Source organism: Solanum verrucosum, unplaced genomic scaffold (genome assembly GCF_900185275.1).
Source record: "Solanum verrucosum unplaced genomic scaffold, falcon-dt-bn FXZP01000228.1, whole genome shotgun sequence".
Taxonomy (NCBI): Eukaryota; Viridiplantae; Streptophyta; class Magnoliopsida; order Solanales; family Solanaceae; genus Solanum; species Solanum verrucosum.
In genome coordinates this window covers 1,040,913-1,113,001 of record NW_026020210.1, presented here as the reverse complement: position 1 = coordinate 1,113,001, position 72,089 = coordinate 1,040,913, and the positions used below count along the sequence as shown (strand labels likewise).

Below are 72,089 nucleotides of genomic sequence, written 5' to 3'. Positions count from 1 at the left end.
ATTATCATTATTGAATGCAATGAATGACTATGTGGCTTGTATAAGACCCCTTCGGGGTCGAATACGCCTTGTTACGACTTGGGGGTGCTCCCGGGTCGTGACACGCAATCTGTCCGTTTGGCAATTGATAGCCGAGGAAAACTTTGACACCTAGTTGGAGAAATGAAAAAGCCTGAACCAGGAGACCTGAAAATGAATGCCTGGAGATCAGAAAACTCGATGGTAATCTCATGGCTACTAAACTCCATGGATCCTGCCATATGTAAGCCATATTTGTTTCTTCCTACTGTTAGGGATGTTTGGGAGGCTGTTAGAGAGACTAATTCTGATTTAGAGAATGCCTCTCAGATGTTTGAATTAAAAATTAAATTGTGGAAAGCTAGGCAGGGGGAGAGAGGTGTTACTATTTATTACTCCATCCGTTTAAAAAAGAATTACTTTCTTTCCTTTTAGTCTATTTCAGAAAGAGTGACCTCTTTCTTTTTTTGGTAACATTTTAATTTCAACTTTTCACGTGGCATGTTTAAGGCCACAAGATTAAAGGACAATTTTGTACATTTGACATAACTTTAATTTAGGACCACAAGTTTTAAAAGTCTTCTTTATTTTCTTAAACTTCGTGCCAAGTCAAACTAGACCATTCTTTGTGAAACAGAGGGAGTATAATGAGATGGTTTCCCTATGGCAAGAATTAGATCAATGCTATAATGATGAATATGAGTGTCCTAAGGATAGCGTGAAAGTAATGAAAAAGGAAGAAAATGAGAGGGTTTTTCTATTTTTAGCAGGGTTGAACCAAGAATTCGATGAGCTTCGTTCTCGAATTCTTAGAAAAAACCCACTACCCACTTTGGGGGAAACTTTTTATGAGATTAGGCAAGAAGAAACAAAGAGGAATGTTATGCTAAAAATAGATCCCAATCTGGAAACAAAAAATATAGATTCTTCTTCTCTAGTTGCTGCGAAAAATGAAAATGATAGGAAAAAAAAGCCATGGTGTGATTTTTGCAAAAAATACTGGCACACTCGTGAGCCTTGTTGGAAAATCCATGGGAAACCGTCTAATTGGAATTAAAAGAGGCCAGACAACCATGACAGCCAAGTCATTCAATGTACCAGCGAAGAGTTAGGGGTGAAATCTTCTCCAGAAATGCCACCATTCACCAAGGAACAATTAGAGCTACTGCACAAACTTCTCCAATATCAACTCCAAATCAGTAAACTTGATCCTCCTACTCCTACTTGTTCTTTTTCCCAAGCAGGTAATGTACCTTCTATTTTTTTTAGTTCAGATTCTACTGGTATTAGTTCTTGGATCATAGATTCATGGGCAAGTGATCACATGATATGGAATTTCCATTTTTTCTCGACGTACATTCCATCCGCAGGAAATAAAAAAGTAAAAGTTGCTGATGGTTCCTTCTCAGCAGTTGCTGGAAAAGGGACAGTCAAACTAACCCTTTTTGACTTTTGTTGATGTCCTTCATGTTCCAAAATTGTCTCATAATCTTTTGTCCATCAATAAATTGACTCAAAACCTTAATTGTCGTGCTATCTTTGACTCTATTTCATGTGTATTTCAGGACAAGGTCTCGGGGAGGATGATTGGCAATGCTAGAGAGTCTGAAGGTCTCTATTTTCTTGAAGATGGTGACAATTCAATAAATCTAAGTTCAACTTGCTTGAACTTTGTTCTAGTTGATAATAAATTCATGTTATGGCACTATAGACTTGGTCATCCTAGTTTTCATTATTTGAACCTCTTGTTACCTCAGTTGTTTATGAATAAAAGTGCATCCTCCTTTGAGTGTGAAATTTGTGAAATGGCTAAACATAAACATTCATCTTTTTTTCCCCCAAAAATATCATGCAACAAAACCTTTTAAGTTGATCCATAGTGATGTTTGGGCACCTTCTAGGGTAGCAACTGTAAATGGGAAAAGATGGTTTGTGAGTTTCATAGATGATCACACTAGACTAACTTGGGTGTACCTATTGAAAGACAAAGGGGAAGTAAAACATATGCTTGAGGCTTTTTATGTTATGGTTGAGACACAATTTTACGAGAAGATTCAAATATTTCAGAGTGATAATGGGAGAGAGTTTTTCAATGACCAACTAGGCAGTTTTTTCATTTCCAAGGTAATAGTACACCAAAGTTCATGTCCTAATACACCTTAACAAAATAGAGTAGCTGAGAGAAAAAATAGGCATCTTATGGAAGTAACTAGGGCCTTAATGTTCACAAGTGAAGTCCCTAAATTTCTTTGGGGAGAAGCTCTTTTAACATCCATCTATCTTATTAATAGGATGCCTTCTCATGTTCTAGGTTTTAAAACCCTTTTTAGTATATTTAAGACATATTTCCCTAAATCTAGATTGATCGCTGACCTATCCTTGAGAGTCTTTGGGTGTAGTGAATTAGTTCATATTCATGATCATAATAGGAGTAAACTTGACCCATGTGCTAAGAAATGTGTTTTTGTTGGCTATGCCCCTAGTCAAAAGGGATACAAGTGCTACGACCCAAATGTTAGGAAGGTTATTGTCACAATGGATGCCACATTTTTTGAATCTCAATTGTTTTTTGGAACTCATTTTCAGGGGGAGAAACATAGAGAAGATTTGAGGGATAATAAGGATCCTCTTGACCTCACATGTAAGGAAAAAAATTATCCAGGTTTCATGATAGAATCGGGAAATAGTATTTTTGGTAATAACCTAGATAAGGTAAGATATCCCAACTTATATATTGAAGATAAGGAAACTGAGACAATTCAACTTCTTCATGATACAATTAATGACAAGAACATGGAACAAACAAAGGAATTGCAGTTTACATGAGAAGAAATCGGAACCAAGAAAAAGAGATCAAGAACTCTCATCAAAACAAAATGTCCACCCCGTAAGATCTCACCGATACACAAGGTAATTATATAGAACCTAATTCTGATTTGCCCCTTGTTACTTTAAACTTTGATCTTTCCATTGCTAAACGTAAAAGGGTAAGAAAAGTCACCAACCATCCCATGTCAAATTTTGTGTCATATAGAAACTTGTCCCCTTCCTATATAGCTTTCCTTTCTGAATTATCTGGAATGGAGATACCGAGAAATGTGCAAGATGCTTTGAATGTTCCCAAGTGGAAAAAGGCAATTCTAGAGGAGATGAATGCTCTTGATAGAAATGAAAACTGGGAAATGGTGGAACTGCCATGTGGAAAGAAAGCAATGGGTTGCAAATGGGTGTTCACCATCAAATTTAAATCAAATGGATCCCTGGAGAGGTATAAGGCACGTTTGGTAGCAAAAGGGTTCACTCAGACCTATGAGATTGACTATCTTGAGATATTCGCTTCAGTTGCGAAGTTGAATTCAATTAGGGTTCTTCTGACCATTGCTGCCAATCTTGATTGGCCCCTTCAACAACTAGACGTCAAGAATGCATTCTTGAACGGAATACTTGAAGAAGAAGTCTACATGGATCCTCCTCCGGGTTTTGAAGAAAGGTATGGAACTAGAGTGTGCAAGCTAAAAAAATCTCTCTATGGGCTCAAACAATCTCCCAGAGCTTGGTTTGAGAGGTTTATTAAGTTTGTAAAAAAACAAGGGTACACTCAAGGGAAAGCAAATCATACCATGTTCATTTGACATCTCTTGATGGAAAGACATTTATCCTGCTAGTGTATGCCTATGATATCATACTTACAGGAGATGACTTGTTCGAAATGAAATTTTTTTAAAAAACAGTTGGCCTCAGAGTTCGAGATCAAAGATTTCGGTCTATTGAAATATTTTCTTGGCATGGAAGTAGCAAGATCAAAAGAAGGCATTATGGTGTCACAAAGGAAGTATGTACTAGATCTTCTAAAATAGACAGGCATGAGTGGTTGTCGCCCAACTGAAACACCTATTGATCCAAATATGAAATTCAGAAACAAAGAAGGAAATTCAGTTGACCAAAGTCAATATCAGAGACTAGTGGGAATATTAATCTACTTATCACACACTCAACCTGATATAGCTTTTGTTGTAAGCTCAGTGAGTCAATTTATGCTTTCTCTAAAGGAAAAGCACCAAGAAGCGGTCTACTAGATTCTAAGATATTTGAAAAGTTCACTAGGGAAAGGTTTGTTTTTCAAAAAGGGACAAGATATGGGTATTGAAAGCTTTACAAATGCAAATTGGGCAGGTTCTACTATTGATAGGAGGTCTACATCAGGATATTGTACTTTTATATGGGAAATTTAGTGACTTGGAAGAGTAAAAAGTAGAATGTTGTAGCCCGTAGTAGTGCTGAAGATGAATACCGATCTATGGCCCATAGGATCTGTGAAATGATTTGGCTCAAGAAGATAATGGAATAACTAAAAAAGTTGTTTGTGTTACTAATGAAGTTGTGTTATGACAACAAAGTTGCCATAAGTATTGCTCACAATCTAGTTCAACATGACAGAACAAAGCATGTTGAAGTGGACATGCACTTCATAAAAGAGAAGATCGAGGAAGGAAATGTGTGCATGCCTTAAGTCACAACAAATCAGCAAATTGTGGATATTTTCACAGAAGGCTTGTTTAAACCAAAGTTTGAAATTTTTGTAAGAAAGTTAGGCATGACAAATATTTACATGCCAACTTGAGGGGGAGTGTTGATTTGTAACTAAGTCTCATCAGATATGATTTTGTAGGATTTAAACTGATCTTATAAAATCATATCTGATATGCTATTGAATAGGTTAGGATATTAGATCAATAAAATCATCCCTGATTCTCAAATCTGCCAGAATCAAGGGATTTGAATGCTAGATAGTTTAGTTTTCTATAATATAAATTTGTATCTCTATGGATGAATAAGATTGTACAACTTTGGTACCAAAACTTACACTGTATAAGGAAACTACTCAGTGGAGACCTTAGTATCAAAATGTACAATGCCTTGTTTTGACAGAAGAAGAAAGGTAGACTCTCCAAAGTAACTTTGAGGAAAGTGAGGTCCTGAGGTGCTTAAAGTTCTGTGCAATTGATAAAGCAGCAGGTCCAAAAGGCTTTACTATGGGGTTCTTCATTACTTGTTGGGAGGTGGTAAAGCAAGACATTATGGACACTTTTCAAAACTTTTATGAGAAAGAAGTATTTGAGAAGAGTTTCAATGCAACATTCATAACACTTATTCCCAAAAAGAAAGGTGCTAAGGAGTTGAGAGATTTTAGGACAATTAGCCTGATTGGTAGTGTATACAAACTTATCTCCAAAGTTTTGACTTAGAGGTTGAAAATGGTGATTGACAAGTTGATAGACTCACAACAAATGGCTTTTAGTAAAGGGGACAAATAATAGATGCAGTTCTGATTGCAAATGAAGTTATAGACTCAAGAAACAAACAAAAGAAACCTGGTGTAAACTATAAGCTAGATATAGAAAAGGCATATGATCATGTCAACTGGAAGTACCTAATGAAGATGTTGGAAATAATGAGTTTTGGGCAGAAGTGGTTGAATTGAGTAAAATTTTGTATCTCAACAGTGAGCTTCTCAATTCTCATCAATGGTAATCCTGAGGGTTTCTTCCAAACTCAAAGAGGACTCTGACAAGGCGACCCATTGCCCCCCTTTTTGTTCCTAATCACTATGGAGGGCTTAAATAACATGATAAAGATAGCTAACCTGAGAGGATGGTTAAGGGGTTTTGAGGTGTCTAGATAAGGTACTAGAAGTTACACAATTGCAGATAACACCTTGTTAATCATGTTCAAAGGTGTATTTGGGATACGTACTAATTGGAGAAAAAGTGTGATTTGTCCTATTAATGAGGTGAACAATATGAGTTGGTTAGATTCAATCACGGGTGGTGAAATATGAGCACTACCAACTACTTACTTGGGAATTCCCTTGGGAGCCAACTCCAAGTCCATAGGAATATGGAACAGTGTGATTGAGAAGTGCAAGAAGAAATTAGCCAAGTGGAAGACTCGGTACTTATCCAGGGAGGTAGACTAACCCTTATCAACACAATACTTGATTCTTTACCAACCTATATGATATCCCTTTTTACTATTCCAAGAGGGGTCATTAAGAGGTTGGATAACATCAGGAGGAAACTCTTGTGGCAGGGTAACAAGGAAAAGAAAAGTTTTCACTTGGTGAAATGGAAGGCAGTGATGACTAGTAAGAAAAATGGAGGAATGGGGTTAAAGAATCTAACGATCCAAAGCAAGGCTCTAAGTATGAAGTGGTTATGGAATTATGCAAATAATAACCAAATGTTATGCATGAAGGTGATTAGAGCAGAATATGAGGAAGAGAACAACAGGATAACTAAAGAAGTGACCACTCCTTATGGGGTTAGCCTCTGTAGATCCATCAGGAGCATGTGGAATAAAGTAAAAATCAACTCAAAGATAGAAGTGTTGGATGTAAGAAAGACCAGATTTTTGAAGGATCTTATGGCATGATCAAAGTAGCTTAGAAGTTCTTTTACCAGACATTTACAACCTACTTTTGTTCCAACAAAGTACCATAACGGAATTATGGTCCCCAAAAGGGTGGAATTTCATTTTCAGAAGACAATTGAATGACTCGGAGATTATGAGAGTTGCTGATTTTTTCAACACAGTGGACATCTTCAATGATTGCAGACATGTGAGGATGTTTTGTGGTGGACATGAGATGACAGTAGAGTGTTCAAAGTTAACAAAGCCTATAAGATGATGGATCAAACAAACGGTACAAAATGGCCCTAGAAACAAATATGGAAGAGCAAGATACCTCATAAAGTCTCATGTTTTGTACGGTTAATGGCTAAGGAAGCAGTCTTTACATCAGACAATGTCATGAAGAGAGGGATAACCTTCTGTTCTAGGTATTTCCTATGTGGTGAAACACCTGAGACTGTCAACCATCTATTTTTACATTGCAAGTACACCCAACAACTATGGAGAATATTTCTCAGCCCTAAAGGCATTTCCTGGACCATGACCTTAATGAGTTGGGAGGAAGAAGGGGTCCATGCAAAAGACAGAAGTAGATGGAGAATTATCCCTAGTGCTATATGGTGGGCTATCTGGAAAAAGAGGAATTCAAGATGTTTTGAGAGCATAGTGAACAATGTGCAGAAAGTTAAATTTAACTACATTCTTTTTTTAGTTATTTTGGTGCAATCAGTTATACTCAAATGACACCATCTTTATTATTGATGTTCTAGACACAATTTAACCATAGAGAAGTGAAGTGAGGAGTGCACTTGTATATAAGGTTCAGTACAAGTTACAAAGTTACCAATTTCAACAAAAAGTGGTGACACTTTTTGGTGGCTCTTCAGTGTTTGTATTGTTAGTGACTAACTGTAGACATTGAAAATGAAACAACCTTCATGTAAGTTGCAAATGAATGTTCAAATATATTGTCCATTTTATCATGCAAAATGCAGATAGTGTCATTTGCATGATCGGCATATCACTTTGTTGGACAGATTGGAAGTAACATCCTCAATCAAAAGAAAGTGAATGCTGAATATTCTATGAAACAACCACCGATATCTCTATATCTCAAGGTGTTTTTGTTTTCAAAATAGGTTCTTCTATGCCTAAAATAACATCACATCCACTTAAACTACATACGTATTTTCCTGATCCCTCAAACCTCTAGGAAGAATAGGAAGAAAGCAAGATGGAATAGAACCTCATTACCACTAAAAACAATTCTATACTCAAAACTAGAGTGTTTGACAAGTGGAGCGATTGAGTGAATTTCCTTTAAACACATGAAATTGTAACTAACTTGAGAAATTCTAAGTACTAATCTAACAATCAAATCTAATTCTCTAACAACAACAATCTTCTAAATAAAGATCAGATAAACTATTCAAAATAATTCAAATAAATAAAATCAAACTATAAAAAACTAAATGTATTTGATAAGATTAAATAAAACTAATCCTAACAAACAAACAAACTTGAAGCCATCTTAAAACGCCCACACAAGTTAGGTGTGGTGCAACAATGAAGAAAGGTTAGTTAGGACAGTGACTTCGTCAGTGCATTCATTACTTGCTTAGACAAAGAGGTATCTTTCACAATGAGTTAATTAGATTCACTTTATTAAAATCCACAGCTATATGTTCCAGATTGCTATGGAATTTTAAGTTTTTGTTGCTAATAGTGTCTAATTGGAAAAAAAAAGCCTTCGAATTCTGCATTCACAAAAAATGGAATAGTACCTGCAAACTTGAAGGCTAAATTAGATATACATGTGATGATCGATTGAGAAATCTCCATACCGCATTGTTTGGCTGTTTTTACACCAATAATATACAAGTTAAATACCACATAGAAAAATAAAAAATTCGAAATACATCCATTTGAAGTAAGAATTAGAAAACCTACCCTCATCTTCGACAATGGAGATGGTGCATAATCGGAATCGATCTCGGAGTAAGTCGGTCATAGCTTCTTCCTCTTCTCTCTTTACATCACTTGTCATTCCTCCGTCGAGATCCTCCATTGTAGGAGAATTGTTGAGCATATCGCACTCGCAAACTCCGTGCTGATTGCGAATGATGCGCGGGAAACATGACAATCGAAAGGGGTTTATGTCAAGAATTGGGCTTCTATTATGTAATTATTATTGTTGGGCTTGGATTGGGCTATATCTATCCATATGTTACAATAGTCAAACACTTACCAGAATCATTTCTCATCGACACAATATCACTAACCGGGATCATTTTTCTTCGACTTTATAAAGTATCACTTATCGAAACCATTTCCCTTTGACACAATATCAATAGTCGGAACCATTTCCCTTCGGCTTTATATAGTATCACTTGCCGAAACCATTTTTCTTCGGCACAATATCACTAGCCGGAACCATTTTCCTTAGGCTATATATAGTATCACTTGCCGGAATCATTTTCCTTATGCACAATATTACTAGTGGGAACCTTTTCCTTCAGCTTTATATAATATCACTTGTAGCGAACCATTTCCCTTTGGCATAATTACAGTATCTCATCACGATGCACAAAAATCAATACAAATAAGCAATTTTACACCATAAGGACGAGACAATAAACTCAAGCAATTCAAGTCCACAATGTTGCCATCAAAGCATTGCATCAATCAACAAATTAGGGTCCATAACAAGACAATTCACAAAGCACAATTAACAACACGTTGTTGTTTTCATTAATTCGTTTTTTATTCATAAAGATCAATCAAGTGGAATAATTGAACTCATCACCTCATTCCCATTACACCCCAACACACAGTGAATGGAAATACAAGATTCTACAAGTTTTACAAAGGTTTAAAAGATCACATGCTTCAATTCAATCAAAAATCAATGCAAAACTTGAATCCTCCCTTGCCTAACAATGTCCAAAGCAACACAATCTAGTCCAATCAAGTAATCACAATAAGATTCTAGAAATAACAACACCCAAATCATACATTTTGATAAATGGGTCAGCTTAACTAAAAACCTAATTCAGAAAATAAGGTTCGAATCTGAAAATCTTTACTTGAAAATATTATCTAAGGCATTTGAAACTCATTGGTGAAAAATATTTCGAAAAATGCATTAAAATCAATTCACAATCACCCTTTTACCTTAGAACTCAAGTTCTTGAAAAACCTTGTCATTTTCCAATTAAAATCTCAAGTTTTGATGTTAAAATCTGTAAGTAATAAGGTATTTGAAGTTTTAGGGTCACAAAGGCTTACACAAATGATTCACCTCGAAAAATCTCTTTAAAACCGCCTCCAAGGGATTTCCAAAACTCAAAATGAAGAAAATGGGGTAAAACCCCAAAATGGCACTCCAAAAACCCTCTCAGATGTCGCTTAAGTGAACACATGCTTGCTTAAGTGAACCCCGCTTAAAGTGAGAGTCCCATTTTCACGAACAAGGCTTCGCCATAGCGCTCCCTGATTCGCTTAAGCGAACCCCGCTAAAATGGCAAATCTTACTTTTGTAAGCCGGCCTTCGCTAAAGCGAAGCCCCTTCACGAACGCGAGGTATGCAGTACCAGAAATATCAGCCAACACAAAATTCTCCGAATTGACCCTCGAGATTCGTTTGAAATACCCCACACACAAATCATATATGCAAATTATCTATGATCAACATTTCAAACACAATGAAATCATCGAAATACAAATCTGAGGTCTTTTTGACCCGAATCTTGTGTAAGTCACAAGAAATGAACATAACACCTAAAAGGTCAAATCAAGCACGGAACCTCTAAAAATTCAACCAAGACCTCATCTAGGCCTAAAAAAAATCCACTGAAATCCAACGGAACTGTTGGAAATCTAGTCTGAGCATCCGAAACCCCAAATGTTGACTAAAGTCAACTCAAAGGCTAAAATTCCATAATTTTCCAACTTAGGATCTCAAATTCTCAAAAGGACTCCGAATCTGCAATTGACAACTTTCTTAGACCAATTTTCACATTTTGAAACTGATGAAATTGACGAAATTCCATTCTGACACTCGAAACTCCAAAAGATACCAAAAATCACTTTCAAAACTCATTCAGAAATGACTCGGGATCAATGTCAAGATGGGTAGAACGGTAATTTTATGAATATTTCCAAAAATGACCAACCAGGTCAATACAATAGTAAACAAATGACTTACTAATCCTAATGATTTTATCATTTGACATGACCGGTTGGGACATCCTGATTATAATATGATGCGCAAAATTATTGAGAATACACATGCACATACTTTGAAGAATGAAGAAATTCTTCAATCAAATGATTTCTCTTGTGCCGCTTGTTCTCAAGGAAAATTGGTTATTAAACCATCAATAGCCAAGGTTGGAATTGAATCCCCTACATTTTTGTAACGTATATAATAAGAGATAGACAGAGGCAAACCCAAGATTGGAAGACGATGTGTGAACCATCAACAACTAATGTAGTTAGTTAAAGTATGTCTCCCAATATCGATTTGTGTGTAATTTTTATCAAACATAGAAATATAAAACTAATGTATAGCGTATAAATTTGAATTAAATGACTATAGTAGATAAAATTTGTTTTGTGAAGTGTTGGTTTTTAACTTTACTTTGCTTCATAGGGTCGCAAGTTCGAAACTACCATCCCCTTATTTTATCTAATATTTTTACTATTCTCTAAATACAAAAAAACAACAAAAATGAAAAGTAGTAAGTGAGATTCAAACCTAGTCCCATCACCTCAAAATAAAGAGAGATACAAAGTTTAAACTAGGGCACCAAATTAGTTTTAGTGTCTTATACTGCCTAATAAAATATATCTCATATTTCTAGTTATATATACATATGTATATGATATACCGTGAGTTTACGGTATTTTTAATACATTTCACTTAGGAGTTGTGTGTGTTTAGGGCCTTTTTGTATTGGTTTTTATGTGTTTTTATCATGTTTTGTAGGAAAGATGTTTAGGCGCGGAAGTAAAGAGATAGCTGAAAGAAATGTAGAACAAGGCATCTACGGATCGTAGGTCCATTGACGCTCCGTAGATGGTGACCGTAGATCAGCAAACAAGGCTTGGAAATCAACTCAGGGAAATCTGACCAAGTGTGGAACCATGGTGGCCATTGACGGTTCGTAGATTGATCTACGGACCGTACTGCTGATCCGTAGAATGATATTGCGAGGGTTCCAGAACATGATGTTTGAAGATTCTAAGTGTGGAGCTACAGAGAAGGATTGACGGACCGTAAATCGATCTACAGTCCGTACTGGAGTTCCGTCGTTTGCTTCAGAAAAACTGGTTTTTGGGAAGTTGAAATATTTTCTAAGTCTTGGCTGACGGAAGGGACTCACGGACCGTAGATCCATTGACGGTCCGTGAGTCAATCTCGTGGAATGAAGACGCGTTCCTGAACAAACTTTCCTTATTTTGTTTCCCTTTTAATTTAGGACTTGTTTTCTATAAATAGGGCATGTAAACCTCATTTTTGGGGGTTAGACTTTATTACTTTTGTTCTAGTTCTTGACTTGGGAGATTAACTTGCAACTTTAGTAATTCTTAATTTCCTAAGTTCGTTTTTGAAGATTTTGGTGTTGCAATTCAAGTTGAATTTCTGGGTTTATTATTCTTCTTACGTAAGTTCATAATTCTTTCATCTAAAACAATGAATTATGTTCATATGATTATGGGTAACTAAACTCCATAACTAGGGTTGTGGGAACCATGAGCGAATAACAAAGTATGAATAATAAATAAGCAATTCTTGAATAATGTTTTGCATGCATTGATAATTCTTTCGTTTAAAAGTCTTTTTAACGGTGCGCAACGTTAGAACTCACTTTGTTGCTACTTGTCGGACCAAAGAGGTAATCAACAAGAAAAGAATTATCAACATAGATTTAGCGTGATACTATCTAATAGTCTAGTGTCGATTGGTGCGAAGTAATAACTAAGCCAAACATCGATGTGATGTCTAATATGAGGTAAATGTAAGGATTAGTAAATTATACACACGTAGCTGGACCAAGGTACGGGGTGAAATTCTCTAGATGCCGGACCAAGAATTTAGAGATACCAACTTATCACTTTGCATGTAGTATACTAGGAAAAGATTGTTATTACTAGGATTACTGCGTTATGAGCTTGTGGGGAACACATATACCCTAGTTGATTCTCTCATCTGGATAACAACCAAAATTGACTTTTGTTTACTGATTACTTACTGAATTCTTACAATTTGTTTCACAAAATCCCCCCCCCCCCCTTTAGTTACTTGTTTCTGGAAGTAATTTGACTAAACGAATATAATTGTTGGTTAAAGTTAAGTCTAGACCATTTTCCTCGTGGGATCGACCCTAACCTACAAGTTGGGTTCTTTACTTGATAACGATCGCTTATGCTTCTTTAGGGAGGTGTAATTTGAGCGTATCAATATACATAATTTTTCTCAAAGTTAACAGGTGCACGTAGGGGTGTACATCGATCGATTCAGATCGGTTTTATATATTATCGGTTCGGTTTATCGATTTTTAAATATGCTAATCTGATAACAAATCTATAAGATATTTTTATCGGTTTTCGATTTACCCAATAAGAAAATATTCGTAAAATATATGATTCCCACTTCTCTAAATGCTTTGATATAGTGAAACAAGAAATATAATGAGAAATTGCATCAATAAGAGAAAATATAGTACGAAGACTATAATTACATGTCACCGCCAAAACATAGTATGAAATTTCTTATGTTAATCAAATTACAGACCTTTACAAACTTGCAAAAGCTACAACCTACAATTACAAACTAAAACTAAAATCAAATAGTCCAACAAAACCAAAACTAAAACTAAAATCAAATAGCTAAAATTGTGAACCCTTACTTTAGTCTCTAGGTTTTGAGTAAACAGTAAAGACTAGTAAAACAGCCTACTGTGAAATGGTAAGGTACTAATAATTTTATATAGTTATAGTGTCTAGTTATATATTAAATTATTAATATTTAATATTTAGGAAGGGTAAAGTAATAAATTACTACCGTCTTATTGGGTTATTGATTTACCCAATTACCTAATAGTAAAAATCGAAACCGAACCAATAACCCAATAACTTTTTTTATAAACCCATTAAAAATTCAATAACAATAATCCAATAAGATTTTTTCGGTTCGGTTTATTGGTCGGTTAAGTTTTTACACACCCCTAGGTGCACGTGCATCCTCATATAAACATGCATGTCCACCTTTGGAGATATGCATAATTATATAAACATGTCTCTTTAACTTGGCTTCAGCTGTCATCTACGCCCTCCAACTTTGACTGTACACAAGTATATATTTAAACTTTTATAAAGTTGAACAAGTAGACACATGCATTTTACATGACAATTCGCGTGAAATTCACTCGAACTGATTGTATTATGCCATGTAGAAATATATTATGCCCGTGTAGGACACATGTGTCTATTTGTTCAATTTTATATAAATTTAAATGCCTATCTATGCTCACCCATAAGTTGGTGGGTGCAAATGCCTAGTAATGCTAAGTTAAATAGCACATTAATATAGACTTAAGTCATCCACAACCACTTAAAGTTGTCCTCATATTTCATTTAGACACCTCAATTAAGGCTGGTATCTGTTGAACACCTCTACTACTTCAAATTGACATCTATTTGACATCTTTTTGACAATCAACCAAAAATATTAAGTGTGTGAGATACACTTGCGATGACATGACACAATGGCGAATTAAATTATGACATGTGTCATTAGATCCAAAAATTATTTTAAAATATATTTTAAATAATAAAAAAAATTTGTACCCTAAACAATCCACCCACCCACACCAAATCTTTCCATGCTACCCATTGAATTTTAGGCCCTCGACGTCTTCTTACTTCTTTTCTTCTTCTTCTTTATCATAAATTAACAATGGCAGATTTTTTAGATTCAAATTTTTTTAAATTTTTTTTTAATAATTACATTGTTACTCAACCCATCCAAATTCTTCCCTTGCTACCCATCGAAACAACCATTTCTTCTTTTTTTTCTTCTTCATAATAAATCAATAATGGCGAATTTAGATTCAATGGTGATAGAGGAGGTAAAGTGACTATAGAAATAAGAAAAAGAAAATGGGTATAGCAATGGCAGAGACATATTAGTGATGTGGCGAAGGAAATGGTGGCGAAGAGACAAGGAAGAAGAACATTAATATGGCAAAGAGTTAAATTGTAAATTAATAAACTTGCTTACTTTCATAAATCAACAATATGACAAGATTCAATTCTAGATTTGAAAAACAAAAATAACCAAGTGGATAATGGTAGAGGCGGTGGACGGTGGTGGCTGCTCAAAAGAAGAGAAAAAATAGATGTGATGATGATGATACTAACAGATCTAAAAATATAAGATGATAATAATGAGAAATTAAAAGAACAAAAAAAAAATGAGTAAGAAGAAGAGAGGTGTATATGGCTCCATGGCAGATGCTACAATGGAGAAGAAAGACATTTTTTAATTTAAAAAATGTTAAATTTGATGTTTTCACGCGCTTCTTGTTAGTGAATGACACCCAAAATGCCACATAAGCAAAAAATGTTCGAGTAGTATAATTCAAGATAGTAGAGGTGTTCAATAGGTACTAGCCTTAGTTGAGATGCCTATGTGAATTATGCGAACAACTTTAAGGGGCCGCTGATGACTTAAGCCCATTAATATATTATGGTTAAAGATAAAATAAAACTTAAAAATGTATGCACATAATACATTCATACATACGTACATAATGTATCAATATTAAAATAACAATAATAGAAATATAACATTTTAATTTGCAATAACTCATAAGACTAATGAACTTGAATAAAATCTATAAATATAAAGGTTAAAAAATAAAATAGATTTTGTATAGGATAAGGAGTTTAATTTTTAAACCAAAATTCGGGGTAAATGATTTCCAAATTCCAATGTTAGAAAATTTGTGTAGATGGAAAGAAGAAAATGGTAGAGAAGCCAATACACTGAATAAAGCGAAGCATGCGCAAGGCGCGCATTGGGTTTCATATTGTGAAGTTGAATGCATTAAAAATCAAAACCAACCCCCAAATGATGACCGAAAGATTTAGATGGTGATGTGGGTGACAAGACAACCATGAAATATCGCACATTGGTCCCCAATTGCTCACCAAAATTTGCCTCCTTCATTTTCGTTAACATTCCTCAAAACACTAATCTCACTTTCTATTTTCAATCTTTCCTTCTCTCTCTTCCTATTATTTTGAATTCAACATCATCATACAAGGGGTCTAATTTTTTTTATTTTTTTTTGGGAAAATCATGTATTTGATTGATTTGTAGTTCGAATGTTGGTCAAGAAATTAACAGTGGGTATAGTTTTTCAGTGGTTAGATAAAGTGATATTGGTTTGGCTAAGATGCAGGGTGGAATGATGTTTGCCAGGCTTGATGATTCGCCCATGTTTCGTCAGCAGGTTAAAAAAAGATTCAATTTTTAAAGTTTAGCGTATTGTGTGTACCAAACTGCTACTTATACAGCCAGTTGCTGTCTTTGGTAGTGATGATTTAGTGTGCTTAATGAATTCATGATCCAGTAATCAATGATTGATTGAACGCTTTTTTAGGTTTACAATATGATGTAGATGAAGGGTGAGTACTCGCCTAATACATAAATGTGTCCCTTAACTTGGCCTCAACTCATATTTATGTACACTGAAACTTGTATAAAATTGAACAAATAGATACGCACGTCCTACATGATAATTTGAGTCATACGTGGATTTCTATGTGTATTATGCCACTTAATATTCATGTATCTACTTGTTCAACTTTATCTACTTGTACGCACTCAAAGTTGGATGACAATAATATAAAATAAGGCCAAGTTAAAGGGCACAATTATGTATTATGCCTTATTTTATTAGGGGAAACTTTTGACATTTTGAGGTTTATGCTTGTCAATATCAATACAAATAGTTTGGTTCTTAAATTATGTAGACACTTCTCTGTTTCCTTTTTAGTTTAAACTGTTTACGAGTTAAGGGATAGTATGTTGAGAAAGTTATGTAATTATGATTGGGCAATGTAATGGACGCTTTTTTTTCTCTCTCTCTGTACATATAAATGAGCATCACTGGATGCTAATCAAACAAATTGATTTACCTTTTCCAAAAACTGATGCAGTGGATACTATCGAGAGCCTTGTCTTTGTTGGTGTGCATTTGCTGACACTGTTTTTTCTGATGTGATATAAGAAGTTTATATCACAATTAAAGTGTTTTTGAAGAGGGAACCAAGGTTCAAGAATTTGTAGTGTATAGAACAAGAAGTTTGCGAGGATGATCTTCGCATTAGTGGATATTCTTCTTTATAACTGAGAAATCTTGACGGATTGGCACACTTGTTTTCCTTGTTACCAGCATGAAAACATATCGTCCGAGGTTCAAATGCAATGTATTATGCTTATAGTCTATGATTAGATGCCAACTAGGGTGCACTTAGTCCAGTGTGAAAGATCTTCTAGATAAATTCTAGACTAATTAATTAACATATAACTAATAACAGCTATTTCTCATGAATCGTTGTAAGTATATATAGTAACATTCTCTGCAATAGAAACTTACACATACATGGGATAGATTGGATTGGTATTCTATGTGAAAAATAGCATGTGAGCACCTTTACGTAAAATAAGTCGTGCATACTATAAAAGTAATAGTAGCAGTTTGATGTGTCTTCTGTAACAGAAGTTTGGAAGCCTTTTCCATGGCTAAGAAATATGCTAATCTTTACTTACTTTTCTCTGACCACAAGTGTGGGTCCTTAGTTTTGTACTTGGTTGAACAGATCCAAGCTTTTGAGGAAGATGCTGAAACATTGAGGGATAAATGTCTAAAGTTTTATAAAGGATGCCGAAAGTACACGTAAGTCTCTTCATCTTGCTCTATTGTCTTCATATTTTATGTTGCATGGAACGCTTCATTATTAAGTCATTCCATGTAAAGAGGGATCAGCAGAGAAAGAGGACAACAATTGGAAAAGAGGAGGACATGTATATGAAAACAAGAAACTAGATATCAAAGCTCTAGCAAATAAAAATATTATAACTTTTTCGCACATAAAAATATTATTACTTTTTCGCACATATTTTATGGCTTTTTGTTGACAACACATTCTTAATCTTTAGATTTTAAGATCACATACACCTTGAGGGACTACATTAAAAAAAAATAAAAAATGGAAGGATTTTCCATATCCGGACATGACCTGAATGGAGGTTCTTCTGAGTGGATGGTTTTGTTGTGATTAGGTATTGATGAGGAGAATAAATAGGTCAATTATATAGTAAAAGAAAATGGATAATCATGTCACCCAAGGGTGTGGCCTAGTGATCAATGAAGTGGTTGAGAGTCACGAGGTCTTAGGTTCGAATTTCAGCAAACTCTGTCCTACCCTTGGTGGATAGAGTTACCTTGTACTTGTTGCTTGTGGGAGGTGGTAGATATCTCGTGAAATTAATTGAGGTGCGCAAAAACTGATCCTGACACCACGACCATAATTTTTTTTAAAAAAAATGGATAGTCGTGAAGTGCAATAGAGAAGGTCTGATCCCAAAGTCACACTTCATCATCTCCTACGATTCCCATTATGCTTGATGTTTATCAATCTGTATGTTAGCCATCTTCTTTTAACAGTTTTGAAATATTCTCCATAATAAATTTAGTTAATGTTAAGTCTCATGCAGTTACACTATATAGTAATATCAATGTTGCATTCTATAAATAATTTTTGATAACATGAGGTGAATAGCTATTGCATAACTGTCATATGTTTTTTTCTATTTATCCTGCAAAGCATATTATGGTCGTATCCTGCCTGTATTCATTTGACAGTGCTTTTCCTCTATCTTCTATATCCTTTCCTCACTTATGCTATGCTGTTCCTCGTTGTTACGGTTTTCCTTGTTTTTTTTGGCAAGTGATCTTTTACTTCCTTTTCTAAGTGTCTATCTCTCTACATTTGGCTCTTTTAACTATTTATGCTTATGGATGAATATTGCAGTGTGTTCCACTTAACGAGCAGAAAAGATAAGTTGTGCCATTATTTGCTATGCTTAGTGTAAATAGTTATACAATCTTCTTTCAAGGATGTATGGTTTTATTCCACAAATAATTATTTAACTCTTGGACAAGTATTGTGCTGTTTGTAATACTTATTCATTCCTTTTTTCAATTTATAGAGAAGGGCTTGGGGAAGCATATGATAAAAACATAGCTTTTGCCAGTTCTCTTGAAACCTTTGGAGGAGGGCACAATGATCCTGTTGCTGTTTCATTTGGAGGTTCTGTTTTCGCTTGATCTTTTCAGACAACTTGTCATATAATTGATATGTTCTTTTGAATACATTCATGGGAGGTCATCATTAAGCATGAACAAATAAACACAAGCATCATGAGAAAGTTTAATCTTATACTTACAGAGCTTGAAGTTGTGGAGACATCATTACAAGCATCATCTAGAGTACACTTATGACCAACAGAAACAACATTTTTCATCAAACGTATTTTGTTAGGACTACTTATCCACAAAAAGTGTATATGGATTTTCAAATTCTAAGTCATGAATCTATCTTAATCAAGTTCTGGTGTCTCTGTTATTGGCTAAAAATAAAAAGGTGAATGGAACAGATTTACATCTTCTGCTACCCTTATCAAGCTCAATTAACTTTTCTTACAAACATAGTATTCATTTCCCTCAGAAAGCTGTACTTCTACCTAACAAAGAATTTAGTGTCAGATTCCTCAGCCATTGTATATTGATACACATAATTTGCCTTCTTAGGCCCTGATATGGTACAATTTGCTATCGCTCTGAGAGAAATTGGAACATACAAAGAAGTTCTTCGATCACAGGTAGCAGTTATTATGCTATTTACCGAAATGTTAGTGGTAGTTTAGAGTCTTCTTTCCTGCAAGGTCATGTTCAATTCCCAAATTTCTATGCATGAATTTTTGGTTAATATGCTGCATTACTTGAAGTATTTTGACTTTCGTATGTCAATCTGACTTTAGAAGTGTATTTATCTATTCTAGAATTTTGAAGTATAGCTTACATTTTCTTGTGACACGGTCTAAGTTACTATTGTGTGACTTCTGAAATATCATTGTCTGCTTGCGATCTTCTACTGACATCGTCAATTTTTTTCTTAGGTAGAGCAAATATTAAATGATCGATTACTACATATGGCTAGCATTGATCATCAAGTAAAGGTACCACTCATAACTATTGCTTCAAATCTTCTATCTACGGCTAGTAGGGCATTGATAAGAAAATTGAGTCCATTGAAATTTTCTTTACTCTCACTAGAGATCTTTTGTTGGGGCCTACTTGTTTTGAATCATTTTACCTGATATAATCAGAAAACACATACAATTTTAGAAAAGGATTTTAATGAAAACTTGTTATCTAGAATAGAGTGTAAAAAGTCCCATTATAATAAAAGTAAAGAAGTCAACCTTTATTTTCTTAAATTTGAAGGACATTTTTTCATTCTCGATAACTAGCTGTCTCTAGAAGATTTTAGCTTAATGGGTCTCTTAAGGAGTTTCATTAGGCTACTTTTGAGTTTTTGTTTTCCTGATTTGTTTTAAATGAATAACAAGCAACTAGTCTCAACAGACAAAGCATTTCCATTTTCCAGAGGCATTGCATTTTCTTGGTTAATAGGCTTTCTTATTTATTTACTGGTGCACTTTGGCATAAAAGTGAATTTAATTAAAAATACATACATTTTTTAAAATCTTTTTTTGATGAAAACCTGAATCATCTAGAATAGAGCATGTAACATGTCCCGTTATATAAAAAGAAGTAAAATATCAACCTTTATTTGTTTTAAATTTGATGCGCATTATTCCTTCTCAATAACTAGATGTCACTCTAGAATATATTTTCTTCTTGGGTCCCTTAAGGAGTTTCATCAGGCTACTTCTCAATATATGATTAGGTTTATTTTTTGAATGGATACTAATTTTAACAGACAAATTATTTTCATTTTTCAGAGCTATTGCACACTTTTTCTTGGTTAATAGATCTCTTTATTTACTGAACGACATAATGGCTTAAAAGTGATTTAGAACAGTGCATTTAGAATGGAAGTTCATTATTAGTGGGTTGAATTGAATCCATTTGACCTACCTATAACATTTAACGAGTTAGTTTCTTACTCAATCTATATTTTACAATTCCGATCTAATCATAAATTTTCCCCATATCATCCATAAATCCCCAGTATTTTTATACATCTTCTTTTGCATTTCTCCCGCGCTTACCTTGCACAATACATAGATACATGCATCTTTTAGCTTGATGTTGCATGGATTTCCAAAACTTTCAGGAAGCTCGGAAGCGTTTTGACAAAGCTGATGTAGCTTATGATCAGGTGAATATAACATTCCTTAAGTCACATTGTATATTTGTCTTGTCTCGATTTGCGTGTTTTTGTGATAATAACCCATTCAATTTGGCAAATGCAAAATCTTATAACAGAGTGATTTCCAATTGAAACTAAATGTAATTGTTGCCTAATTTGATACATGATCTTTTCCTTTGAAATGACAGACTTAACTAGCACCCAAAAATACCATTGTTAAAAGGATAGTGGGTGTAAAGTAATAGAGTTGGTTTTGCTGTTTGTTAGAAAAGATTTCCTTTTTAACGTTGACATTTTGTCCTCATTATCAGACATTTAGAGAATTTGATCTAGTAAATTATCCTTTCATAATGGAGGTTTTCAAGAAAATGGATCTTTGGATATTTGCTTTCTGCAATGATGTTCAAGATCCTAATATCCTTGGTTACAGGATACAGCACAAGAGGATCGCTTTTCCACTTCTTTCTTCCATGTCTAAACATTTAGAAATATCTTAATATTTGTTTACAACCTACTGAAAAATGAAAATCATCCTGTACTGTGTAAGAATTCCCTTTGTTCAGGTCCGCGAGAAGTTTCTATCGTTGAAGAAAAATACTAAACTGGATATAGTTGTAGCCATTGAAGAGGTACACACATATTCGTTCTTATAATTGAAGATCAGTTTCCCTATTTGTGTTGTTGATTGATCAGGTAGTTATATTGTTAAAAGTTTGTCAAATTTTTAATTTGGTGGAGATCTGCTATAGGAACTTCATTGTGCAAGGTCGACTTTTGAGCATACCCGCTTTAATCTGGTAAACTAAGTTAATTTGCAATCATTCAATTCCCTCCCTCCCCCCACAAACCAAACACACACATATACAAATATCTATATATATTTTTAGGGACTCAGTAATTGAATAGTGATTCAATGACAAATAGCAATGATATAATATTTGCAATACATCAAACATAAGATCAGGTTGGAGCTCTTTCTTCCGTTGAGGCCAAGAAGAAGTATGAATTCTTGGAATCAGTTAGCTTGACAATGGATGCTCATCTTCAGTATTTCAAACAGGTCATGTTCTGTTTTCTTTCGAGTGTCAAACAGGTCTTGTTCATATTATGGAGTGCATCATGTCTGAATCTGAGATACTATGTCGTTTACAGGGGTATGAACTGTTGCATCAGATGGAGCCTTATATCAATCAGGTTATTATCTAGTTTTCATACTAGTTGTGATATAATGTTTGTGTACTCTCCTTTTTCAATGAGGGCATTCCACCTTTTTAGATTGAAGAACATAATGTGTACTCTCCTTTTCAATGACGGTAACTGGTGCACCTTCATTAAACTAAATTGTTGTGTTCAGTTTCATGAAATCATGAGTGACATCTCTTATAGATCTCCTCCTTCAAACTTTTTAAATTATATGTTCTTCAATCTATTAGAGACACTCATTGTGAGTTTTTAATTCCATAAAATAAATAGGTATAATAACCATGGAATACATTGCACACATGCATATTGATTTCATATTAGACCACAAGAAAAACAAACTAATTTACAAATGACCAGGCTATTTTTAAAAAATGCCAACTATGCTAACATGTGCTTCTGTTCGTGAGCCTGAGGTTTGTTTAGTATCCCACAAGAAAGGCCTAGGTCAGTTTGTAGAAGGAAAAAATTAGGCCCAGATTTACTGGCCTAATCTAATAGTTTAGTTTCTGTAACACGACTGATCCTTTTGAAGCTTAATTAGAGGCAAATAACACCATCCCTGTCCAAACCATTGCGCCAGTTAGCTATGAAGTAGGAAAAGAAGTTGAGCAGAGCAAAAGATAAATGAAGAAGAAGAGTGGGATGCAAAAGAAGAGTCAAAGGTGGTAGAAAAGAACCTAGAAATCTCCGAAATCTCCCTATCTTTGGAAAATACTCACATGCAAGAACTCACCTTACAGAGAAGTGAAAAGGTAACTCGAGTTTGACAACAATTGAAGATACTGTGCCACTAGGTCAACATAGCCAGAGGAAGGAACAAACCTAGATTCTGACATTCCATTCTGGATCCACCAGAATATCATTAAATTTGGCAAGGAGTTTGGTGTAGACATCAAGGGGTGCAAGGAGGAAGCAATGTCGTTATTCATGAAGATTGACTGTATGAGAAAAACTAATTTGAAAAAGGAAGAGGCAAAAATGAAAACAACTCCACCAGTCAAGGGATCCAAAGAACTGAAGAGTCTGGAGTGTGGAAGAATTTTCAGAAGTAATGGCAGAAGGAGCAAAGGGGATACACTCTATCAAGTGATCAATGATTGTTAATATTGTGCCATGGAATGTGAGGAGCCTAAAACAAGCTAGTAAGACGTGTTTAATAAAGATCTAATTCACTTTTGAAAAGTTGATATATATTACTTTCAAAAAAACAAAATTGAAGGAGACATCAAGAACATTGTTAAAGACTTGTGGGCAAACAGATGGGCTAAATTCTGCCAACTTAAAGCCTGTGGAACTAGAGGTGGCATCCTAATATTATGGGATGGGAAAGTATGGACATGAGAAGAAGTAGCGTGGGAGCCATTCTTTATCTTGCAAGTTCACCAGAAAGAACCAAGAACTCACTTGGTTCGTTACAAGCATTTATGCACCAAATGATAGTGGGGAAAGAAAAGAAGTATGGTGGGAAGTTGGGTCAGGTAGAGGACTTTTCACTGGTCCCTGGGTAGTCTGTGGAGATTTCAATACTATTTGATGTCCCTCTGAGAAGAAGAAGTGCACTATAATCGCAAGAGCAATGACTGAATTTTCTATTTCACAGAAGATCTGGGTTTGTTGGACCCTCACTTAATAGGGGCAGTTTTACTTGGAGGAAAGGAGATAGACATGACATTGTAGCCAGTGCCATTCCAGATTGCGGTGTCACCTATAAAAATGAGAAACAATAAATAAAATAATGTAACACCATATTAAAAAAAAGAACAAAATATAAACAAAAGATAATTTACGCACACTATTACACCTCTTCTAAAAAAAAAAATTAAAAATATCATACCATGTTCTCCATGAGTTCTCTTTTTTTCAAAATCAAAATAACGCTCTCCATGAGTTAACTTTTTTTAAAACAAATGTATTCAAAATATAGAGAACCAAAAATATATCAAATAACGCCAGAAAGATTTGAACGCCCTACCTAGGGAGTGAAATTGAAGAGCCAAACCACCTAAGCTGCAAGAACCTTAGTGTCATGTAGTGTCACTTTTTAAAGATATATGTTTCCTTTTGCCTTTAATTATATATACATATTTAGTAAATTTTTCCGGTGAAACGTGACACCCCTAGAGCCTTAGTAATCTGCCTCTGCAGGAACATCAAACAATCAGTACTACGTACACTTCTGGCACACCTAATAGTCCAAAGTAGGAACTAAGAACCTGTAGTCTTATTTCAAAAATGAAAACTGGTGGTTTCATACTGAGGGATTTATAGAGAGAATCAAAGAATAGTGGAACTCCATGACTTGTGAAGGAAGACGAAATTTCATCCTAGCTTTTAAGTTGAGAGCTCTAAAGACAAACTGAGAGAATGGAGCAAAACCTCTCAAGGAAATCTACCAATACAAATTGATACATACTCAACAAACTTGCAGAATTAGAAGAAACTCAAGACTTGAGGTCTCTTAGCGAAGAAGAGATTCATTCAAAAGTTGCATTATTAGTATAGTTTGAGAATATTGAAGAATATGAGGAGATGGTCTGGAGGCAAATATCAAGGGTTACCTGGCTGAAGAGAGGGGATGATAACACTAAGTTCTTCCTCAAAACTGCTAATTCACACAGAATACACAATAATATTGATGATCTAAATGTGGAAGGAGAAGCTGTCAAGAATCCTGAAGGTATAAAAAGGAAGTGGTTGAATTCTATCAGAGATTGTATACAAAAACTGAACCATGGAAACCATCTGGTGGATGTAGGAAAGGTCACATAATCTTTCAGGAAGAATACCTAATGTTACCGGGGGACTTTAACAACTAGGAGATATGGAGTTGTGCAAAATTATGTGTTGGAGATGAAGCTTGTGGCCCTGATGGTTATACCATGGACTTTTATGTTCATTGCTGGGAGGTAGTAGGGGAGGATGTGATTGCTAGTGGGTTTTTTAGAAAAGTTTCAGTGATATCTATGTGGCTTTGATTCCAAAAAAGGTGGGGCCAGGGTGTTGACAGATTTTTGGTCCATCAGCCTAATTGGTAATATGTAAAAAATTATCTCCAATGTGTTGATCGAAAGATTTAAAAAGGTAATGTACAAATTGGAGGACACCCCGCGACTGGCTTTCATCAAAGGAAGACAGATAATGGATGTCATTCTCATGGAAAATGAGTGTGTTGACTCCAGAATCAGGAGCAGCGTACCAAGTATTCTATGCAAATTGGGCATACAAAGCGCATACAATCACCCTAATTGGAATTTCCTATTAGAGATCCCATCTAAAAAAATGTTTTGGTGGCAGATGGATAAGGTGGATGAGTTTTGCATAAGCACTGTGGAATTCTCTATTCTCATCAATGGATTCCCTATTGGGTTCTTATCATCACATAGAGATCTTGTCTCCTTTCTTGTTTATCATTGCAATAGAAGGCTTAGATGATATGCTGAAAACTGCTCAAGAAAAACTCTGGATTAAGGGCTTCAACGTATCAAATAGAGTTGGGGCTGATATAGAGATTACACACCTTCAGTATGCCGATAATATGCTGGTCTTTTGTGATGACAATAGAGAACAACTTAAGATACTCAGGGTGATCTCTGTTCTCTTTGAAGCAATCTCTGGGTTACACATTAACTGGAATAAAAGCTTCCTACATTGGCTCAATTTGCTTTGATTTGCTTGAGCCGAAGGTCTTTCAGAAACAACCTCTCTACCTAGGAGAGACAGTGGTAAGGTCTGCATACACTCTACGCTACTCAGAGCCCACTTTGTGGGATTTCACTGTATCCGGTTAATGAGGCTACTGATATAACTTCATTGGCCAGGATTCTTGTGGGGAGGGTTGGCGAACACCAGTTCTATACTTGGGCATGCCCCTGCCCCCCTGGGAGCATAAAGCTGATCCATAGGTATATGGAATGGGCTGGGAGAGAAAATGTGAAAGAAGACTAGTGAATTGGAAGATCCATTACCTTTCATTAGGGGGAAGATTATCTCTCATTAATAGTGTTTTGGATGTCATGTATACTTTCATGATGTCCCTCTTTCCTCTACTTGATAGTGTTATTGAGAGGCTTGATGTTTTGAGAAGGAATTATCTCTGGCAAGGCAAGAGTGACTCTAAAAAAATCCACCTGGTCATATGGGATGCACTAATAGAACAGGCACGGGATCTGGGAATAAGGAACCTAAAAAACCATAATCAATGCCTCATTGATGAAATGACTTTGGAGACTTGCATCCGATGAGCAGACTTTATGGAAAGAGGTGATCAAGTTAAAGTATGAAATGAATGGTAATTGGACAACCAGAATGGCACAAACACCTATGGAGAGCTCCTGAATGTCTGGGAGATCTAGAGATTAGTAGATTTCTTCAAAATTTCTGGACAACTCAAAGGGTCATCTGTGTTAGAAGAGTGTCTTGTATGGCATATCACAAGCAAGGCAGATTCAATGTAAAGGAGGCTTATAAGAAATTCGATATTTTCAACAATCGAATTGATTGTCAGCCATGGAAGCTAATGTGGAAACAAAAAAATCCCTTATAAAGTTTCATGTTTTACTTGGCTACTTGCTAAACAAGGGGTGTTGACTCTGGAAAATCTCATGAAAAGGGGCTTCCATTTGTGTTCAAGATGTTTTCTATGTGGAGAGGAGGCAGAGTTAGTCGCCTCTTTTTTCACTGTAGGATTACTAGCCAATTATGGAGAACCATCATCAATATGAAAGGATTGAATTGGGTGATGCCAACTTGCCAAGGATGATTATATAGACTCTTAAAGTCTGGAGTAGCTATCATAACCTATATAGTCAAAATGAAAGATGGAAAACTATACCAACATGCATTTGGTGGTCCATGTGGAAAGAAAGAAATCTGAGATGCTTTGAAAACAGGTGCAACACTACTCAGAAGATGAAGATGAAGATGAATTGCATAGTTTTGTTTCATTTTTGGTGTAAACAAGAGTATATGAAAGGTTTAGAATAAAGTTATGGATGTCCTAGGAAATAAATATTTTTTTCTTATAGGGTTGAAGCTCTTCCTATACTCTCTTACCATCCTCAACAAGGATGAGGATTTGCAAAAAATATTGAAGTGAAAAAGTCAAATTGATCAAACCATTTCCTCTTTTGCATTTCCTCTATTTGGTAGTGCAGGGAATCTCATGTGGTCTTGTAGAAGTTTGAGGGTTAATATATTCCAATTAAGTAAACCTAAGGTTGCATAGACGCACTAGTGAGGAGGTGCGAGAGGTTGATTCTAGAGGGTACGAGGAGAGGCAGAGGTAGGCCAAAGAAGTATTGGGGAGAGGTGATAAGACATGATATGACACAACCTGAGGTTATCGAGGATATGATCCTAGATAGGAGGGTGTGGAGGACACATATTAGGGTATAAGGTTAGAAGGTAGTGTAGTGTTGTCTTGCTTAGGGTGGCTAGGGTTTGCGATGGTACTAGTTGTATTATTGTAGTTCTTGTTTCTTTATTTTTATCATTGTTGATTATTTGTTTATGGTGTTTCAATTATCACATGATTTTATTGTTTTGGCTCCTCTTTGGTAGACTTTTGCACTATTTCCTTGTCATTTGCTATATTCTTTTCTTTTCATTATCTCCTTCTTTATACTGGGATTTGTTGCACTTGAGCCGAGGGTCTTTCGGAAATAGTCTCTCTACCTCCATGAGGTAATGGTAAGGTCTGCATACATTCTACCCTCTCTAGACTCAGTTGTGAGATTTCACCGGGTATGTTGTAAACCTAGGGATGTTATTATTTTCTCTCCAAAAAATTAAAAAGATATAAAAATAACTTCTTTGATTCTTTAAATACTCAATAGGGTCCAACACATACACTAAAATCGCATGAATTGATCTTTGTTAAATTGATTTTGCAACCACATAACTTCTTTCAAATACTTGTCCCTATTTTAATGTGTTTTGAGGTCTGTGGTTATACTAGGTCCTGGCCTTTTCACGAAGGGCTAGAGAAAGTTCGACACATGAGCAGGTAGTTCTCAATGAAAAAATGCAAGAGTATAAGAAGGAAGTTGATCAAGAAAGCAGGCGGTCATTAAACAGTCCTCACAATTCTTCAACTGCTGAAATCACACAACATTCTTCCAGAAGTTCCCAGAAAGTGATAGAGGCAGTAATGCAGTCTGCTGCAGAAGGAAAGGTACATGCTTTGAGGCTTCACCCCTATTAGCAAATACTCCCTTCGTCCCAATTTATATGAGGTAGTTTGACTTGACACGAAATTTAAGAAATAAAGATGAACTTTTGAAACTTGTGGTCTAAAATAAGTCATAGATATATGTGTGGCTATAAATCATCTCATTAAAGGTAAAACATGCATTTTAAAGTTAAATTGTTACAAAATATAGAAATGTGTCATTCATTTTGGGACCGACTAAAAAGGAAAGTGAGTCATATTAATTGGGACAGAGGGGGTACCATTCTGTGCTGTTTTTGAGATTCTTGTTATTTCTTCCAAGAGCTCTTCTGATTACTATTTCTACAGCTAAGATTTCAATAGTGTAGGTAGAAACTATAAAACAAGGGTATCTCTCAAAGCGTTCCTCCAATTTAAGAGGTGACTGGAAGAGAAGATTCTTTGTTCTAGATAGCAGAGGAATGTTGTACTATTATCGAACGCTAAGGAGCAGGTCCTCTGTAAGTTATTAAATAAAATGTTTATTGGTATACTACATATATGTGCCCTTTAACTTGATCTCGGCAATCATCTATGCCCTCCAACTTTGCGTGTGCATAAGTAGACACTTAAAGTTGTATAAAGTTGAACAAGTAGGACACAAATTGCCACATAGGATGAATGTGTCTACTTGTTCAACTTTAAGTTCCTACTTGTGTAGACCCAAAGTTAGAAGGACATAAATATCAGCCGAATTCAAGTTAAATGACACATTTTTGTATTATGCCATGTTTATTTGGCAAGTTCTTCTGGTCACTATTTATGCTTGCTCAAATGTGGATGATGCAGTTTCAAGGATCTTCCAATCCACTCTCTTCACATTATCATGGAGGTGTACATGATGAAAAACCTGTTGCACGTCGCACAGTGAACCTACTGACATCAACAATAAAAGCAGATGCAGAGCAATCGGATTTGAGATTCTGCTTCAGAATAATTTCACCAACAAAGAGTTATACTTTGCAGGTGAACTAAGCAAGAGCTGTATTGAGAGAACTTGTTTTCAACATAATATGTCGTCAACAGTTCTCAGTAAAGTTTTATCTTTTGGCATTTAGGCAGAGAGCACAGCAGAACAACTGGTGTGGATAGAAAAAATAACAGGAGTTATTACCTCGTTACTGAGTTCCCAGATACCTGAAAGGGTAAAATATTAACATTGATATTGCTACTCCAGTTCCGATTTTGTTGTTTCCTAATGATACTGGTTCATGTTGTCAGCATTTCTCTATGAGTCACTCTACCAAAAGTAGGTCCATAGGAAGTCCCATGAGTCAGGATCAAAGAACAATTGAAGAGTGCTCATCTGGGAGGGATTTCATTGCTAAGAGTTCCATACGCCAATCCAAAAGTGCATCACACCTCCCGAGCATGAAAGTAGAGAAACCAACTGATGCACTGAAGAGGATACCTGGGAATGATAAATGTGCTGATTGTGGTGCTCCTGATCCAGACTGGGCTTCTTTGAATCTTGGTATTCTTATATGCATTGAATGTTCTGGCATTCACCGTAAATTTGGTGTACATATATCAAAGGCAAGTCAACTTTCTTCCTTGTACAACTAAGCTTCTTACTTTTGTAGTATAATCCTACTTTTAATTTTTCTCTACTTTGTCTTATGTTTGAGGCAGGAAGCCTTACTAAACTTCTCCCTAGTGAGAGTACCCGCCTTCATGTTAAACCCCACATGTTTCCTGATATGCATTATCAGATTATGTGTTTGTGTAGTGTTTCTATTCAATAATTGTTGATTGATTGATTAGCAATTTCCTAACTTAATTATAGGAGTAGATTGGCATTGTAATTATAAGTATTGATTGTGTTATATTGCCTTTCCTCCTTGTCAAGAAGTATTGTATTTTCTTATTTAGTTCAAAGACTCATTGTATAAGTACTCATTCTATTGGGATGTAAATTCATCAAGAAATATATAGAAGCTTTTTCTTCTTCTTGAAATCTTCATATATCATAGCCGTTGCTGCCTTTTTGAGCTGACTTATCTCCCTTTGCAACTCTAGGGTCCTGTTCATATCAAAGAGATCAAATTTTTTCTCCCTCTTCGTGGTTGTTCCGTTACTCAGAGACCCTTTTAGTCAGTTTTCTGAAATAACAACTCTGCCACAAGCTTCCTCTACCTCGGACGACTAAACCCCAGTCAGCAGCTCCATTAAAGACCTCGTCATGCGCCTCCCATGCCGCCGGAAGTTCTAGCTCCAGCCACATGTTAGGAACTCCTATTGCTACTTAAATTTTTGAAGTACCTAGACAGGCTAAAGGTTAGGTGAGAGTAGGATATGATTGTTAAGATACTATAGTTTATACAATTATATTCAATCTCATTATATTTCAACTTATGGAAGGGGTTGTCCACTTGATCATTCCTAGGTTAATGGTCATTGTTCTACTGTTCCCTAGTTTAACATATTTGAGATTTTTTCTATATATTGTTTCTTTCTCTATTCTCCAAAACTTTATACATTTCCAAGGAATAATGTTCCGACCAGTTGCCCTTAGCTTCATAAAAAGTCCAGATCTACATGGCCTTTAATTTTAATATAAATGGTGATTATTGGAAAGATTGAGACAGGTAATTGAAAGTGGAAAAAAAGAAAGAGCTTAGTCATATTCTGTAAATTTTGGAGTATCTAAAGGAAAAAACCTAAAGTAAGCTGGATTGCAAAGTCCTTTATCCATTCCCCTTTTCTAGTTTGGATGGACTATACTTACACAGTTACACTGCTTCATTATGCACTGGACTTGCTCAGAACATTGCTTTTTTGTATGATTACACAAAAGTTGAAGTGTTTCTTACAGCTCCACTGCAACTTTGTATTTAGGTAAGATCCTTGGCACTTGATGTTAAAGTGTGGGAGCCTTCTGTCATAATCTTATTCCAAGCACTTGGTAATGTGTTCGTGAATTCTATTTGGGAGGGTTTGTTGCATCCAAGAAGAAATTTTCAGGCAGATGAAATACCGATGCGGTAACTTTGAAAAATTCATTACAATGTGAATTATTTTCGTTATTGTTCTTTATTGAAAAGTGTCAACTGATTGGTCTAGGTTTATGGAGTCCCATAAACACAAGCAGTTTTCTTGCAAACCGAGTGAGGATGATCATATTTCAGTGAAGGAGAAGTTCATCCATGGAAAGGTACCACTAAAAATAGCTAACATGTTCTGTAAGCCGCTTCTCTGTCTTAAAGGAATAGCTTCACATCTTATATAATACTTCTGTTCCATGGCAATATTTCTTTCTTGTCCATTCCAGAAAGAATGACATCTTTCTAGATTCGGAAACATTAACCTTAACTTCTCACTTATCTCTAACAACAAGCTTTTATAGCCACAAATGTTGTGGAATGCTTACGACAAGTTCCAAAGTCTTATAGCCACACAAATGCTACGGAATGTTCTTTACCACTAGTCTCAAAAGTGTTCATTTCTTTGTTGAACTCTGTGTTATTCAAACTTTGCCTCTTATGTTAAAATGGAAGAAGTATTTGTTTAAACTTTAGTTGATATTTTGGTTTATCCCTCCAGTTCAGTCATTTGATTAGCCGTTACTGTCACCAGATTGGTGGATATTGCACATTATGCTCCTCCTGTTGACTCACTAATTATGTAGGCATTCTATCAATACTTATTCTCTCCCACTTCTACATCATACCGTAACTCATGAGCCTTCTGCTATACGGCTGCCGCACCTGATCAGTGAACTGGCACTGCACATTCTGCCCATGTGAGCAACCGTGCATAGGTCTTAAACTCCATGTGCTGTGATGGGTTTGTGGCCTGCTTAACGAACATCAGCGACGGTGACATCGTGAGTTGATCCATAGGTATCGTGATAAGTCATGTGTCCTAGGGAAGTAGTGAAAGATAAGTAGAAGGGACAGGGCATGAGCATCCTCACTGGTGCTATTTAGTTATTCGGGATTAGAATTCCCATTAGAGAAGATGGGAATTGAGTTATGATTGATGAAAGTCTGGTACGTATTAAGTTGTAATCATAGGTTGTTTCTCCACAGTCTGAAATCGGTGTTTCGCCCTTCCAAGCTTAGCTTGGGTGTTGAATCTCTATCCTTTGTCTAACTGGATTTGTTGATACTTCGCTGTCGTATTGACTATGAGTCTGTCTATACGCAATTAGAAAAAAGATGATAGTGTGATACATAAATATAGTAAATGGACAGAAATTTTAAAACTTCAAACTTTTTAAAGTTTTTTAAAGTTGGCAATGACTAGTTTTTCAAAGAAGATTTTATTAATTCCAAAATATTTAAGCACTAATATATTATAAAAAAAAAGAAGAAGATGATAGTGTGATACAAATAAGTAAGACAATTCTTAAAATCTAGGCTATATGGCCTTTAAGTTTATTAGATTGAACTGTCAAATTTCACAGTAGTACAATTGTTGTGTTGGTTAGTTCTTCCATAACTAAGGTAAACAAGTAGAGGCTCAACGTGATTCTTGGGTGTAAACCTACTATTATGGGAAACACTTTTGTATCACCTATTATTGTTTTCTCGCGAGTGATGGATCCTTCAAACTTGTCCTTTATGACATTTATATATTTAATATGAATTCCTTTTTCCTCCATCATCCACCAAGAACTTTTTGTGGTACTCTATCATATGCTTTCTTCATGTCAATAAACATAATGGGTAGATATTTCATTCTTTGGCGATTTAGATTTTCATAAATCTTTGCAAGAATATATAGCCTTATTATAGATCTACCGGGCATAAATGCAAACTCATTCTCTTTTACTTTATCACGTTTCTAGTCTATGCTCTATCACTCTTTCCCAGAGTTCCATCGTATGACTCATGAGTTTAATGTCATGATAATTTAAACAACTTGAATATCTTCTTATAAATCGGAATTGGGGTTACTCTTCCTCCACTCATCGGGCATCCTACTACTTCTTAGTATAGCATTGAGTAGCTTGGTGAGTCATTCTACACGACCTCTTCAAGACACTTCCAAACCTATATAGGATACTATCTGGACCACAAGCTTTTCTCATCCTCATATCTTTCATGGCATCTTTTACCACTGTCGGCGTAATTTTATGAGTCTGCTAAAGTTTCTATTGTTCACAGATGTGTGGGGGTCCAAAATGCTATTCTCTTGGTTCGAGTTGAACAATTGATCAAAATATTCTCTCCACCTCTCCTTGATTTCATCATCTTCTGTCAATACTTAATGAGAATCATCTTTAATATACTTCACCTGGTTTAACTCCTTACCGTTCTTCTTTGCTTGCTAAGTCTTCTTATGGCTGCAGTATGCAGAAAAAATTTTTGTTCACAAAGTGGAAGACAGTAGGCATCTGCTTTCTGTGGCACAACAGTTGTGGGAAGGTGTGCGTAAAAATGACAAGAAAACTGTATACCGTCTCATTGTTGTTTATCAAGCAGATGTTAATGCAGTTCACGGGCAAGCATCACTTGGTACGTCTTTATCTAGTGAATTATTGAGATTGCATTGACATGCAAACCCTGATTATCACTTTGGTTTCTTAGGCAGTGATTGTGCGAACTCTTTGAACCCACGACGTGGAAGTGCAGACCTTTCCTCTGATGGATTTTTTGATGGCTGTTCCCTGCTTCACCTAGCCTGCCAAACTGCTGATATTGGCATGGTGGAGCTGCTTCTGCAGCATGGCGCTAACATAAATGCTTGTGATTTGCGTGGTCAGATCCCACTGCATCATAGTTTCTTAAGAGGAAGAACTGAAATTGCCAAACTATTACTTTCAAGGTAATGGTTTGATTCTAAGAACAGTGCTAGTTCCTTAGTTTCTTAATTGTATCCAGTCCGGTAATATAATTCTCTCTGTAAGGCTGATGCCCGGCATGTGCATTTGGATAAAAGTTTCTAAGGAGCTTCACAATATAGGTTAACATGTCCTGTATATTTATATAGTTTAAACCATTGGGAGGTCCACAGTTATTGTGCTTACATTCAGATCTAGCAGAGGAAGAGGTGCTTTTACTGGATAATGCCACATATCTTATTGGTCGTAGTAAACTAGTAATTATTGGCAACATGCAGTTGTGTGTGAGAGAGACATACAAAAGCCACATTTGCAAATTGATGCTAAATAATAGAATAGCAGAAGATAATAAAATAACTACAGAAATTGAAGCCAAGTAGTAATTGAAATTTAAATACAAGCATATTAAAGGGAATCCTATAAAGCAGCATGGGTAGCTTCTGCACTTTTAATTGGTTTTAGGACAGAGAACTAGTTAGATCAAAGCTGTATCAGTGCATGATCATCAATCTCCAGCTGAATTTCCATGCACAACAATGACGTTCATGCTTTTCAGAATCAGAGGGAAATTATTGACTTTCTATAAAGGTGTTTAATGCTTAACATTCATATATCTCAAAGGAGTTTGGAATTATTGAATGTTCCTTAGATCAATCACTCAACTGTAATGATTCCAGCCCCACGTGGGAAAGACTTTATAAACAAGCAAACAAACAGCAACTGTGCCTCAATCCTAACTAATTGGGGTCGGCTATATGAGTCCTCTTCCTACCCCATTTGCACATGTTTCATTCCACTATTCAATATATGTATATGATTAGACTAATTAAGTCAGGCTTCTCTATGTGTATCCTTACACTGTCATATATCTCTAAGCCAACTTAAAAGACTCGTGTGGAATACCAGGTTAATGTAAGTGTGTCAATAAGGATTGGCCTTGATCCATATTGGTTGACATCACCTATATATGATACTTGCTTCCATTGTATTCTTCTCTTGCTAAATCTGCATTGATCTCGAGAAATTATAGGTCTTTTGAGACAAATTTCATCCTCCTGATATTAGATCTACCTTAGTTTCTTTTAACACCTTCAATCATTATGGTGTTCCACCTACATACTAATGCATTTGGAGGTCTACTAAGAATATGACCTGACAATCTTAAGCTACCTTCTTTCATTTTTTCATCTACATTTCTTACCTTGCACCTTCTGTTGTATGTGACCATTTCTAATCTTGTCTAAACTCGTAGACCATGCATCCATGTTAACATCTGTATAACACTGATGGTCTCAGAACTATTCTATAGAATTTGCCTTTCACTGTGTAAAACCAAAGAACTGTTTATTGATGTTAATGCTTTGTTATATTTAGTTTTACAAAGGATAAACTTAAAAGGTTTGTGTTCAGTGTAGTACAAGATGAGGAACTTAAACCTATCCTCCAGGAATTATAGAGTATATTTAACAGTTTTACCACACACAAATTTTCATACCAAGCTAGAATATAATAAATCTGCTCTCAAATTTCAAAACTGCTCCAATGAATCTGATTAAGGCCCAAGAAATGGTAGTTGAATACTGTTTTACTTCATCAGATAGCAGAACAGGAGCCGACTTAACAGACAAGCTCTATCCCTTGACTTGGCTAGAGGATTATGCTCTTTGTAAAGATGAATGGCATTCAAGTTGTATATCTTGAATCAAAACATTCTACTGATTGGTACTCCTGTACTCTTTCAACTTTTCGTGGCCTCAGATTTAGAGGAGAATTGACGTTTTGAAATGATAACATAGTTAGTTCTTATATTAATCAATGAAGTAATGTTGAAGATTAGTAATGCCACTGAAATTGAGAAGAGACAATTTTAATCATTTTCATAATGCTGCTGAAATTGAGAGCTTACTTTTGTAATAAGTTGTATAACTTCTGTCTATGTTGTTTAACCAATATGATTTCTTGCAAATAGGGGGGCCGATCCACAAGCTGTTGATAAGGAAGGCAAGACTCCTTTCCACCTTGTCCAGGAATCAGCTCTCGATGATGTGGAGATCATTGCCCTGCTGAAAGTTGCAATAGGATAGCACCACAACAAAGATCAAACTGAGGTAGACAACTTAATATTGCATCCCAGTAAGAATATTTTATCTTCAAGAATGAAATTTGGAGTTATACGGAAGTGCTAGAGCTTGTTCAATCCTTAGCTTCATTCTGCCAGCAGAAATTCTGATAAGGCTTTTGAAATGAAAGATCCAGAGCAGTGGTGCTTTTTCTCCACGGATCTCAGAGGTTAGGAATTATATATCAAGTACAACATGGCTTCATGCATGTCATTTCTACAAAATGCAGTAATTTCCAGTGCGATGCATTAGGCTACTTCTGTTGTGTTTTTCATTATTAATTCTTTTTCCCCTTTGGTTTATTTTGTCATCCAAGTTGTGCAGATGTTGAAGTAGGCAGTGGAGCAGTTGTACATGTATTTTGAATTGACTGTGAAACAGAATAAGCTAAGTAGAACTATATTTAGGTGGGAAATTGGCTCAGTGATGAAGCTGAAGAAATTGGTGAGACATGATGAATGAGGCTATTTATTATGGTTTCATTTTATAGTATGAAAGAATGTTTATCACCAGTAGGCAATATATATAGCTTTCTTGTATTGAAAAGTATTTGTATTGCAATAAGAATTGTAAATAACTAAATATAAACTACTATTCTCTAAATTTTAATTTTACGTGACAACATTTTTTTAATTTAAAAAAAAACAGATAAAAAAGGGCAGCTTTCTAAATATAGAAACAATTTGATTTGATTCCGTTCATATTAAGTTTACCTCTTAATGATAGTTTTTTATAGCCCCAGATAAAAAAGTATTGTGACATGCATAACACTGTAAGTTGCAAAAGTCTTATAGCCATTAAACATTTGAAGGAGTCGCAGTCCTACGAAATACTAACAATTAGTTGTCTGAATAATAACTCAGGGGTGTATTAAGGGGAATTATTCGGGTTCATATAAATTCATGTTTTTTGGTACACTCAAATTGTATTTTCGTTGTTCAAATATAGAACCTAGTAAGGTTAGAGTTGAATCTCACATACAATATGGTGTGAATATTACTCTTAACTAGTTGTAAGAATAAATGGTCCTTATTTTTTGTATAACAATTGTGGAAAGTAAAATTTAAAAGAATTTATTTCTTCTCTATCTTTTGAAGATTTCGAGATTTAATGAAGGTTAATTTTGATTACATTGTTCGAGAGATAAAGCCTCAAGGAATTTAAATGAATTCTCTTGTGAAAAAGGCATTCATTAATTTGAGGACTACCATTTTAGGTCATAATGTTGATCTAGTTGCTTTTACGAAATTCTAGTTAAATAACCCTATGTGTAAAACGGTCAGCTTTCTTAAGTATAACTAGAGTCCTTCTAGTCCATCTAGAAGATATCACTTTAAGTACTTACGACACTTCAAATCATTAGTGTTTGTAACAAATTTTAAATAAATTTTAAAGTAACAGAAAAATAAATTGCAATCACTAATAAAATATGAAGAAACCTAATTTTATTAATAAATATTGCAGGTACAATTATGTTCCTTCCTTGATTCTTCTCTCATTAGATTATCCATGATTCAAGGGTTGTTAGTGACGTATTTCCCAAACTAGAATGATTTAAATTTGACATCTTTATGAATATTCCATGAATTTGCAGAATATTCGGGATTTTGATCTCTTTACAAGAATATTTGAGATGCCTTTTCAAGGGAATATAGTACCCTTTATATAGGCGTGGCGTGAACATGATTTAGGGTTGAGTAGCCTCCAATAATTCTAATTGGAATTGAACACACCTTGTAGAGTCTCAACTCGAATTGAATATGTCTTGTAAAGTCCCACAAAAATTTAATGTCTACAAATACCCCTGCTTCAAGGATTGTCGGAGTGTAGACTTGATGCAACTTAAAGATGAGGCTTGAAGTACTCATTCTTCCACCTTTGCAGCTTCAGATTTTCAAATTTGATTTATGAGAGAAGAGATGAAGGGCAGATTCGGTCCCACTGGACGTGCCAATTTGTTTGCAGCAAATTTTAAAGTGACGGAAAAATAAATTGCAATCACTAATAAAATATGAAGAAACCTAATTTTATTGATAAATATTGCAGGTACAATTCTGTTCCTTCCCTGATTTTTCTCTCATAAGATTATCCATGATTCGAGGGTCGTTAGTGGCATATTTCCCGAACTAGGATGATTTAGATTTGACCTCTTTATGAATATTTCATGAATATGCGAAATATTCGAGATTTTGATCTCTTTACGGAATATTTGAGATGCCTTTTCAAGGGAATATAATACCCTTTTATATAGGTGTAAGTTGAGTAGCCTCCAAGAATTTTAATTGGAATTGAACACACCTCTTCAACTCGAATTGAAGTAGAGTCCCACAAAATTTCAATGTCTACAATTAGATTGAACACGAGTCTCAAATCCTTGTGCTTAGTTCTTTTTTTTCTAATCTTAACTTGTTTTTCAAGCAAGTAAAGAATAAAGCTTGATTCTAATGCAAGAATTCATACAAAACAAAATAACTAATCATACACTAAAAATTACCGTATAGAATTTCTATCTACACAACTATTTCATTGTTACTTCCCTTTTAGGGCTCCACAACTCTAGCTATAGAGTTAGTTACCCATAGAAAGTGCAGAAACTGAATTGTAAATAAAAGAAGACATGTTTACGATGAGTGAGAGGAAGAATCAAGAACTAAAAGATTAACTTTAATAATCAACAATGGTCTCAATCCCAAAACGTATTGTTTTTGCACAAAATGCTCCAAGACTTAAACGAAAAAAAAAATAGAAAACTCAATGTTCTAAAACTCCTAAAAAAATTCCTAAAATTAGGTATTCATAATTACTAAAAATATCAAATAAAAATAGGCTTTGTGCATACGCTGCGGCGTCACATTCTCCTGTTGCAGTCGCAATAGCTTTGCCACATCGCATAAGATGATGATTTTTTTCCGGCAAACTTACGCTGAGTAGTAGGTGAAATTTCTAACAAGGATCTGTTTGTTTATTTCCAGCTCCTTTTTGCACCTTTTTACTTTGTTTCACCTCATACACCTATAAATGATCAAAACTTCTCTTTTGGGGCTAAAATATCATAACTATCACCATTCTCTATTTGAAAATGTACAATAATGTAAGCTTAGAGACAAGATAAGTAGGTAGATCACCCACTTATCTCTCCCCCGAGCGATATCATTTATAGTAATGTTATATATATAAAAGTACTTAAATATAGATGTATGAATCAATGCTCGAAGTATCATATAATGTGATGATAATTGGATGCACCTCTCTAAGTGAGGTTAGAAATTTTAATCTTATATCTGCCTTATTTTTTTCTTTCTAAAATTGGTTAACACCTCCAAAATGGTATTGGTAGCACTTTTGACGTTTTAATTAATATATATATTGCTTTAATCTTTCAAAAATTTAAGTCACATTGAAAATTTATAGCATTGCAATTATTTATGAAATTAAATCAAATGTGCATATTAAAACTAATAGTACTAAATGATATATCATACGATTTCAATTTATCTAGTACTTTCAACATGGAAGATGACTCTCAATTTTTTACAATTTTAGTTAGTTAGTCAAACTTTGGGCCCAGATATAAGTCGGCCCATTTGTTTGCAAATCCAGTCCATGGTATCTAACCCGACCTGCCTAGTAAAGTAGACAAGTTTCCCTCACACTCCACTGCAAATTAGGGTTTGACATCTCTCGCCGTCAGTTGATTTCCTTAGTAACGATCAATCATGGCGGAGCAGACGGAGAAGGCGTTTTTGAAGCAGCCAGGTGTGTTTCTAAGGTGAGTATCCTGAGCAATCTGTTAAAGTCCGTAACTTGGGAGGGGTTTTAGCCTAAGCTTTGCGTTTTTCTGATCGATTTTGGCAGCTCTAAGAAGACCGGGAAGGGAAAGAGGCCAGGAAAGGGAGGCAATCGATACTTCAAGAGTATCGGCTTAGGATTCAAGACTCCTCGTGAGGCTACTGAAGGTTCGTATTCATTTTGCTCTAATTATATTGTACAATTACTCTATTTCTCTGCATTGTTGATTTATATTTTAGATATGAGCATGTAGTGAATATCGTTGTGCGTCAGTCGTGTTGGTGGAACTCCAAATGCCATATTAGATATATGCAGTCGAGACATTATCAGTCTTTCCTGCCTATGTTGATGGCTCAGTTGACAGTCGCTCCGGGATAAGATAGTCTTGATGAACCTACTTCGTACTAAAGGCCTTAAGAACTTGATCTACTACTTCTGACTTAGACGTACTGAATTTAGTGTATTTAGATTGAGTTACGATCTCAACCTGTGATTAAGAAGTTCTGGCTGGAGAATATGTTATTATGGTCTGAATGGAGCCAAACATAAAATCTGTAAGACTAGTTTTTGATTTCCACTTGGATTTTTTTTTCTATATTGTCTTGATGTGTTGAGTGCCAACTAGTTTAGGATTAAGGTTCATGTACGGATTGTTCATACCTTAAGTAATGGACCTACTTGCTTTAAATGGCCAAAAAGTCACTTGTATTATGTCACTGCAACTTAGTTGGCATTAGGTAAATCTTTCTAGTATGAAGTTAATAAGTTTTTGCGATGTGGTTTGCACTTGGTAAATCTTTCTTTTGAGTTATAGTTTGTTGCCATTTGGTAAATCTTTCTATTATGAAGTTATTTGCCATGCGTCTGAAATGCATGAAATATGGTTTAATGCAATTTGAGTACATTAGGGGAAACACTATATACTTGTTCTACAACTTCTTATTAGCTGGGGACTCAGGTTATTAAGACGACGTGGGGTGCAAGTTATCCATGTGTTTAACCAGTCATGTGGCCTACTCTTGATTTTCTTTTAAATATTCTACAGAATTTCCGATAAAACCAAAGCATTTAGGATTGAAGCAATTCTGTTCTTCTCCATAGCTTCTTCTCTTGAAGCTCTTGATTCTGCCTTAGCTTCACATAAACTGGATACTGGTTCTCCAACTATTAAACCTTTGACAGAACTAGGCTTCTGGGATTACGGGCCAAGTTGCAACTTTTAACTCTTTTACTTGGACTTTTTGTTCCATTTGTCAAATATAATAAAGACCTTCACGTTGCTAGCGTTTGTTTACATTTATGGAGCTTACATAGGGTATGATACTGTGAATAAAAACCTTCACATTACTGTCATTTAGTGGTGGGTATGGATCTCAACAGTGTGATGTTTATGATCTGGATGACCTTAATATATCAAAAAAGTGCTGAATAAGTGGTGGTATAATTTCGGAGGTGAACAGCAGGGGATTGAATTTTAGCTTATTTATTCCTTTTTGTTTCCTACTTCAACCTGACAAGACTAAGATCAATAGCACACAGTATATTTCTTATGTGGGCATTCCAAAGAGACCTCATTTACTTACATTTAAGTAAAACTTGTAAATAAAAGATACTTCCTAAATAGCTATTTATGTGACCTTTATGTGGACATGTTGCTTGCTAGCTATAATGTTTTCTAGACGTTGGATGGTTGAGAATGACTTTAAAAACAAAGATTTCCTCAGATTTCAAGTCATGTCTTATATATGTTGCACCAAATATCGTTTGATTATTTCATGGATTTCCTCAATTTCATCTTGTTCTGTGGTCTAACCTTATGTTTGGTCTATTTAAATATAGGTACATATATTGACAAGAAATGCCCATTCACTGGCAATGTTTCTATCCGAGGTCGTATCCTTGCTGGTACATGCCACAGTGCTAAGATGAACAGAACCATCATCGTTCGACGTAATTACCTACATTATGTCAAGAAGTATCAAAGGCAAGAGCTTGTCACTTATACTATGTTGGCTACTTCACTTCTTCTTTTGTTAGTTTTAACACATAAGTTATTTCAGATACGAGAAGAGGCACTCCAATATTCCTGCTCACATATCACCGTGCTTCCGTGTGAAAGAAGGAGATCATGTTACTATTGGACAGTGCAGGTTAGGACCATCTCATTTTGATTTTTCTATAGTATTTTTTCATTATTTGCTGTTATGGTAGTTGATTACATTTTCTGATTCACAGGCCTTTATCCAAAACCGTGAGGTTCAATGTCTTAAAGGTGATTCCAGCTGGTTCTGGTGGTGGCGGGAAAAAAGCTTTCACCGGGATGTAATATTTGTGCCTCCAATTCAAATTTTGTTTCTTGTAGGAATATTATGTCAAAACTTTTCTGCCTTTACTGGGTTGTTATCTTCAAATTTTGAAACTTAATGCTTAGTAAGTTTGTTTTATTAAGCTCTGAACTAGCTTATAAAATGTTGTTTTACTGAACCTTATACAGAAAGGATGTTTGGTGATTAAAATAGCCAGCTGCTTTGTAGTTTTATTAACAGGATTGCTAAGTAACAAATAAACACGATATTAAATAATTACAGAAGTCGTGTTTAACTGATTAGTCTACAAGTTGAAGCTAATTCAATGAATCAACGTACCTATTTTCTGAAATGTTATTTTACAAAAAATAGTCGATCATTTGAATCAAAGGTAATTGAAAGGTAGTTTTGACTATAATTATACTATACAACAAAATTTAATGTCAATTTAAGTGTCTGAAGTGCATAGATTTCGTCATTTAATATGTATTCAATGTCATCAAGTTATACATTTCGGAATTAATATAATCACAAATATGTGTTTAAAGTTATATATTGTTGGAGTTCAGACAAATATTACTAGATTCTAGCCATATAAATTTTAGACACCAAATGTTTTTAATTGTCCCTAAATTTATAGATTTGTACGCGTTGTGGATATATAACTTATATAGTGATATCAAAATTGAAGGAGAAACCTACATAAATTTCAGTGGTTTAGGAACTAATTACTTAAATATATTCTAGTTTTCAATATTACGAATCTTACTAAATTATAATGCGTTCAGATTTGTCCAGATACATGTATTTTGATGTCCAGATAAAGTATTTGTGAATTTTTACAATTTTGCTTGGTAGGATTTTGAGCCCATTTCGCAAGTCTAGTTATAGAATCTAATCCAGTCCGTCTCGAGTACTTATATAAGTTTCTCTAAGCCCATGCATCCTTCACTCTTTGCTGCAAATTAGGATTTTGGCATTTCTTCTCATTCAGTCCAGCCTCCTTCGTAACCTTCAACCATATCTGAGACTGGTAGTGTACTAACCACTTGAAGTCGTGTCTTGAAGGCTTGCCCCGCGACCCCCAACCTAGGAACAACACTAAGACATTTTGTTTTCATTTTTTTTAGTTAAAAGCATCGCATAATATAGTAATAGTGCCATGTCTGCAGCTGCGGAGTCCGTCTTCCCTTGAAAACACCTTTCAGAGTAGAGGCGAACCTAAAATTTGAAGATTTTGGGTGCACCAATATACACATAGCTCAAATATGAGCTCTAATCTAAACTTAAAATAAAAACAATAAAAGAAAAGGTCTTTAGTTAGATTCAAACCCTGGTCACAAGGGTGGTATCTCTAGCTTGTACCAGTAGCACAAGACACTTCTATGCTTATCATGGGTACACTGTTAAGTATATCCTAATTTCTACCAGTTTTTTAGAATAGATATACATATATACATATGATTTTTTTCGAAAGTTACCAGGTGCACGTGCAGAGGGAAGGTTTATAGTGTAGCGCTAAGGAATATTATTAGTAAGACAGACATATACAATGCATTTGTACTATAGCTTCAAAAGAAAATATATCCAGAATAGAAATTCTGTAAGATTATTTATCAATCTCGAGTGTTGTGAATTAGGCTATTTTCTCTCGGTGTAGAGGATTCATATAGAAAATGCAAACTAGTAAGAAATTAAGGATTGATGTACTAAATCTCACTTAGCTGATTCCGTTAATAATTTGTAGTTATAGAACATTAAAATATATTTGTTGTAAAACTTGTTATTAGGCAGGGACTCGAGTTATTAAGATGACATGCGAGGAGAAGTTATGCATTTCTCTTTGTTTAAGACTCTCCATACCTCGCGAGGTAGAAAGATTGTTTTTATTCTTTCACTTGTTATTTGGTTGAAATTGTAGAAGCTTACAAAATAACTTTTAGATTTATGTGCTTTTTAGAGCCTTGTAACAACAAGTAGGGGTGTACAAAATCAAACCGAAAACAGAACTAAACCGTAAATCGAGTCAAATCGAAAAAAAACCCGACTAGTGGTTTGGTTTGACTTGGTTTGGTATTGGAAAAAAAAACCCGACTATATTTGAGTTGGTTTGGTTTTAACTAAAAAAAACCAACCCGAGACCAAACCAACCCGACATTATATATGTGATTTTAAAATTTTATTTTATACATAACAATAGTTACTTTGATATAATTTTAAAATATTTCTTATACTATTTCATAGTTTTTATCTTTTAATATATTATTTCAAGTTTAAAACTTAGAATTTGGAATGGTCCAATAAATATTATAGTTCATAAATGTTGATAATTATAATAAAACTTAAATCAAAATCAAATTAATACTAATGCAAAAAGAAAATCAATTCAACACTAAGAATGACAATAATATTGAATATTTGTTCTTTAGTTTTACATTGGTTTAGACAACTAAAATACATAATCTAATTTTAATTTTCCTTAAATATTTAGTAATGTAACTAATACTTATTAAACTTATTTTAGCATGATTTAATACTTTTAAATTATGATCATTTTCATTATAGCTTTGCAATATTTATTTTATATGATGATTTCATTATTATTTTTTATTGAATATTTTTGTGTCATTAGTACTCATCTCATATTTTGTGTTATTTTTGTAAGAAACACCTTAGATAATTGTATTTTGGTTGGACTAAGGAAATATTTGGAGCACAAGTTAATTATATGTTTGTATGCAAACTTTACCGAAAAAATCCAAAAATATGAAAAAATTTGAGGTTTATTAGTTTGGTTTGATTTATAAATTTAAAAATTCGACACAATGGTTTGGTTTGGTATTTGAAAAACCCGAACCAACCCAAGGTTGAAAAACCCAAAAAAATCCAAATTTTATTAGTGTGGTTTGGTTTATAAATTTAAAATTATTACACAAATGGTTTGGTTTGATATTTGAAAAATCCGAACCAACCCGGTCATGTACACCCCTAACAACAAGTTACATAAAATTAGTATAGTAGTTTAGGCTCACATATTGACAATGACATTGCAAGCAATTTTTTTCTGCATTGTAAAATTGCTATGATTGCTTAATTTCACTTTGAGCACTGCTAATTGGCAAGACAAAATTTTGGCACGAATTGTCAAGACACGGATAAATGACAAAAATGTCCCTTTAGCTCCAAAACCACTTGTATTTCTCTCCAAAAAGGAAAACCACCTTTGACATTTTAATTATTATTTACTCTCTCTCTTACTTTTCTCTTTTTATCTCCTTTAACTTTACTCTCTCTCTTACTTTACTCTTTTTATCTCTTTCAACTTCACTATTCATTCTCATCCGTTTTATTTTTATGTTGATCAAGAATTTATTTTGTTGTTGGATTTATATAATTTTAACAAGATGGAATCGACTAGTCAGAATAGCCAATTAAACAATGTATTGAACAATGTTTTGGGGTTAGATGAGGATGATAGTTTGTTGTCCCAAAATGATGAACATCATGAAGATTCCGATGATGCATACGATGGGCCAGAACATTATTTATGCATAGTGATGATGAAGATGTTATTAACAAGCTCTTTGAAGAAATGAATCAACCGGAGCAAGAGGAATAAATAAGTGTTAGTGACGGAGAGGAATATGAAGCTGAAGAAGAATGTGATGAACAGACAAATTCAGCTAATGATGATAATTTTTCAGACCAACAATATATGGAAGGCCCTCTTGTATAAATGGTCTATTGTAGTGTAGAATCTCTTTTTACTTTTTATAAAGAACATAGTTGTTTAAATGGATTTGGAGTTCTTAAAAAGACTTCAAAAAAGAGAGGTTGTGAATACACTAGGTATGTCTCATTCGCTAGTGATAAGAGTAGAAAACCAACTGCTAAGAATTATAGTAAAAGGGTTGATTGCAAATGCAAAGTTAATTGTGTTGTGTTGCATGATGGTTCATGTCGCGTAACAACAGTTACGACGGAGCACAACCATGAGTTGCAACCATCTTTGGCACGTTTTTTTGGTTGCCATAGAAAAATAAGTAAGGCATTAAAATGAAACCTTGAAGTCCATGACATCGCAGGAATTAGACTTGCCAAAAGCATTAGACTTTTGGAAGTACAAGCAGGTGGTCCAGATAGAATGGGATGCACACCTAAAGACTGTCGAAACTACATTCTTCAACAACGCAGGATGAGGACATTGTCATGCGATGCTGCGGCAATACAAAAATTCTTCGCTTCAATGCAGATGAAGGACGATGAATTTTTTTATGTAATTGACACAGATAATGTTGGTAGACTTCGCAACGTAGTGTGGGTTCACACACATTGCAAGTATACATATTGGGAGTTTAGTGATGTTATTTGTTTCGATTCAACGTACTTGGAGAATCAATGGCGCATGCTGTTTGCATCTCTTGTTGGTGTGAATCAACACAAACAGTCTATTCTTTTGGGCTGCGCTTTGCTCACAAGTGAGGATATTAAGACATACAAATTTGTTTTCTCTACTTGGCTGGCAGTAATGGGCAATGAACCTCCAACGGCTATCCTCACTGATCAATGTGAGAGTATCAAGGCAGCAATTGCAGAGGTACTTCCAGACACCATCTATAGGTATTGTATTTGGCACATCATGACAAAGCTGCCTGCAAAGCTTAAGGGTGTGTGGGACTTTAAGATTGCCAAGTTTGAATTTAAAACAATAATCTATAACATCATCACTATCAACGAATTTGAGAAAAAATGGGTTGGCTTTATTCAAAAATATGAGCTTCAGCATAGACTATGGTTTCTTAATCTATACTTGGAGAAGGAAAAATGGATCCCTGTCTTCTTGAAACAGTATTTTTGGGCTGGCATGATGTCCACCCAAAGAAGTGAGTCAATGCATGCATTTTTTTATGGTTATATATCCAATCGAAGCTCTCTAAAGCAGTTCGTCGAGCAGTATGAGTTAGCCTTGCGATTTAAATATGAGAAGGAACTTCAAGCAGAAGCTGACTCACGAAAAAAACATGCAGCACCTTGTAGTGGTTTTGATTGGGATTTGCAGCTTCAAACCCATTATACTCGACCTATTTACGATGCCTTTGCAGCAGAGCATTTGAAGCGGTTGTACCACTGTGAAATTGAAAGACACCATGATTTCAATGTCGTGGAGGGAGTTGAGAAGTACAGTATAACAGATTATTCCATATCTAATGATTTTCATAGAAATCGATTTGTTTACATTGTGGCATATCGGCCACAGAATCGATATCTGGATTGCAATTGCAAGAATTTCCAAAGTGAAGGTGTTGTTTGCTGCCACATTTTAAAGACTATGTCTCATTGTAGAATTAAAATGTTCCATGACAGATATATTCTACGCCAGTGGAGAAGGGACGTAATTCGACCACACATAGGTAAATTCTTTCAGGGAGGCTATCCATCAATGATCGATGAGTACAAGAAGTACAATTCCTTGAATGATAGGAATTGTGATGTTGTGTTGGACAACAACGCTAAATATGCGGATTTTAAAAATATTTTGAAAGGACGTTTCAATGCATATTGTAATTGGAATGACGAAATAACAGTCCCTAACGTTGGTGATCCAGACTCAGAAGAAGATGTAACATTCATTAGGAACCCAAGGGAAGTTCGAACACGTGGAAGGCCTTCGACTAATAGATGTAGGAAAGGTGGTGGAAGGTGGAATAAAATATATTATCATGCAGATCAAGTGGGTGAGACTAGTCAAGGTCGGAGGGGTGGTGGGAGACGGGGTGTAGGTCGAAGGGCTGGTAGAGGTGGTCGAGGCGGTGGTATAAAGGCGTAGATTATTCATGTAATTTGTAATCGTACATTATTTAAAAATATTTTTTAATCATTAGGGATAAGTATATTTGAAATTTTTATTATTAAGATCAAATTGAGAAAGTAATACACATAATCCTCCATAACAGCAGACGGAAATCATTTACGGAACTCAGTCATTTAAACTCTACTCAACCCAGTTCCAAATCAATTCATTCAATATTCTTGGGCAGTCTAATTGTTGGGCCTATTTGTGGTATCGTGACAGGCCCAGCAGGTTGGCTATCCTCTAATACTTTGATAGTGGTAACACTCAATATTTCGAAGTCTTGGACAAAACAGTCAAGTTAAAATATAAGTTTTTTTTTTTAATTTTTCTTGAGTATATTATTTTGTGGCCTTTATAAAAGTTAATTTTTTCAAACATCAGCACTATACATTGTAACATCTTATAACACGGAAATCATCCTGAAATTAATGAAATGAAGAGGCTACATTCTTCTATTGAATCCTTTGATAATGGTCTGCTTGGTGAAATTGTAGAAAGGGTTGCTTCCAACTCATTCAACGATTTATTAAATTTAAGATTGAGTTATGTAAATTTTTAATCTAAATCAGTTGTTTACATTCATGTTTGATAACCTATGTATTTTTTTTTCCAGTTGCAAGTTATTTAACCAAATAGGAAGTGAACGGTGGCTTTACAAGAAACTTTCTTTGCACGATGTTCCCCTTAAGATATTGACGCGCCGAACATCAAAGAAGATTAACAATGTATTGTCGAGATCGTCTTCGTCAAATGTTAAGTGTATCATGGGTTTTGAATAGTTTATTTATGGAAAAACCCAGTCATTGTTACGGTTGTAGTGCTAATGAAGAAATTACATTGTTTTATGGTGGCTAGCAGTGCTTATGATTTAATTACGTCTTTTTTTATCCGTTTTGTAGCTTAGTTTTTTAATGGCATTTTGGTTCGTCATTGTTTACTTTCACATGGATCTATGTTAAATTTTATTAGTAAATTTAGCAAACACACCTAACACTAGAAGTAGATAATGGTTGTTTTCATAATCATAGATATAAAACAAAAAAATATTACATACTAACCCCATGCATTATGCAATGGAGTAAACATAACAACAACAAAAAAAAAAACTAAAATAAAATACAGCAAAAAGGACCTCATCCAGCGTCCTTATGCTGTGCCAAGAAACCTACAACTTCAGGCTCCTTTGGCAAGCCCTCTTTTCCTCGGACAAACCATTAAGTGAAGTTCCCTCTCCTGCTCGTAGAGTAATTTCAGAAACTCCGTCTGCGCCAACAGCAAAACCATTTGGTGATTTAGCAACCACCTTCTCGTATATCTCAAAAGTTTGGGTGAGGGGTGGTTCATCCATTAAAAGCATCATTTTGACCCACCTCTTACCCTTCCATTCGATCAGCCGCTTCAGGAACTCTGCTATTTCCTCCTCTATTTTCTGGTATGACTCCCGTTTTATGTAATATAACCTTTCCACAACCTCCGGAGAGGTTGGGAATGACATTGCCCTTTTTTTGTTATAAGGAGTTGTGTAGTTCTCAAAACTCATCTTTTTTCAAGTACGTATAAATTTCTATTTTGAAATGGTTCTGGTGTGAGGAATACATTTACCGGGAGTCTCAATTTATAGTGAAAAGATTGGAGCCAAAAGTGACGTGTTTGGCTCCCAAAAATTTGTTTATCGAAAATAAAAGAGAAGGAAAGATAATGTGTGACTGAGATCTTTCTCTTCATCTAATTAAAACTACTTGAGTATACTTACCACTCCTTGAAAACTGTTGATTTGATGAGTTGAATTTTATTTCACCCTTCCTTTTTTAATATATGATAAATGAATTGTTAATCAAGTTTATTATGATGTAAGAAAATACAATGTTATGTGTGTTCAAAATATCTTTTCATAGGAGTAAAAATGATAATTTTACTATTACGAAATTTATTTATTATTTATCTAATTTTTACTACAAAATTAAAAAAATTAATATTAAATTTGTCACTAGATAATAAAGAACCAAAATGTGAGAATGGATGGGATTATTCACTCTTGTTTTTTAATCCATTTATTAAACAAGTTTTTTAGAAGGTAAGAATATAAAATGTTACGTGTGTTCAAAAATGATTATTTGATACGAGTAAATTTGTCACTAGATAATTGGTCTCCAACAATTGTTAGTAGGAAAATAAAAGAAAAAGAAATAAAATCTATGAATGGACGAGATTAATGTAGCTGTTCACTCTAATTAAAACTACTTGAGTATGCCTACAACTTGTTGAAAAGACATGATTTGATGAGTTAGAAGGTAAGAAAGTAAAAAATAACATTTTCATACCAATATAAATGACCAATTTTTATAAGGTAAGAAAATATAGTTCGATTAATTAATTTAATCATTAATATTTTTAATGTTACGTAATAATTATTCGAGGCATTTAATATACTAATTTCATGAAAAATAAATTTTATTCTTATATCGAAATGTAAATAACGTGAAATGACGGAATGGATTAGTTGTTCAAGCTTAAGAGAAGTACTTGAGTACACCTAGAGGCTAGAAAGTTGACAAGATTTGAATTGATTAGTTGAATTTTCTTGCACTCTTCCTTTGTAAGGCAAATCCATTAATTAAGATCTTTTATCGGAAGGTAAGAATATAAATTTAATTAACTAATTTAATCATCAAAATATTCTATGATATAAAAATTTTCAGACCTTTTGTTATTAATATTATTGAAAATAAATTTATTCTTATATCAAAATTTTGTTGTAATAAATATAACAAAGGTGAACCGACGGAATAATTTTATTATTTTTTCAAGTCTAAGATAAGTTCTTGAGTACACCTAGAATTTTGACAAGATTTGATTTGATAAGTTGAATCTCTTACGCTCTTCTTTTTTAAGATCAATTTTACTTGAAGATAAGAATTTAAAATATAATTAAATTAATTGTTGACACCCAATTTTGACCGACCTTTAACCTTTTTGGAATGCTATTCGATTAAATACGTGTTTAAAAAAAAAAAAAATTTTGAGTTTAAAATTTTAATTGATTTTGTCTAAAAATTGTACATTTTAGTACACGTGCTTTATAAAATTATCGTAAATATTATTAAATATTTTTAATTATTAGTAAAACTAAAAGTATTTATTTTATTTAAATGTTTTAAAATTTAAGTGATTTTAATTATATAAAAATATTATGATATGTGTAGTATTTAATTGAAATAGCATTTCTTAAAAATTTCTTCAAAATCATTTAACTTGTAGCCTATTTTATTCTAATTTCTTTCAATTCTAGCCTAAACAATTCCAATTTTATTTCAATAATAACCATCCCCTCATTGCAATTCTAGCCAAATTTATTTCAAATTTTGGCCATTTCAAATCCAATTAAATCTGATTTAAAATCACTCTTTTAAATCTTGACCGTCTATCTCATTCCGTTTAAATCCTAGCCCTTCATCTATAATTAAATCAACATACGAGATCGATTCCTTTAACTCTTTCCTATTTTAACCTAAAAATACCTAATCCATTCATTTTTTCCACTCTCTCTTCTTCTCTAAAAAAATTCTGCCGCCCCAACTCCTCCTTCCCCCTCTCCATTTTTTTCGGCGAGACAGCCACCGGCTAGGCCGGCAGCCGCTGGCCTCCATCGCTGCTCCCTCCCCTCCTCTCCGTCTCCTCTTTTCTCGTTTCCTCTTCTCCGGCGAGAATGTCGAGAAGCAGCAGCAGCTCCGGCGAGAGCAGCAGCCGCTGGCCGCCTATGTCTCTCTTCTCCGACCAACAGCCAGCAACACTGGCAGCAGCAACAGCCACCACGAGAACAACAAACAGCTCCAGCGATCACCACTGGCGAAAATCAGCAGCAGCCGCCGGTGGAAGCAACCAGCAGCAAGAACGCTGCTCCGAGATGGAAAAAACTCCAGCGACAACTAGCGCCTCCGCCCCTCCCTTCTTCGGCGAAGCTCAAAGGCTATGGAAGACGGATTTTCACAGATCCGTTCGGGTTTGTTCTCCTAAATTAGATTATATGATTTCTCTATTTGATTATGAATATATGATTTTGCATGTTTGCGTTGATTAATGGTTGTGAATTTTTGTCCTAAGCATTGCAAATTTTTGATTGATTAGATTTTGCTTCATTAGTATGATGACGTTGTACTGTCAATTGTTAGCCTGTTAAATTGTTGGAACTGTCAATCTTCATTTCATTTCTAAGTGATATCTTCATTTCTACCCCTATGCTTGACAGATTTTGATTGGAATTTGCATACTGTAGATTTTTAATTTTATAAATGGAAGCATGAACAAATTTCCTTATTTTTCTTTTAGTAAATGATCTTACATGCTATTAATTACTAGTTATTGTAAATCGATCCCTCATCCCCTAATTATTGTCCTAAGCAGATTTTCTACATATTATATGCTTGGTAAGTGTTGATTTTAATTCGTTTCCTTTGCTTGTGGACTGATCTTACTTCCTTCGAATAAGGAATTGATAATGCATAATTGGCCCCAAGATTACTCTTTTCCTTAAATGTTTATTCCGCCAATTTGTGTGTATTAATATAGTGATTGATTCCCTTGGCTTAATTAGGATTCAAATAGATTCTTACTTATTTATTTATGGTAATATAACAATAACTAATTTTCTTACTTAGGTGTTTATTGCTTTCCTTATGCATGCTAGCCGGTTCTTACCTTATTATTTGTAACTTTTAATTATATTCATGTCTTATTTAGCTGCTCTTATAATTGGTAAAAGTTTTAAAATCGGATTTAGTTCTTCTTTAATAAAGGAAAATGTTATATTGTTTGATTCCTTAAAATATTTAATTCCCTTATATATGCCCCTCTTCTAATATATAAATAGGACTCCTCCCTTCATTATTCACACACTCTAAACAGCCGAACTTACTCTTGAATATTTTAAAAAATATTGCTCTCTACTCTTAAAAAGAATTAAGATTTCGGTGAACATTCTAAGTGTTTTACTCGATATTGATGTGTTCGGGTTTGGATTAAGTGTGAATTTTCATTGCTAATATTTTTGTTTGCTTAACCGGTTAGTATTCTTATTTAGCACTTTTACTATTTTGCATCCATACATTTATATAAGTTGTAATGATAATGTAAGTCCCTCTACCCTCTTCTATGTGTACGCCATTTGTTGTTCGTTGATATTGTATGCATTTGCTCTTCTTTGATTTAACTTGTATTGTTAATAAGTGAAATTTATGCTATATTTACTGGTCATATTTGTGGAATGTTGTCTTTTTAGTTTAACAGGTTTTGAACTTGAAGGTTCAAGATTTAGAAGAGTTGCCAAACGAGCCGAATTTACTCAATTTATATTTATTCATTTACTTTTGTATATTATTATTTTGTAATAATTAGTATAAACTCCTAACTCTAACTCTATATATATAAAATATAACTTGGGGGATTGTCTAAGGGGGGAGGAGACTATCTGCTACTTGCTCATCTTATTGTTATATGTTAGAAAACATGCATATAGGAGCTTTTTGTAATATATTTTATTATGCTTGTCGATTTGGTGTCATCAACTTAATTAAAAAAAATAATAATAATAGGTTTATTACTTGTTTTTAGTTCTCCATTTATTTGTTCACTGCCAAAATAAAAATAAAAATAAGTAATGAATAAATAAATTTGTGTTGAGCATGTGGAATGTCCGAACTTCTTAAAATGTGCTTAGAATTTAAGCTACTCGATATATTAAAATGAATAACTCGTGATTATTGTCTTAATTTATTTTTTACAAAAATTCTGCCATTTTAAAAATATGTCAATAGGGATTTAAATAATTTTATAACATTTATTTGAGTGTAGTATTTATGCATATAGGTTTAAATAGTTCTAATACATGCCTAAGATAAGAAAATAATCTCAACTTGTGCACTTAGATAAGATGTCTATAGGAATTACGTAATTCTTATTCGGGTTGAAATTTTATGCATATATACTTCATTAGATTTTTTTAGCATTAGTGCTTATGGTTGTAAATAAATTTTCTGCATATTAGTCAATTGTATGGTAATTATAGACCACTGCCTAAAATTCTAAGAATATGAAAAAATAAAATCAGTATATAAATTTTGTGATGTATGTGGATTGTTTGCTTATTTAGACGTCATGCCTATAGGACTCAAATAAATAAAGTCAATGTTAACGAGTTAGTTTAAATAATTTCTGCATTATGATAAGTCAAGTCTTAATTAATGAGAGGTTGCTAACAAATTTTTAGATTATAATTTTCGGCATGCTCATACTTAGAAATCATGCCCATTAGGATTTAATAAATAAAATAATATTGACTAATCAATACATATTTTCAACTGGTTAAATAATTCAATAATCTCCAACGTGCTAATTAACTAGAAATCCTACCTATAGGAATTAATTAATTTGTCATATTAAATATTATCTATGTGCATATTTCTGAATATAATAAATTGCATGCATGAGTATTTTTGCATCTTTAAACACTTAAATATCTCCCCGCCTCTTTAAAAAATCTGCATAGTAAATCACTGTTTTAAAATCAAAAAGTTAATCGCCTCCTCAAAGATTTTTCTACAATTATCTGTTTTCTGCCACTTAATTTAGTTTCTTTTGCACTAATAATACCATGTGTTACTATTTTTAAAAAATAAAATATAATACATTTCTTCTGCATTTGTGACTTGTCTTCCTAATTAAAATCGGATATTGATTATACTCTGCAACTACTAAGCTGTTGTAAATAAAATAAATTTAAGCATTAATAATCTGTTACTGTTTTTAAATATTTTGCCCATTTGCATTATTGTAAAGTGCCCCATTTTAAGTTAATTATTTACTGAGTCAGTATAATAAGCTCCTCATTACTCTTCAATCATCAAAAGCCCAAAAGAGTTGTTAGGTCGTGCATCAGAGCCCGTTTTGAGAAAAAACGGAGTGCGACAGAATGGCGACTCCGCTGGGGATATTAGGTTCTAATCACTACGTGTTTTATGCTTATGTGAGGTTTATTGGGTTATTTTGTTATTTGTTTGGGTTTTAGCATGTTTGGTTGTTATTGACTTTCCTTGTTCATTTGTTTTCTTAATTACCTTCTGCTTTCCATGATCCTCCCCTTTCCTTTCTTCCTTATTTGTTTATTTTCATGTTTCGCCCTTTCCCTTTTTCCCTTATTGATTTATTCGCATGCTTAATCTTATACCCTATTTCCTTATTTGTTTGACTCTCTAATATGTTTATATGTTTACTTCCTTTTATTTATGCGTATATTTTATTTATTTATTTACCGCTTTCATGAACTGCTTATGTGTTACCGCTTTCAACCTAAATGCTAAATGTTACCACTTTGATAAACTGACATTCCGCTCATACTTCCCCCAATTGGGACCCTCTTCCTTTTTTTATTTTTGTTACCGTGATGTTGTACCTTTGCACCTCTCACAACTACTCCAATTCTCTTCAAATACCCAATTATAGAGAGTCGGCATATGCGTGGACGAAACGGATAGTTTTACTACTGTGAAACCACGAGCCTTCTCGCATAGAATTCCTTTCAAGTCTGTGTCAAGCCAACTCTTAGAAATTTTGATTAGGTCATACATGATGCATAAACCCTAGGTGGTTTGACCCTTGGTGTCAATCCACATAATTAGTAGACACCTTATTGTCTAAAGGGCCCCAACACCCTTTAGACAAATTGCATACTTATGTGTCAATGTGGTCATAATTATTAAATTAAGCCAAATTTGCCAATATGGAGTTTAGATTTTGTTTGTTGTTTGTTTGCAGAGTCATGGCCTATCCTCATTTTCCAAACACGCAAATGGTAGTCAAAGTGAATCCTACCTTGAAGTTCTGGTAGAAGGATATTGAAAGGAATCGAGAGTTGGAGGCAAACGAACTACTAGGTGACCTTACTGCTTTAATCTCCGTCGAATCAGACCGTCACTTGATCAAGACACTGTTGAAGTTTTGGGATTCTGAGAGGCTAGTGTTCAAATTTAGGGATTTTGAACTAACCCCGACGATTGAAGAGATTGGTGGATTTCTTGGTCTCCCTTATAGAGATCGTGAAATGATTATGCCACACAAGCCAACCCCAAGATCCTTCCTGAAACAAATGGGCATGCGTTATAATCCGAATTTGCTTTGTCTGAAAGAGGGATGGATTTCGTTAGAGTTTCTATACTCACGTTTTGGAGACGAGGAAGGACACGAAAACTTCCACAGAGAATTTGCTTGCTCTCCTGCGAAGTGGGAAAGATACCGTCTTAATGCTTTTGCTGTCGCACTGTTAGGCTCATTAGTTTTTCCTAGAGAAGGAGGAAAAATACACACTAGCCTAAATTATGTGGTCTGTATGATGGCTCGAGGTGGAAAGACTATAGTTCCCATGATACTGGCAGAAATTATAAGGGAACTCACCAAGTGTACCAAATGCAAAAGGTATTTCGAGGGGTGTAATTTTCTATTGCAACTCTGGGCTGTTGAGCATTTCTATCAAAGGGCTAATTCGGTAGACATTCTTATAGGGACTATGGGAAATAAAATCATTAATCATACCTCAAGGATGAAAAATTTTGTTTCCCCTGTGGGAACGGAAGACTGGTTTGTGTATTTGAGAGAACGTTCAGCCATCAACATTCAATGGAAATACTATTGGTTGAAGCCTCGTCGTGTCATTATAAGAGGTAATGAACTCTACTTTATCGAGCTCATTGGTTTAAATGGCGTGCAACCATACGCACCACTCCGAGTCCTCCGACAGTTTGGTCAAATCCAAATGATACTGCTACGATCCCATATGGTCCAATATGGGTATGATTTTGGGCCAGAAATACCACAAGTGGGCACCATACTGCGAAGGTGGAAAAAAGTAGTAACTATTGATGTTCGAGAGCATAGACCCTTCTGCACACCAGAGTATTATGTGTGACTTTTGGAGGACGTAGAGCATGCAGATTTGAGCGAAGAAGGCATTCCAGGTCTTGGTGATGAAAAGGAAAAAAGATGGGCCCGCAACCTCCTCAATGGCGACTATGAGATCACTCCAGAAATGAGGCAGCAGATTGTGCCTAACATTGGAGACCAGCATTGACTCTATTTCTTTTTAGGATTTTATCTCCCCATGTTATCCCTAGCCCTTTAGTTTATTCTAGTTTTGCTTTAGTATGATGTAATAAATTGAAATTATTCAATATTTGAAGATCGTTTTTTTTTCTCTAACTCTAAACTCCATTTGGCGAATAAGGCTTGAATTAATTATTATGCATCACTTATATGATGTCTTAGGCCTACCTCTGGCTCAACGAGGTCCCTTGCATCTAGGACGTTTATTTCAAACAATGTGCTATTATTATATTATTTGCTCTAATCCTCTAACACTATTTTCTATTGATTCCTTTGTTTTTCCTATTCCTAAGGTTGATCTGCTCTTCATTCTAGCACATATACGATCAAAAGGGACCCTCCCTTCTCCTCCTCCTCAAAGAACAGACAAGGGTAAAATGGTTGACAACAACAGCAGCAACGAAAGAGTAGAAACTTCTGAGGGAAGGCAACTTCCAAGTGACCTCGTCCTTAGACTCGAGCGCAAGATTTTAGATTTGGAAGAAGAAGTAGCGCATATGCGCGATTTGGCCAAGTTATCTATATCTCTTGGAACCTAGTTTGGTGAAAATATAGACAATCCTTCTCACTCTAACCAAACAACCATGCCAAACAATCCCCCAACCAATGTACCCCGACCTGAACCCACTCATCCAAATGTCTTCCCACAACTTCATGCCCAAAATACCCAAATCCTATTTTACCACTACCACCAACAAACTAAGCCAACTATTCCAGAACCAGTTCCAAATGCAAATCCTTCATATACTCCCGGAAATAACAACCTCAACCCCATCTATGTGGAAACTGCTCCCTTGACCCATAACTACCATGAATCAGAGTCCTCCCAAAAGGACATTCTAATAAAACCCTGACCGAGAGATTAGATAACTTGGCTAGCAGGGTGCAACATGTGGAAGGAAGCAAGAGGTTGGGAGGACTGAGCTATGATGATTTATGTATATATCCCGACGTAGAACTGCCTGAAGGATACAAGCTTCCAAAGTTTGAACTGTTTAATGGCATTGGAGATCCCAAAGCCCACATGCGAATGTACTGTGACAAGCTTGTAGGGGTGGGGAGAGACGAGAGGATATTTATGAAGTTGTTTATGAGGAGTCTCACCGGAGAGGCACTATCCTGGTATATTGAACAAGACCCGCGAAAGTGGGATGAGTGGGTAGACATGGCAACAGACTTCATGAACCGATTTGGATTTAATATAGAAAATGCACATGATTGGTTCTACATCCAAAACCTGAAGAAAAAGCCCAGTGAATCTTTTAGGGATTATGCGATAAGATGGAGGTTTGAGGCGGCTAGGGCCAGACCTCCCATGAAAGAATCTCAGATGAAAGACTATTTCATCCGTGCTCAAGAACCACAATATTATGATAGGATGATGCTTGTAGTTGAGAAAAGTTTTGCTGAAATTATCAAGCTAGGTGAAAGGATCGAAGAGGGCATAAAAATGGGACTATCATCAATCTGGAGGCCCTGCAAGCCACTAACAAAGCTCTGCAATCCGGAGGAATGGCAGAAAATCGAAAGAAAATAGGCTCAGTCATGATGGCTCAGGGGGCCAGAACTCCTTATAAGTACTAATCAACAACCCCATCTCCATCTCCATATCCCCAAACTCCATACCCTCCAGCTCCACCACCTATATCTCCCAACCCCATGCCAGTATATTACCAAAATGCTCCTCCTCAATATCAACAGCTTCATATCCTGTCTATAATGCCCAGCCATCATACTTCCAAACCCCACAACCTACTCAAACATCAAACTACCGAAACAGACCACCATATGAAAGAAGACCTGCGAAGAACTATACCCCTCTAGCCGAGCCTATAGCCCAGCTTTATGAGAGACTGAAAGAGGCTGGCTATGTCACCCCAGTTCCTGCATTGCCTGTAGATGTCCGCGCAAAATGGTATGACCCTAACAAGGTTTGTGCCTATCATTCTGGGATGAAAGGTCACACTATTGAAGTTTGCAAAGCCCTGAAAGATAAGGTTCAAATGTTGATTGATACTAAGGCCATCCAACTCAAAGATCCAGCACCAAATGTTGCAAATAACCATTTGCCTAACCATCAGGTCAACATGGTAGAAACCGAGGATACCTCGGATTGGGAGAAATCCATTTGGGTCCTTGAGCCAGAAGAAGCAATGACTGCTACCGCCCAGACTCCAATGGTAGTGCAAAGGCGTGCTCCATTTGAGGTTGAGATCGCCATGCCCAAGCCTCCATTCACTGTTTATAGGGCGCTTTTCCCTGTCCAGTATGATACTCATGCTGTTCCATGGGACTACAGAAAGGGAAAAACAAAAGTGGAAGAAGCAGACACCGCAGCAGGAGTTACTAAATCGGAAAGAATTTACACTTCTGAAAATTTGGTGCAGGGAAGCTCCAGCAAATCCAAGGCACCAATTGTAGAACTTGAAAATTAAGGAATTTGAAAGAAGGTGCAAGCAAAAGAGTACTCTATTGTTGAGCAATTGGGTAAAACCCAGTCTCAAATATCCATCATATCATTGCTGCAATCTTCCAAAACTCATCGAAATGCTCTATTGAAGGTCCTGGGTGAAGCCTATATCCCATCTAGCATCACTCAAGGAGAGGTTGCCCAAATGGTTGGGCAGGTTTTTGAGGCATACCGAATATCTTTCCATGAAGATGAGTTGCCAATTGAAGGAACAACCCATAATAAGGCCTTGTACATTTCAGCTCAATATCAGGACAAGATAATCACCAAAGCCTTGGTTGATTCAGGTTCGGGTTTGAATATTTGCCCTCTGAGCATGTTGACAAGGCTAGGCGTGGATAGTGCAAAGATTCAAACCTGGAAGATGAATGCGAGAACTTTTGATGGTTCTCAGAGGGGTACTATTGGAGAAATAACCTTGGACATGCTCATTGGTCCTGCTACTTTCCCAATAGCTTTCCAGGTCTTGGACATTCCATCTTCATATAACCTCTTATTGGGTCGTCCTTGGATTCATATGGCTGGAGTAGTTCCCTCTACTCTTCATCAATGCTTGAAGTTTGAATGGGATCATGAAGAGGTTGTAGTCCATGGGGAAAAGGGACATCATGTATATGCGATAGAAGGAAAGGGTCATCTAGACGGTGAGATGTACCATACAGTTGAGCTTGTTGGCAACATTGAAGTGCAACCGTGGTTCAGTCAGAAGATCATAGATATGATGGCCTGGTTTGGTTTCGAGCTCGGGAAAGGTTTGGGAGTTAATTTGCAAGGAATAGTTGAACCTATACAACATGTTCGTCATTCAACCATTTTTGGCCTAGGATATAAATATACTACTGAGGAGTGGCTTGATTGGCAACCATCTAGAGATGAGTACTACTATCGATTGAAGAAATCGATACCACCGTTGCACCAATCATTCCGATCAGCAGGTTTCATGGGATGTATCATTGGTGATATTTTGGAAGACATGAAGGGTTTATTTCTGACCAAGGAGGAAGGAAAGGGTTGCAATGTCGTGATCAACGAGGAGGAGAAAGGGGACCCTAGAAGAAGCAATAAAGCAGGGATCAACATCAGCATTTGGACCTCAACCCCATCCAGACCTCGTCGGGCATCTAGGTAGCTGTGGAAGAAATCTTTTCTATCAAATTTTAAATTTTCAATAAAGAATTTTAAATTTCAGTTCTATGTTATTGTTTTCAAATACTATTTTTATGAAGCTCTTGAGTTTTAATCAATAAAGTTATTTCCCATCTATTTAATATCTTATATTTATTTGTGCGTTATTCTTTCTTCCAGCAAAATCTATTATAAAAATGTTGAATCTGAGACTATGGCATATAATGAGACTGCACAGTTTAACATTAATGACTTAAAGGAAGTCGAAGAAAGTGAGGCCCTTGAAGAGTTAATCAGAAAGGTTGAGGAATTCGAGGAAAAACCCAACCGAAATCTAGTGGAAACAGAGGTGGTAAATCTGGGAAATTCAGAAATGGTACAAGAGACCCGAGTAAGCATCCATATGACGAAAGAGGACAAGAAAGAGTATACAGAGTGTCTCATGAAGAATAAGGATATCTTCGCTTGGTCCTATGCAGACATGACAGGGTTAAGCACTTTAATCGTAGCTCATCTATTGCCTACTGATCCAGCATGTCCTCATGTGAAGCAAAAGTTGAGAAAATACAAGTCTGAGTTGAGTCTGAAAATCAAGGAAGAAATATCAAAGCAATTAGATGTTGGAATCCTTCAAGTGACGGAGTACCCGACCTGGCTTGCAAATGTCGTTCCAGTGCCGAAGAAAGATGGAAAGGTTAGAGTCTGTGTGGATTATCGAGATCTCAACAAAGCTAGTCCCAAAGATAATTTTCCATTGCCTAACATACACATCTTGATTGATAACTGTGCTAAGCATGATAATTGTGCTAAGCATGAAACACAATCATTCGTGGATTGCTTTGCTGGCTATCATCAAATTGAGATGCACAAGGACGACGCTGAGAAGACTGCTTTCATCACACCGTGGGGTGTCTACAATTACAAGGTAATGCCTTTCGGGTTAAAGAATGTTGGGGCTACATACATGAGGGCAATGACCACTTTGTTTCACGACATGATCCACAAGGAAATTGAAGTTTATGTGGATGATGTCATCATTAAATCAAAGAGGGGATCAAATCATCTAGATGATCTGCAAAAGTTTTTTGCTAGGCTACGCAAGTATAACTTGAAGTTGAATCCTGCAAAATGTGTCTTTGGGGTTCCTGCTGGAAAGCTCTTGGGTTTCATTGTCAGCCGCCGAGGTAAAAAACTGGATCCATCGAAAATCAAAGCCATTCGTGATCTACCTCCGCCGAAGAGTAAGAAAGAGGTAATGAGTTTCCTAGGACAACTAAATTACATCAGTTGTTTCATAGCCCAGTCTACTGTCATTTGTGAGCCTATCTTCAAGCTGTTGAAGAATGATGCTGCGGTAAAATGGACAGATGAATGTCAACAAGCGTTTGACAGAATCAAAGATTACTTGTCCAATCCACCTGTGTTGGTTCCACCGGAATCTGGTAGACCACTGTTATTATACATATCAGTGTTGGATAATGCTTTCAGCTGCATTTTGGGGCAACATGATGAGACTGGAAAGAAGGAACACGCGATATATTGCATGAGCAAGAAGTTTACATCATATGAGGCTTGATATTCTCTATTGGAGCGTACTTGCTGTGCCTTAACTTGGGTCGCCCAGAAGCTGCGACACTACCTCTCCTCGCATACTACTTATCTGATTTCAAGAATGGACCCTCTGAAGTATATCTTTCAAAAGCCCATGCCTACAGGTAAACTAGCTAAATGGCAGATATTACTGAGCGAGTTTGACATAGTGTATGTTACACAAAAGGCAGTGAAGGCGCAGGCGTTAGCAGATCACATGGCAGAGAATCCTGTAGATGATGATTATAGACCGTTGAAGACTTACTTCCCAGACGAAGAAATAGCTTTTGTCGGGGAAGACATCTCTGAAGAATATGATGGTTGGAGGATGTTCTTTGATGGAGATAAGAACCTGAGCGGATCCGGCATCGGAGCTGTTTTGATCTCACCAACTGGGCAACATTATCCGGTATCAGCCAAACTCAGGTTCCTTTGTTTGAATAAATGGCTGAATATGAAGCTTGCATATTGGGGCTCCGACGCGCTATTGATTTGGATGTCCAGGAAATGTTGATAATAGGAGATTCAGATTTATTGATCCATCGGGTCCGAGGTGAATGGGCTACCCAAGAATCGGAAATTATTAACATACTTAGAGTGCGTGCATAGGTTGTGCAAAAGGTTCATCAAGGCAGAATTCAAACATGTGCCAACAATCCAGAATGAATTCGCAGATGCCTTAGCCACCTTATCTTCCATGATTCAACATCCTGATCATAATTACATTGATCCTATTTACATCCACATATACGAGCAACCGGCATACTGCTTTCATGTTGAGGAAGAACCTGATGGAAAGCCTTGGTACAATGACATTCGAGGATATTTGAAGAGCGATGAGTATACAGAGGATGCAACAAGTGTACAAAAGCGTACAATTCGGAGGTTAGCGAATCAATTTTTTCTAAGTGGAGAAATCTTTTATAGGAGGACTCCCGATTTGGGGTTTCTAAGGTGTGTCGAAGCTGGAGAAGCCAATAGGTTGATTGAAGAGATACATGCAGGAACATGTGGTCCTCACATGAATGGCTTTACACTGGCGAAGAAGTTCTTGAGATCAGGATATTTCTGGCTAACTATGGAGACAGACTGTATCCGCTATGTTTAAAAATGTCACCAATGTCAAACTCATGCAGATATGATCAGAGTTCCTCCTAACGAACTCCATGTTACTAGTTCACCGTGACCCTTTGCAGCTTGGGGCATTGATGTCATTGGTCCAATCGAGCCAGCGGCATCCAATGGACATAGATTCATTTTGGTTGCAATTGACTACTTCACCAAATGGGTTGAAGCCACCTCTCACAAATCAGTGACAAAGAAGGTTGTCGATGATTTTGTCAAAAATAAGATTATCTGTAGGTTCGGGATTCCTGAATCAATCATCACTGATAATGGAACCAACCTAAATAGTGATTTGATGAAATCATTGTGTGAGAAGTTCAAGATCAATCACCGAAATTCTACAACATATAGACCACAGATGAATAGAGCTGTTGAGGCGGCAAACAAGAACATCAAAAGGATATTGCGCAAGATGATCGACAATCATAGACACTGGCATGAAAAGTTACCATTTGCATTGCTGGGATATCGTACCACCATCAGAACTTCTACTGGGGCTACGCCTTATTTTCTAGTCTATGGTAATGAAGTTGTGATACTTGCTGAAGTAGAGATACCGTCTCTAAGAATTATTCAGGAAGCGGAATTGAATGATGCTAAATGGATACAAGTTCGGGCGGAGAATCTGGCATTAATAGATGGAAAAAGAATTAACGCCATTTGTCATGGTCAACTCTATCAAAATAGAATGGCCAGAGCTTTCAACAAAAAGGTTAGACCCAGACATTTCTCACCTGGGCAACTGGTTCTGAAGCGGATTTTTCCAAACCAAGATGAAGCAAAGGGTAAATTCTCACCGAACTGGCAGGGTCCATACATAGTCTCTCAGATATTAACAGGCGGAGCCCTCATACTTGCAGAAATGGATGGAGAAGTTTGGCCCAAACCTATCAACTCAGATGCTGTGAAGAGACATTACATCTAAATTTGTTCATGCTCTTTTACTCTGTATTTGGAACTACGTCAGACCTGATTCTCGTTTAAGAGGAGATACGTAGGCGCTCCTATGGAGTTCGGTCTTATCATAATAAAAATTTCATTTTCCCCTTTGATTGTTAACTGGGGCAGAATTTTTGAGAGGGTCTAAAAAAATCCATCAAAAGGACATCTTCTTGCAAATCCCGATACTGGGACAGAATTTTTGAGAGGAACTCAAAAATTCCATCAAAAGCATTTTTTCTCACAAATCAGTAACTGGGGCAGAATTTTTGAGACGGTCTCAAAAATTCCTTCAAACGAGCATTTTCTGCACAAATCAAGACTGGGCAGAATTTTTGAGGGTCTCAAAAATTCAATACAATCAAGCTACATTCTTCAACAAAGATCAGATAACAGATTTGATACTGAGTCAGATGTTGTAAAGTCTCAAACTATGCCATGGTCAAAGATTCAACATTACTTTTTACAACTTAATATTTTCAAAAGCTTTTTCGAAAAAAAAAAAAACTCTATCTCCTTCTATTTTACATTTTTCTTCAAAGCAAATGCCCGAAAAGGTCTGGATGGCAAGCCAAAGGGAGCACACCGGTCGGAGCAGATCAACCTCCCCCATTTTTAAACTCACAATTTTTTTTGAATGCAGAAAAGACAGGTACATATACAAGAAGCAACTTAAAGGATCAATGTGCCGATATATCTGACAAATTCGCTAATCAATGGCGAAGGACCAAACTCATCTATACCGATCTCAATCACCAGTCAAGTGGCATACTATCCTTCTAACAGTATAAAGGATCAAGTTATTTTGAGCCCGACAATCGCCAGTCAAATGGCATATTGCCCTTCCGACGTGATGAATGACAAAATTACTCTATATTAAGCCTAAATCGCCAGTCAAATGGCATACTATCCTTCCGACATGATGAAGGACCAAGTTATTTTGAGCTCGACAAATCGCCAATAAACGGCGCCCTATCCTTCTGACATGGATGAAGGACCAAGTTATTTTGAGCTCGACAAATCGCCAATAAACGACACCCTATCATTCTGACATGAATGAAGGACCAAGTTATTTTGAGCCCGACAAATCGCTAATTATTGGTACATCTCTCCAATCAGACAAAAGAGTCAAGCTACTTTATATCAAGCCCGACAAATCATTTCAACTGCACTCACTCCTTACAATAGGACGGAGGGTCAAAACTACAGTATTCCGAATTCGCCAACAAATGACACTCAACCCTTTCAATAAGACGAAGATCTATGCCTCCAATCAACTATTGCATGTGCCCGAGAATCACATTATGCCCGGTATTGCATTGTGCCCGAGATCTGCATGTGCCACAGAATTGCATCATCTGCATGTGCTCGAATATTGCATTATGCTCGATATTGCATATGCCCGAGAATTTCATCATCTGCATGTGCTCGAATATTGCATTATGCCCGATATTGCATATGCCCGAGAATTGCATCATTTGCATATCCTCGAAGATTGCATTGTGCCCGATATTGCATGTGCCCGATAATTACATCATTGCATTGTGCCCGATATTGCATGTGCTCGAGAATTACATCATTGCATTGTGCCCGATATTGCATGTGCCTGGAGATTGCATTTTGCCCGATATTGCATGTGCTCGAGATTGCATCATGCCCAAAATTGCATTGTGCCCGAGAATTATGTCATATGCATGTGCCCGAGATTGCATTGAGCCCGAGGTTGCATTGTGCCCGATATTGCATGTGCCCGAGATTGCATTGTTCTCGAGAATTGCATATGTCCGAATAAACTCCGAACAAGCTACAAGTATCAATAAATGACCGAATTACAGATACGCTTTCTTTACTCATTACTCAGATTCCTAAGGCGTCATGGTCTAAAGGCATCATTTTCATGGCCTGCGGACATCATATCATGGCCTAAGGATTTACTTTCTGCTTATCATGATCCGAAGGTGTCATAGTCTAAAGGCATCATTTTTCATGGCCCGCAGACAACATTTTCATGACCTGAGGATATATTTTTTGCGTATCATGGCCCTAGACACCATAGCCTAAGACATCATTTTCATAGTCTTATGGCAAACATCATTGTCGATATGGAAAATTGCATCATGTTTTCCTTTATCGTTTGTTTGATATATTTGTTCTAATAATATTATAAGCTACAGATTTGCAGAGACTAACATTTTGCAGGCGAGATCAATCTCCCTCTCGACTACAATGATCGTACTTACGTCTATCACAACAAAGACCATATCAATTTCTTTGTTGCTCATATCACCGTCTTTCATTTAACCCTTGGCTACTCATATTACCGCTTCTCATCGGATTCTGCACTCTTATATTTAAAATCTTTGTTCATGCCTTTCTCGCTACTCTAATTTTATCCATTCAAGTCAATATCGTTCTGTTCGAATACCGTAGCACTCTTTCAATCTTTAGGTGTTTCGTTTGCTCCTGAATCCAGAACTACACACGACCTAATTCTCGTATAACCAGAGATATGTAGGCGGCTTAATACCAAAGTCTCGGTAGTACCCCTTTTCAACCTTACATCATTTCAACTGATCCTACCGACATCTTTCGTCGGTCGGACAAAATCGGCTACTAAGTCAACGTTGGTTGCCCGACAATGCATTCTTCATTCTCAAGCAACCAAGGGGCAGCTGTTGACACCCAATTTTGACCGACCTTTAACCTTTTTGGAATGCTATTCGATTAAATACGTGTTTTAAAAAAAAATATAGTTCGAGTTTAAAATTTTAATTGATTTTGTCTAAAAATTGTACATTTTAGTACGCGTGCTTGATAAAATTATCGTAAATATTATTAAATATTTTTAATTATTAGTAAAACTAAAAGTATTTATTTTATTTAAATGTTTTAAAATTTAAGTGATTTTAATTATATAAAAATATTATGATATGTGTAGTATTTAATTGAAATAGCATTTCTTAAAAATTTCGTCAAAATCATTTAACTTGTAGCCTATTTTATTCTAATTCCTTTCAATTCTAGCCTAATCAATTCCAATTTTATTTCAATAATAACCATCCCCTCATTGCAATTCTAGCCAAATTTATTTCAAATTTTGGCCATTTCAAATCCAATCAAATCTGATTTAAAACCCCTCTTTTAAATCTTGACCGTCTATCTCATTCCGTTTAAATCCTAGCCCTTCATCTATAATTAAATCAACAGACGAGATCGATTCCTTTAACTCTTTCCTATTTTAACCTAAAAAGACCTAATCCATTCATTTTTTCCACTCTCTCTTCTCCTCTAAAAAAATTCCGCCGCCCTAACTCCTCCTTCCCCCTCTCCATTTTTTCCGGCGAGACAGCCACCGGCTAGGTCGGCAGCCGTTGGCCTCCATCGCTGCTCCCTCCCCTCTTCTCCGTCTCCTCTTTTCTCGTTTCCTCTCCTCCGGTGAGAATGTCGAGAAGTAGCAGCAGCTCCGGCGAGACCAGCAGCCGCTGGCCGCCTCTGTTTCTCTCCTCTCTCTTCTCCGACCAGCAGCCCAGCAACACTGGCAGCAGCAGCCAGCAACATTGGCAGCAGCAGCCAGCAACATTGGCAGCAGCAGCAGCCACCACGAGAACAACAAGCAGCTCTAGCGATCACCACTGGCGAAAATCAGTAGCAGCCGCCGGCGGAAGCAACCAGAAGCAAGAACGCTGCTCCGAGATGGAAAAAACTCCAGCGACAACTAGCGCCTCCGCCCCTCTATTCTCCAGCGAAGCTCAAAGGCTGTGGAAGACGGATTTTCACAGATCCGTTCGGGTTTGTTCTCCTAAATTAGATTATATGATTTCTCTATTTGATTATGAATATATGATTTTACATGTTTGTGTTGATTAATGGCTGTGAATTTTTGTCCTAAGCATTGCAAATTTTTGATTGATTAGATTTTGCTTCATTAGTATGATGACGTTGTATTGTCGATTGTTAGCTTGTTAAATTGTCGGAACTGTCAATCTTCATTTCATTTCTAAGTGATATCTTCATTTCTGCCCTTATACTTGACAGATTTTGATTGGAATTTGCATACTGTAGATTTTAAATTTTATAAATGGAAGCATGAACAAATTTCCTTATTTTTCTTTCAGTGAATGATCTTACATGCTATTAATTAATAGTTATTGTAAATCGATCCCTCCTCCCCTAATTATTGTCCTAAGCATATTTTCTACATATTATATCCTTGGTAAGTGTTGATTTTAATTCGTTTCCTTTGCTTGTGGACTGATCTTACTTCCTTCGGATAAGGAATTGATAATGCATAATTGGCCCCAAGATTACTCTTTTCCTTAAATGTTTATTCCGCCAATTTGTGTGTATTAATATAGTGATTGATTCCCTTGGCTTAATTAGGATTCAAATAGATTCTTACTTATTTATTTATGGTAATATAACAATAAGTAATTTTTTTTACTTAGGTGTTTATTGCTTTCCTTATGCATGCTAGCCGGTTCTTACCTTATTAGTTGTAACTTTTAATTATATCCATGTCTTATTTAGCTGCTCTTATAATTGGTAAAAGTTTTAAAATCGGATTTAGTTCTTCTTTAATAAAGGAAAATGTTATATTGTTTGATTCCTTAAAATATTTAATTCCCTTATATATGCCCCTCTTCTAATATATAAATAGGACTCCTCCCTTCATTATTCACACACTCTAAACAGCCGAACTTACTCTTGAATATTTTAAAAAATATTGCTCTCTACTCTTAAAAAGAATTAAGATTCCGGTGAACATTCTAAGTGTTTTACTCGGTATTGCTGTGTTCGGGTCTGAATTAAGTGTGGATCTTCATTGCTGATATTCTTGTTTGCTTAACCGGTTAGTATTCTTATTTAGCACTTTTACTATTTTGCATCCATACATTTATATAAGTTGTAATGATAATGTAAGTCCCTCTACCCTCTTCTATGTGTACGCCATTTGTTGTTCGTTGATATTGTATGCATTTGCTCTTCTTTGATTTAACTTGTATTGTTAATATGTGAAATTTATGCTATATTTACTGGTCATATTTGTGGAATGTTGTCTTTTTAGTTTAACAGGTTTTGAACTTGAAGGTTCAAGATTTAGAAGAGTTGCCAGACGAGTCGAATTTACTCAATTTATATTTATTCATTTATTTTTGTATATTATTATTTTGTAATAATTTGTATAAACTCCTAACTCTAACTCTCTATATATAAAATATAACTTGGGGGATCGTCTAAGGGGGGAGGGGACTACCTGCTACTTGCTCATCTTATTGTTATATGTTAGAAAACATGCATATAGGAGCTTTTTGTAATATATTTTATTATGCTTGTCGATTTGGTGTCATCAACTTAATTTAAAAAAATTAAAATAATAGGTTTATTACTTGTTTTTAGTTCTCCATTTATTTGTTCACTGCCAAAATAAAAATAAAAATAAAAATAAGTAATAAATAAATAAATTTGTGTTGAGCATGTGGAATGTCCGAACTTCTTAAAATGTGCTTAGAATTTAAGCTACTCGATATATTAAAATGAATAACTCGTGATTATTGTCTTAATTTATTTTTTGCAAAAATTCTGCCGTTTTAAAAATATGTCAATAGGGATTTAAATAATTTTATAACATTTATTTGAGTGTAGTATTTATGCATATAGGTTTAAATAGTTCTAATACATGCCTAAGATAAGAAAATAATCTCAACTTGTGCACTTAGATAAGATGTCTATAGGAATTACGTAATTCTTATTCGGGTTGAAATTTTATGCATATATACTTCATTAGATTTTTTTAGCATTAGTGCTTATGGTTGTAAATAAATTTTCTGCATATTAGTCAATTGTATGGTAATTATAGATCACTGCCTAAAATTCTAAGAATATGAAAAAATAAAATCAGTATATAAATTTTGTGATGTATGTGGATTGTTTGCTTATTTAGACGTCATGCCTATAGGACTCAAATAAATAAAGTCAATGTTAACGAGTTAGTTTAAATAATTTCTGCATTATGATAAGTCAAGTCTTAATTAATGAGAGGTTGCTAACAAATTTTTAGATTATAATTTTCGGCATGCTCATACTTAGAAATCATGCCCATTAGGATTTAATAAATAAAATAATATTGACTAATCAATAAATATTTTCAACGGGTTAAATAATTCAATAATCTCCAACGTGCTAATTAACTAGAAATCCTGCCTATAGGAATTAATTAATTTGTCATATTAAATATTATCTATGTGCATATTTCTGAATATAATAAATTGCATGCATGAGTATTTTTGCATCTTTAAACACTTAAATATCTCCCCGCCTCTTTAAAAAATCTGCATAGTAAATCACTGTTTTAAAATCAATAAGTTAATCGCCTGCTCAAAGATTTTTCTACAATTATTTGTTTTCTGCCACTTAATTTAGTTTCTTTTGCACTAATAATACCATGTGTTACTATTTTTTAAAAATAAAATAAAATACATTTCTTCTGCATTTGTAACTTGTCTTCCTAATTAAAATCGGCTATTGATTATACTCTGCAACTACTAAGCTGCTGTAAATAAAATAAATTTAAGCATAAATAATCTGTTACTGTTTTTAAATATTTTGCCCATTTGCATTATTGTAAAGTGCCCCATTTTAAGTTAATTATTTACTGAGTCAGTATAATAAGCTCCTCATTACTTGTAATATTTTTATGCCCTTTTTAAATTAATTAAATGTTATATTGAATGTTTGCTTGTTTATGCACGCACTTAGCATGCGATCTTTTCACTCCATCTATGTTTGCTAGTATGTTAATTAAAATCTAGAGGCCAATATGAGACCCTATATGCTAAATGCTCGTCCAAATTGTTTGACTTGGTGTCTAGGTGGGCCTATTATATTTTATTTTGTCTAAATTCACCCTAATAGCAGTCCAATGCCTCTTGGACCTTATGTGGGGACGCTAGACACCTTTTAGAGCCGAAAAGCATGCGGTGGTAGGGTAGGGGTAGTTTAGGCCCTATGGAGATGATGACATCGACTCGGTCTTAAGGACAAACCTTGGTTTTGTCTGTCCCTACGAGAAGCCGACCGAAATAAAGAAAAGTCGAGTGTTGATCCAAAAAGTCCTTCAGAGTCTCCCTTTCCTTCTCCCTTTTATATGTTTATAAAAATTATTTATTTGGGTTAGCTAAAATAAAAAATACAAATTGATTATCCTATTTGATTTTGCAATTTCTATCTCCTCGCTTATCTTCTATAACTGTTTCATGTTTAATATATTTAATGTTATGTTATCACTTAGTCTTGTATGATAAATTAAATAATAAATAAATAAATTGACCTTAATTGTTTAATATTAGTTATCACTTAGCAATCATGTTTAATAAATAATAATAAATGAAGTGACCTTAAATGCTACTTGTAACCCCCACATATTGCATGAGACACGGCCGGGACCCACATTTGTGGACCTCGAGGGATGCCTAACACCTTCCCCTCGAGGTAATTTGAACCCTTACCCGATCTTTGGTT

General features: G+C 35.3%; 3 protein-coding genes across 6 annotated transcripts; all 3 read left to right on the top strand.

The window, feature by feature from the left end:
- Positions 1 to 15,773: 15,773 nt before the first annotated feature.
- On the top strand, positions 15,774 to 36,364 carry LOC125830391 (ADP-ribosylation factor GTPase-activating protein AGD3-like). Of its 4 annotated transcripts, XM_049509575.1 has the most exons (20): positions 15,774 to 15,953; positions 17,326 to 17,402; positions 18,719 to 18,819; positions 19,320 to 19,390; positions 19,688 to 19,747; positions 20,872 to 20,916; positions 21,471 to 21,536; positions 21,657 to 21,704; positions 21,872 to 21,967; positions 22,060 to 22,101; positions 28,067 to 28,282; positions 28,648 to 28,779; positions 29,108 to 29,284; positions 29,377 to 29,463; positions 29,540 to 29,854; positions 31,157 to 31,302; positions 31,382 to 31,472; positions 33,615 to 33,780; positions 33,853 to 34,090; positions 36,076 to 36,364. In XM_049509575.1, the coding sequence occupies exons 1-20, from the start codon at positions 15,897 to 15,899 to the stop codon at positions 36,188 to 36,190; spliced, it is 2,346 nt and encodes a 781-aa protein (XP_049365532.1). In that variant the 5' UTR covers positions 15,774 to 15,896; the 3' UTR covers positions 36,191 to 36,364. The 4 variants fall into 4 exon arrangements, with proteins under 4 accessions (XP_049365532.1, XP_049365534.1, XP_049365535.1 ...); XM_049509577.1 differs by lacking the exon at positions 36,076 to 36,364 and having other exon boundaries at positions 33,857 to 34,091; XM_049509578.1 differs by lacking the exon at positions 36,076 to 36,364 and having other exon boundaries at positions 33,598 to 33,780; positions 33,857 to 34,091.
- A 3,514-nt stretch (positions 36,365 to 39,878) lies between these two features.
- Positions 39,879 to 42,385, top strand: LOC125830445 (40S ribosomal protein S11-like). The gene is made up of 5 exons (XM_049509642.1): positions 39,879 to 39,995; positions 40,082 to 40,182; positions 41,855 to 41,990; positions 42,067 to 42,165; positions 42,251 to 42,385. The coding sequence occupies exons 1-5, from the start codon at positions 39,943 to 39,945 to the stop codon at positions 42,339 to 42,341; spliced, it is 480 nt and encodes a 159-aa protein (XP_049365599.1). The 5' UTR covers positions 39,879 to 39,942; the 3' UTR covers positions 42,342 to 42,385.
- Positions 42,386 to 46,465: 4,080 nt separating this feature from the next.
- On the top strand, positions 46,466 to 48,148 carry LOC125830331 (protein FAR-RED IMPAIRED RESPONSE 1-like). Its single transcript, XM_049509525.1, has one exon. The coding sequence runs from the start codon at positions 46,466 to 46,468 to the stop codon at positions 48,146 to 48,148; it is 1,683 nt and encodes a 560-aa protein (XP_049365482.1).
- Positions 48,149 to 72,089: the final 23,941 nt, after the last annotated feature.

Excerpts from the sequence above, each read along its gene's own strand:
- LOC125830445 (XM_049509642.1), top strand. The coding sequence starts at position 39,943 with ATGGCGGAGCAGACGGAGAAGGCGTTTTTGAAGCAGCCAGGTGTGTTT. Across the intron at positions 39,996-40,081 it reads CAGCCAGGTGTGTTTCTAAG|CTCTAAGAAGACCGGGAAGG; the intron begins GTGAGTATCCTG and ends CGATTTTGGCAG. Across the intron at positions 40,183-41,854 it reads TCCTCGTGAGGCTACTGAAG|GTACATATATTGACAAGAAA; the intron begins GTTCGTATTCAT and ends ATTTAAATATAG.
- LOC125830331 (XM_049509525.1), top strand. The coding sequence starts at position 46,466 with ATGGGATGCACACCTAAAGACTGTCGAAACTACATTCTTCAACAACGC.
- LOC125830391 (XM_049509575.1), top strand. The coding sequence starts at position 15,897 with ATGCAGGGTGGAATGATGTTTGCCAGGCTTGATGATTCGCCCATGTTT. Across the intron at positions 21,537-21,656 it reads TAGTTGTAGCCATTGAAGAG|GAACTTCATTGTGCAAGGTC; the intron begins GTACACACATAT and ends GATCTGCTATAG. Across the intron at positions 22,102-28,066 it reads TGGAGCCTTATATCAATCAG|GTCCTGGCCTTTTCACGAAG; the intron begins GTTATTATCTAG and ends TGGTTATACTAG.